Source organism: Quercus robur, chromosome 4 (genome assembly GCF_932294415.1).
Source record: "Quercus robur chromosome 4, dhQueRobu3.1, whole genome shotgun sequence".
Taxonomy (NCBI): Eukaryota; Viridiplantae; Streptophyta; class Magnoliopsida; order Fagales; family Fagaceae; genus Quercus; species Quercus robur.
This window is the reverse complement of record NC_065537.1, coordinates 505,834-577,922: the sequence shown is the minus strand read 5'-3', so window position 1 is coordinate 577,922 and position 72,089 is coordinate 505,834. Positions and strand designations below refer to the sequence as shown.

The 72,089-nt window shown below is 34.2% G+C and overlaps 4 protein-coding genes, 1 long non-coding RNA gene and 1 pseudogene across 5 annotated transcripts; 2 read left to right on the top strand and 4 right to left on the bottom strand.

Annotated features, from left to right (window-relative positions):
* Positions 1–12,941: 12,941 nt before the first annotated feature.
* Positions 12,942–15,859, top strand: LOC126720267 (uncharacterized). Its single transcript, XM_050422588.1, has 2 exons — positions 12,942–13,303; positions 15,057–15,859. The coding sequence occupies exons 1-2, from the start codon at positions 13,123–13,125 to the stop codon at positions 15,194–15,196; spliced, it is 321 nt and encodes a 106-aa protein (XP_050278545.1). The 5' UTR covers positions 12,942–13,122; the 3' UTR covers positions 15,197–15,859.
* Positions 15,860–18,505: 2,646 nt separating this feature from the next.
* LOC126720268 (uncharacterized) lies at positions 18,506–22,827 on the top strand. Its single transcript, XR_007653324.1, has 4 exons — positions 18,506–18,837; positions 19,736–19,930; positions 21,059–21,150; positions 22,388–22,827. It is a non-coding gene; the product is annotated as an uncharacterized LOC126720268 (long non-coding RNA).
* An 8,667-nt stretch (positions 22,828–31,494) lies between these two features.
* Positions 31,495–34,163, bottom strand: LOC126724501 (disease resistance protein RUN1-like). Its single transcript, XM_050429014.1, has 3 exons — positions 33,339–34,163; positions 31,762–32,860; positions 31,495–31,641 (listed from the first exon to the last, which is right to left on the bottom strand). Exons 1-3 carry the CDS (start codon positions 33,830–33,832, stop codon positions 31,495–31,497), a joined length of 1,740 nt encoding a protein of 579 aa, XP_050284971.1. The 5' UTR covers positions 33,833–34,163.
* A 10,948-nt stretch (positions 34,164–45,111) lies between these two features.
* Positions 45,112–50,695, bottom strand: LOC126724498 (peroxisome biogenesis factor 10-like; annotated as a pseudogene).
* Positions 50,223–52,325, bottom strand: LOC126720266 (ABC transporter D family member 2, chloroplastic-like). The gene is made up of 3 exons (XM_050422586.1): positions 51,798–52,325; positions 51,649–51,716; positions 50,223–50,767 (listed from the first exon to the last, which is right to left on the bottom strand). Exons 1-2 carry the CDS (start codon positions 52,282–52,284, stop codon positions 51,688–51,690), a joined length of 516 nt encoding a protein of 171 aa, XP_050278543.1. The 5' UTR covers positions 52,285–52,325; the 3' UTR covers positions 50,223–50,767; positions 51,649–51,687.
* Positions 52,326–53,201: 876 nt separating this feature from the next.
* On the bottom strand, positions 53,202–63,154 carry LOC126724495 (TMV resistance protein N-like). Its single transcript, XM_050429008.1, has 13 exons — positions 62,670–63,154; positions 62,008–62,192; positions 61,097–61,842; positions 60,701–60,976; positions 59,382–60,599; positions 58,767–59,291; positions 55,547–55,609; positions 55,380–55,457; positions 55,224–55,286; positions 54,913–55,131; positions 54,501–54,538; positions 53,543–53,589; positions 53,202–53,424 (listed from the first exon to the last, which is right to left on the bottom strand). Exons 1-13 carry the CDS (start codon positions 63,152–63,154, stop codon positions 53,207–53,209), a joined length of 4,161 nt encoding a protein of 1,386 aa, XP_050284965.1. The 3' UTR covers positions 53,202–53,206.
* Between the last annotated feature and the right edge of the window lie 8,935 nt (positions 63,155–72,089).

Genomic DNA, 72,089 nt, shown 5'->3' with positions numbered 1-72,089 from the left:
TGCTACTCAAACGCTAGGGTGATCATCTATGTGAGTAGACCGGTCTAAGCTTGGTGACATATTCTCAAATAATGTGTGCTCAGTATGCAATATCAATCACATCACAAGATGAATCAAAATGAATAACATCATTATTGCATAAAGTACAAACAAACATAAATGTCCATGAGGTAAACAAAAACATATCAAATCCTACAAAGTCCCAAACTCCTAACATGAGCTTGAAAGACATCTCTAGCAATGAATTTAGTAAGTGGATCAACCACCATCCTGCTAGTGGAGATATGTTGGAAGATCACCTCTCCTTGTGTAATAGCAAGACGAATGTAGTTATAACAAGTTTGTATGTGTTTGCTTTTGCTATGATACTTAGGATCTTTAGCATGAGCAAAGGCTACCATACTATCACAATACATCTTTACAACTTCATCTGTAAGAGATGTCACCCTTAGGCTTTGGAAAAATCTCTTTAACCAAACATGCTTCTTGTGCTACTGTTGAACAAGCAACATACTCAGACTCCATTGTGGATAAAGTAATGCAAGACTGTTTCTTACTGCACCAAGAGATAGCTGCACCACTAATTAGAATTGCATAACCTATAGTGGACTTATGCTCATCTCTATCACTGGCCCAATCAGCATCAGAATAACCTCTTAATCTCAAATCTCCACCCTGATAGCAAAGAATAAGATCCGATGTCCCACGAAGGTATCGAAAAATCCTCTTAACTGCTTGCCAATGAACAAGTCCTAGATTACTTTGACAATGACTAACCATACCGACTACAAAACAGATGTCTGGTCAAGTACACAACATAGCATACATCAAACTTCCAACTGCACTTGCATAGGGCACTCTCATGATTTCTCTCTTTTCCTTTTCTAATTTAGGGCAATCTTCAAGGCTTAATGTATGTCCTTTCTCAATTAGAGTGTCTATGGGTTTGGAATTATGCGTAAGTTTCTTGAGACAAACCAAGAAACTTCTTTGAGCGTCCCTGAAAATCTTAACTCCAAGCACATAATTAGCCTTTCCCATGTTCTTCATTTCAAAAATAGAGGACAACCACCTTTTGGTGGTGACAATCATCTCCATATCATTTCCAACCAACAAATTGTCGTCCATATACAAAGACAGAATAAGTAAACTCTTTCTTGATTGTTTGACATATACACAATGGTCTTCTTCCATCATTTTAAAACCAATTGAAATAATAGCCTTATGAAATTTGAAATACCATTGTCTAGACGATGCTTTAGGCCATAAATGGAATGCTTAAGGCGGCACACTTTGCGCCCTTGTTCCTTGATCTCAAAGCCAATAGGTTGATCCATATAGATCTCCTCGTCTAGTTCTCCATTGAGAAATGCAGTCTTTACATCCATTTGGAAGAGTTCCAAATCCAAATGTGCAACAATAGCTAGAATAAGGCGAATAGAGACAAATCTCACTACTGGGGAGAAAGTCTCTTCATAGTCTATCCCTTCGTTTTGGGTATAGCCTTTCACCACGAGACGAGCCTTATATTTGTCAATTGATCCATCTAACTTGTACTTTATTTTTAAAACCCACTTGTTTCCAATGGTCTTGTGCCTAGGCAGAAGGTCAACCAACTCCCAAACTTGATTCTTTGCCATAGAATCCATCTCATCCCTCATAGCAACTATCCATTCATGTGAAGTAGGTGAAGGTAATGCTTCCTCATAGGAAGCAGGCTCATCAAGGTCCAGTGAATCACATATAAAAGATTCCCCCTCAATCTTAAAATGATAACGGGGAATAGTTCCACGTTCACTTCTATGTACCTTGGATCCTTGTGTGTCACTATCTAGCAGCTTGCTCCCACTAGAAGCCAAATCACTCCCACTATCTTTGGCGATTTCAGAATGAAGTTGTGATTCTCCACCCTCACCCAACGATGGTATGACACCTTCAAGTTCTTGCAACTTATAAAGCTAAAGATCTTCTTTTGCTTCACTGATGCTTGGATTATCATCTTCAATGAAGTTGACATCACGAGACTCTATCTCAGTCATTCCACCATCAGAATGTTCACCATACATTACATACCCCTTTGAGCTTTCTAAATATCTTATAAAGATTTTCTTACTTGCTCTAGGGCCCAATTTCCCATACTTATAGGAAGTATTGTGAACAAAAACTACATAACCACAAGGCCGCAAGTTCTCCAAATTGGGTTTTGCACCAGTCCATAACTCATATGGTGTTGTAGGAACTGACTTAGAAGGCACATGATTAAGGATGTAGGCAGCAGTCAACAATGCATCCCCCCAAAATGAAATTGGAAGGTTAGCTTGCGCCATCATCGAACTAACCATCTCTAATAGAGTACGATTCCTTCTTTCTACAACACCATTTTGTTGTGGAGTACCAGGAATCGTCAATTGCCTGCGTATCCCTTTTTCCTCACACAATTCTTGAAACTGTTTAGACAAATATTCACGATCCTTATTAGTTCGAAAAACCTTTAGGTTCCTTTCTTCCGATTCTCAACCTCTGCCACAAAGCGCTTAAAGCAATCTAATGCTTCAAAGCGATAGGAGATCAGATAGACATAACTGAAATGTGAATCTATAAATGTGAGAAAATAAGAGGCGCCATGGTATGCCTTAACATTCATAGGTCCACATATGTCCGAATGGACTAATTCCAAAGGATGAGTTGCCCTTGGAGACTTACCAAAAGGCTTCCTACAAGCCTTTCTAGCTAGACAAGGTTCACACATAGGTAAGCTTACATTAGTGATAGACCCTAATAGGCCTTCTTTAGCTAGTCTAGCCAATCTATCTTTTCCTATGTGTCCAAGTCTAGCATGCCACATTACAGAATCAGAAACATCGTCATTATGAGCAATAAAAGAAAAAAGAGGAATGATCTAAATCCAACATAAAGAAATTATTAGATAAATATCAATATTTATTACTGATATTGATAACTCATATCAATATTTGTTAAGTTTAAATTACTCCACTACTGATATTGATAACTCATACCAATATTAGTTAGTTTAAATTTAAACTTATTAGATAACCCATGTGGACAATCCATGGGCCATGGTTTATGGGTTGGGTCAAAACCAGCCCAATTTCTAACATCTTGGGCATTTAGGTAGTCCTCAAACTCCCCAATAAGATCATTGTGCATGCTACTCAGCATAGTGAAGCTTGCACAATGATCTTTCTTAACCTAAGACTCATAGGCCTCTAAGTCACAGCGATGTTGGGCAGTATTGCCATTTTCAAGTCGCATTATCACATTGGTTAAGGTTTCAAGGACCTCTTATTCATTAAGCAGATATTGAATTTTTCTATGCCACATATCATAGTTGGTTCCATATAGTTTCTCTCCCTTAGTTAGACCAGCAACTACATTCTTAGTGGCCATGTTCACTACATTTATTACACAAGTTGACATTAACTCATACATTTTTAAATTTTATTTCCAAAAATCCAACTAGACCATGATATTCCTTTCTATATAGTGAGATCGAAAATTTCGCTAAGCTCATAATCATCTCTCACTATGTAAATTGGAATAACACATCTAATTGATTTTCAATAAAAATTTTGTGAAGAATAAAACATCACACCATCCACATATTAAATCATACATATAACATGTGTCCATACATCTTTGTGCACAACACATTGTGCATGGGCTCCACTATAAGCTCTATTGGTAATTTCATACAACATGCTAAGACAAAATTTGAAAATTATAGGTAACCGTGAAACACATCCCCTTACATGGCTTCAAAAATTAAATTACATTGCCAAAAACAATGGCCAAAAAAAAAACAATTGCCAAAAACATCAGCCCAAAAACATTACATATTCAAGTACCCTACTACAAAGATTCTATTTGTAATTAAAAAAATTGGGGATGCCACGTTACCAAATAATTTCAAAATTTGTCTTATCCATCCACAATAACAATAAATAAAAATATACATGTTGCATAAATTACCAATACAATCTCTAACTATAGAGATGAGCCAAAGAGTCTCATAAATCCTTTGGACACATATTCATCAATGCATTCATATAATATCAACTCAATCATATCACAATATGTTAAAAGACATCATAAATTAATTCAAAAATTAAATAAATTCCATGCATAATTATACAGAAAATTAGAAAACTAATTTCACAATTTTCTCATATTTTCACAATTTTATTTTAACATCACAGTTTAAAAAAAAAATCTATCACAATTATATGTATTAAATATATGCAATACTAGAAAAAGATGTCTAATAAACATGAACGTCTATAATATAATAAGAAAACCCACTGTGCATATTATAACATTTGATTTTCATATAATTTTTTGTCTTGTTATAACTTATAAGTTATTGCTACGTAAGCAATAACTACAAAATCCATATCCTGCAAAGTTATCCTTTGTAAACTACTGTAAACAAATCCACATAGCATTTGTAAACAATAGTGTCAGACCCACATAGCCACTCAACGTGTGGCTTATTTCATTGCACAGTTTCCTTGTTGAAGGAAACAAGAAGTATAAGAATTTGTGTGTAACTAATAAACCATGTCACCAACGTGGGGCTCATCGCTTTAATTTATGGATAACCCGTCAAGCACTAAGCAGAGTGGTACACGCATGGCAAACTACTACATGACAATTTTAAATGAGTGAAAAGCGTATTTTCTTTTACTGTTCATCACAACAGTTTTTCAGATTACATGTAAACATTCAAAATATTACACCTTTTTATTTCTCTCTCTACATGCCATAACATGTTTCTAAAAATTACAAATCTGAAAATTAAAAATTACTTAAACTTTTAATTTTAGCATGCATATAGGATTACATATATCAGAGATCATGGCATCATCCAAGAGTGAAAACAAGCATAAAATGACTCTGATACGAATGTTGAATAGTTATATACTTTACTAGAGGTCATATAAACTCATACCTTTGGTAGAATAGATCACCAAATTGCCGAATCTTGTTCTTTGCTTGCTTTATGAACTCCTCACAATCTCCTTTGTGGAACACCTCCAAGTCACAGGAGAGGCTGCTAGAGTCTCTCCTAATTTCCATGCTCCAAATTTTAGGAAACAGTAAATGGTGTCCTAGAGAGATAGCTTATTTTGAGAAAGCACTCAAAAACTATATGTATGTTCACTCACCGTATCTCTCATTAATCTAACATGTACGAGTATTTTAAAATACTAGTAAAGATTCACTTACTATAAGATATATGTGATCCCTCAAAACTCCCTGTTCTTTCAAGTTTTCAAGGCCAAATATTTTCCTACAGGATCAATCTTTGAAGCTTCAGCAGCAAAGGGTTCCTATGCTTGGCAAAGTATCCTCAAATCTCGAAAGGTGATCTCAATGGGTATGTGGTGGAGAATGGGGGATGGGAAGAGTATAGATATTTACAACGCTAACTGGTTGCCAGGAAAGGGGTCTGCCAAAATTGTTTCCCCACATGTGCCTAGTTTGCAAGGAGCAAAGGTAGCTACTCTTATCAATTTGAACACAAGGATCTGGGACCAGAGCTTGTTGTGTCAACACTTCCTGAGTTTTGAGGCAAACTGTATCCAAGCTATCCCACTGTGTTGGACTCAGTAGAGCGATTGTCTACTATGGTCAGCTGATAAAAGTGGTGAGTACTCGGTTAAGACAGGTTATCAGCTTCTCTGTGAGGTTGAAACACTAGTGTCGCATCAAGCTCGGACACGTCAAAACTGGAGCAGTTTTGGAAACGTGTTTGGAAGCTTCGCATCCCGAATAAAATAAAAAAATTTCTATGGAGAGTCTGTTCAAATGCATTGCCTACAAAAGAGAATTTGAAGAAGAGAAAGGTCCTTGATGATGCAAAATGCAGTGCATGTCTCTCGGCCCAGGAGAATACTTAACATGCTATTTGGGACTGCGAGATGCTCCATCAGATTTGGGCCCCCTGTTTCAACTGGATCCGTACAGAGCACCCTCGTGTTCGTGATGCACAGGATCTAATACACCTGGTGGGGCAGCGAATTAACAGTCTAGAACTGTTTGCGGTGGTAGCTTGGTTTATTTGGAACCACAGAAACCGTTAGAGGCTGAATGAGAAGGGGCTGGCAACGGACATAATTTTTTGAAGCAACAAGAACTTACCTCTAGAACTTTTTGTTCTAATGCTAGGGGAAAGAATAAAACCAAGCTGTATCACCTTCTTGAGCTTACTATCTGCTTATGGCCACTCTGGTCTTGTTAGAGAAGGGTGTGAAGTTTATAATTCAATGAAATGGATATTTGGTACTCAACCTGATTTGGAGCATTACACTTGCATGGTGGATCTTTTGGGTCGATGTGGAAAGCTAAAGAGGCCTTAGCTATAATAGTGAAAATGGTGATTTTTCCTGATAGTAGGATTTGGGTTGCTCTTCTTGCGACTTGTAGAATTTATGAAGACATAAAACTTAGGGAATATACAGCACAAAGGCTTTTGGAATTGGAACCTGGTAATATTGGGTATCATACTCTGTTGAGTAATGTACAAGCAAGTGTTGGACAATGGGATGAAGTTGAAGAAGTAAGGAGAGTAATGAATGAAAAGGATCTGAAGAAGAAACCAGGGTGGAGCTGTGTTGAGGCTAAAGGGATGATCCATGGTTTTGTTTCTGCAGATAGATCACACCATCAAGTGGAGGAGATTTATGAGATTTGGGGTGTTTAAGTAGAATGATGCTAGAATTTGTATAGTATTCTTAGGCTAAATTGATCAATTGAGACTTGCTGCATGTTTTAAGAAGTTAGAAGTAACGTGATGAGTTTAAATTTGCGTGTCAAATTGAGAACAAAGTTTGAGAAATTTTCAGAATTGGGCTGATGAGTAGTCCAAGATTTGTTGGGGTCCTTGGAAGAGCACTGGGGATGGCATCGAATGATCACAGCAGTGTAGGGAATTTCACCTAAATCCCAACCTGTGAGAAACAAAACCAAAGAGAGAAAACACGCGCCAAACAAAAACAATCACACGCATCTCTCATTAAAAACCACGCAATATTATTCGGGTTAGGTCGGATCGTCAAACCGGATCAAACAAAACTAGACTCCACAAAGCCCAACAAGCAGACGATTTTCTCTCTTTAAGGCACTTTAGAGATCAATTACCCCAAGAGCTGGTTGATGTTTATGATAAGTTCCAAGTGCAAGTTGACTCATATTTGAGTCTGGTCCAAAATAAAAAGGCATTAGAGAAGGAAGAAAGGAGAGTAGAGGACAAAGAAGAATGGAATATGCTAAGAGCAAGGTTGAGGATTTGTTGTGTGTGAAAGTTGATGCACCAATAAAACTTGCTAGTAAGGTAGTTAAGATGGCTGGTTTTACCAAGGCTAATCAAGTTTCTCATTTCTCTTGAAGATACTGATATTATCAAGTGGTATGCAGATGTAGGGATAAGATGGCTAATCTTCTTCTGCTGCTGTCATAACTTCAAGATGGTCAAAACTGTTATTTCATTTTGAAACTAGCAGAGAAGTATGAATCGACTAAACGTGAAGACTAAAGATTTGAAGGTCTCTGATTTGAATGGATATGAAGAAGTGAACTTCCCCACAGAAAGAGAGGTTAAAATAATGTCCAAGGCCTGTTGATGGGGCTTTATCTTTGGCTTTGTTCAGGTTGGCTGCTATGAGCTTTCATGTTCTTGTATCGCTCATTTCTGTGATAGAATTGGTACCCTTTTTCATCAGGTGTTATTACAGCAAAACCGTTTGAATATGAATCCATTGGGTATAATTGAACAACTTTTGTTGCCTGCCGTATCCTCCTTAGAAGATACACCAGTTATGGGATTTAATGAAGGAGAATTTTCCAAACCCTGAATTTCAACCTCAGTGCTTCTTTTGTGGTTGTTGGTGCATTTTAATATTAATTATTTAAAATGAATAAATAATACAACATAAATGTAAAGATGTTAAAGTAAATGTAGAAGATGAGGAGTTAGTGAAAATATTTAATCCCACATTGAAAAGGAGGAGGACTATTTTATATTTTTTAATTGTGGTAATTAATGGGCTAATATAAATTGAGTTAGATATTGGACTAGATATGTGCACAAAGGGGAGGTAAAAGAGGTTCTTGGCAAGGAAGAGTGTTCTTTCTGGTCGAGCTTTGGGTATGTGGCTTTATTAAAATATGTTGCAACTTAACGCGTGCCCTTAGAGTTAGTAAACCATTTTAAGAATTTTTTAATACCAAAAAAAAAAAAAAAAAAAAATTATCTTATTTGGAGTTCAATCTAGTTGTGATATATTACTGTTTAATTCATGATACTCTTGGAAGTATTAAAAAATATGATAGAAAAAACATAGAAAAATAAAAACAGGAAATCAAATACTGATATATATTATAAAATGACTGACATGCTTAATGTAATGCATATTTCTTTTTGTACGTTTCTTTATATTCAACTACATAATAAGCTTTTCAAATGTTCTAAAAGTCTTTAAATTGATTATGGAGAAGATTAATAAATGAAGCTTGAGAAGTATTGACAATATATTAGGGACAATGTTCTGCGTTAGCAAAGCGATTTCAATGGCATTGCTTAGAGGACCAAAACTACAGATTCTGAATTGCTGGTATGACAATCTGCCTTTGGCACAAGAGGCGAAATATAAGTTCATACTCTACATCTCTTCTCTATCGGTTAACGAAAATATCATCTTTGATCTCGATACAAATTACTCAAAATGTATCAAATGAGTCAATTTTGGAACATTCAGTAGAAATAATATTCTCAAGTTAATAATGTGATCACTAAATGCAAGTTTAGCAAACTATTTTTTGTACTAAATTAATTGACTCATCTTGGCATCCTGTACCTTATTTGTAGTAAAAAAATAAAACAAATTATGCTGATTGTTCAATAAAATGTGACAAAAAAAGAAAAAAACTAAAAGCTATAGAGTGTGACACAAGTCACAAAGGGCACATATTTGTCAAAGAAATACCTTCTAGGTTGCATTGCAACTCAAAGCTCTAAATGAGTAAAGTAACCAAGATAGATAATGATGATGCCAAAAATCGTCAGTAAGTCGCACAGTCCTTACGTGCTCTACACAAAACCTGCACAACAAAGAAGAAGAAGATCTCACAGAGAGTATCGGTGTGATACCGGCCAAATACCTTCCGAAGGTTAAGTTAGAACTTTCACAACTCTAGAGTACCAAAATTGGGGTAAATTATGTGTATCTTGATTTGTGAGGGATTTGGGGTTTTTATAGTAGAGTAGAGATGACCTTTGTTTCTTGGCGAGAAGGGTCTTTCCTTGTAGGGAAGATCCTCATTAATTTACATATTTTGCGGGATCCTTTCCTTATAAGGTTTCCCTTGATTAGGGTTAATTGTGGGGTACAAAACATTTCCTTGTATAAATATTCGTGGAGGTCAAGCTAGGCCACACTGGACCAATCAGCTTCTTCATTCTCATTGTTCTCTTTATTCCTGTCAGCTTCTTGCCTCGTCCGAAGACCTCCTGCCCACTTCAAGGAGATGCTTTGTCAGATATCATGGGGCTGTCAGTCATATGGCATCGTTGCTTTGGATCTTCGTATGTTTGTATGAGGTCGATGGGTCTAGGGGGACCGTCAACTTCTCTTACGTGTTAGGCCTTGAATCTTATGACGAGAGCATCCTTATCAGATAATTTCAACACCATAAGGGTCTGTTTGGGATCCGCTTATTTTGCTAAAACTGAAAACTTTTTGCTAAAAGTAATGTAGGTAAAGGTAAAAGTTAGCTGAAATAGTATAGTGAGACCCATGAATAGTAGCAAAAATAAACTGAATAATAAAATAAGTTGGCAAATTTCCTCATGCCAAACGCACACTAAGAATGACTTTAACTTCTAACAACACCTTTAAGATTTTTGTTCCCTTAATTTCAATCTTGTTAGTTTGTTCATGTAAGATTCCAGCAAAGATGACATTGTCATGATGTGGTGGGAAGAACTCCACAAGGAAACCACACTTCCATATACCCAAAAAGGAGAACTGCCTCAATTCTCCAGCTCTTGTTAAAGAAGCTCACTCCTCTTCTAACCTTTCTCATGATCTCATCCCTATTACTTCTCTAGGCCAATCCAGAAAGCTTCTTGCTCTAGAATTATTTAGGATCAACACTTGGGATCGTGATCCTACGTGATCCCACAATTTGCCATGCAGTTCTACCTTGAATCTAACATATAAATAATCCTAAATGATCTAGGCCGATTTAGGAATATGGGATCAAAGGATCCGATGATCCCACAATCTGGATCATGATCCTAAGTCCATCAAACATGAGTATGTGTCTTCTAGCAGTGCAATTACCAAAAAAAAAAAAAAAATGTTTAAATTAGGTTGTATCAATAAAATTTTATTAAGGTTGAGCTAGAGTTAAAGACAATCAAGTTTCAACCCACTAAACATTAGGAGTTGATCATTTACTTATATTTTTTGGGTCACACTTAATTGGAGTAAAATTTGTTTAATTAGAAAGTAGACATTTGGAGTTTTAAAACAGATACAAATTTGACCTAATTTAGATTTAAATGAGTAAGATATAGTCGTTTGAAGTTGGCATAATTACACTTGTGGCATAATTACACTTGGAGTTTTAAAACAGATACCATTAAGGCTCCGCTTGAGAGGAAGGAATGGAATGGAATGGAAATGAATAAAAGGAATATTTTTCCCTTCTCTTGTTTGAGAGTTTTCATGGAGGGAATGGAAAGTCCATTCCCTTGTTTGGGAGAGGGAATGGAATAGGTAGGAGGGAACACTCATTCCTCTCTATTCCCTTAAAATCTCAAATTTTCATTCCCCCGAAATTGGGAGGAATGGGAGGGAATGAAATTAGATTTAATAATTTTTTTTTACTAAAACTCCCAAAATACCCCTATATATTCAACCCTTTATTTTAAAATAGAGGTCTAATAGTAATATTGTTATAAAATGATTTCATTCCATTCTCTCCATGTTGCTCCCAAACAGGATTACTTACATTCTATTCATTTTCATTCTTTTATTTTAAAACATCCAATCAAGGTTACTTAATTCCATTCCATTTCATTCTTTTCCATTTCTTTCCCTTACTTAAATACATTTCATTCATTTCCATTCCCTTATGACCATCTCATTCCATTTTATTCTATTCCCTTATGAACTCCCAAGTGGAGCCTAAATGTGATGTAACTTGTCCCCTTGGTGGGGGCCCTAACTAGTTAGGAAGGATGCCTAGGAATGGGCTTGTCACATCCGCCAAAAGCAATGGAAGGGAGTCATGATCGTTTCTCCTAGTCCAACACATGCCAATGAAGGGTATAAATATTTTCCCACATCTCATCTGCAAGGTATGCAATTGAAGACCTATAAAGAAAATCACTTTGGGCATTCTATTTTTGCTCCCTAACTTAAGCTTCAATGTGCTTACCATAAATCCCATAATGGTGTTGTGTTCTATGTGTCCTGGAACCAAGCACTAGACTTCCGTTGGGCCTTTCAACTTTTTTACTAAATGTTACTAAATTGACCCAACCCTTTATTCCATCATCTACATTGTTGAATTTAAGAATCTCACTCAAGTGAAAATGCGATAATTTAGAATTTTAATACTATTAACAGAAGGGATTTTATTCGGTTTTAACCCTATTTTGTACATCTATATAAAAGCACCTTATACCTGAATTTTAGAGGGGGAAAGGAGGTGTTGAGGGCTCTTTTTTGGCACTCACGTGGCACAATCTTGTTCACAACTCATGCTACATCAACATAAGAAAAAATAAAGGGTTTCAAGTTAAATCTCTTTAAAACCCAAAAAAGCTTAAATTTTATACAACTATATAGATTAGACTTTCTTTCCAGACATCCATATTGAGTTTCAAGAAGCTAAATTATTCATGATCACAATTAATTTGAGTGCAAATAGAACAAATCAAATCTAATTAATGAACGGATTGATGGTATGCAGAAAAAAAAAATTTTGAAGATTAAGTAAAAATGTTGAACTTCAAAATTGAAGACATGGATCGAACATTATTAACAGTTAGCCTTAGAAACTTGAATCAAAATAAAATTTAATAGTACAAACAAGATTAAACTGAGTAACAAGATTACAAATAAGCACTTACTAGTTAATAGCACGAATACCTTTTAAAGCCTCATGAATTACAAAAAAGAAAACGCTCCTTAATTTGTCAGTAAAGAGTGATATCCTTTTAACGTAAGAGCGACTGCATCAATTGATGCAAAAATTTTGTAAATTTTGCAAAAAAAAAAAAAAAAAATTCTACTTTTTTTATTTTACACAATAATTTTTATAAAACACCTATATTAATTTGTCTATTCTAAACATTTATTCAATAAAATATTTATTCTTTTACAATTTTTTATTATTTCTTTCACCCTTTACACTTCTCTCTTCTCTTGAAATCTATGAAACACGGGTGCGTTTCGGGACTCGGGTGCGGGTGCGGGTGCGGGTGCAAGACTCGGCAATTTTTGAAAAAGTAGGGTGCGGGTGCGGCGGGACTCGGCGATTAAAAAATTATTAAAAATATTTTTATTTATATTTTCTATATATTTTTACTATTAAAATATTTTAAAAAAACACATTAATATACTTGATTCACAAAACAAAGAAAGAATAAGGCAAGAAACACATCTGAGGTCAGAAATTCGGCCTCTCCAACGAGTTTAAATGCTGATTTCGGCCTGTTTCGGCCGTATCGGCCGTATCGGTCGCCGGTCAATATGAACCGATATGGCCGATACGGACCGATTCTGGCTGAGTGTTGGATGGGGAAAAAGGTGTCATTGTCAAGTGAATCACACGTGCACTCATGCCGGTGCAAAGTATAAATAATAAAATTGAAAATAAAAAAAGCAGTTAACATAAAAATTCACAGCTTGGGAATGGGAGTGGGAGCAATCTAGTGGTAGTGTCTTCTTCTTCTTCCTCCTCCTCAGATTCGCAAATGTGGATTCAGTCCTTATGAATCCTGCAAATTCACGAAAAACCCATTTGAGATAGAAAGCCAAAAGCAGAGTAGAGAAGGCAAAAGAAGCAAAGCAAAGAGAGGCAGAGAAAATGAGTGGCTTTGCGCTGGGTTTAGCGTTTGATTCCAAATCAGGTCAAATGGTAATGGTGGCTCTGCTTTTAACGGTTGGGACCTTCTATGCTGGCACCCTCTTTGGCAACAATGACCCCATCTACGTCTCCGAGCTCCCTTCCAATTCTTCTTCTTCTTCTCCTTCTTCCTTTTCCACTGGTAACACCTCTCTCTCTCTCTCTCTCTCTCTCTCTCTCTCTTTAATGGGTATCTTTTTTTTTGGTGGGTTTATGTTGTTGGTTTGGTAAATTGGGCAACTTGAATAGTTATGCATAGTGTCGTTGGAATTTAGATCGATGGCTTATGTTTTCTTTGTGTTTCTAGCTTTTATGGGTGTTCAAATCTTTGTTTTTTTGGTGGGTTTATGTTGTAGGTTTGGTAAATTGTACAGCTTGAATAGTTATGCATGATATAGTTGAATGTTAGATGGAATTGTTTTTAATGGGGAGTGTGATGGATCTTGTTTAGTAGTGATCTTTTGGTTTATGGTGATTTTGGTGGGGGAATGTATTTGATTTCATGGTCAAGATTTTGAAATTGTATGGACATGATACATTGTGTGGTTTAAGTGAGACTGGGAACTAGCATAAGTTGGGTCTATGTAATTTTTCAAAACTAAACTTTGTAGAAGGTGTCTACATTCTCTATCTTAATCTTTTATTACACATGCAAAGCTAAGATGGAGAGGGCATACTCGACTATGAACCCAAAGCATAGCTAGCTCATCCTTATTAGAAGTTTTTTGGCTGAGTGTCTTTAGTATATGGTGTGAGAAAAATGGATGAAAATCATGTTAATGAATAATGTCGTGGGAGTTGTTCAGTGCCATACTCTTATGATACAACTCCCATAGCATAAATGTAGATTGGATTTGAAAGGAAGTTCTCAATGCCATGATCTCTTAGGCCAGTACTGCATAATTCCCACAAACTGAGTATTGTTTGATGCCATTTAAGCATTTGAATGCATAATATGCAACAGATCTTATGGGTATAAATTGTGAAATTCGAACCCTTTAATTATTGCGATTGCATGATAGAAGTCTGTTCTTAAGTGCTGTACTTCAGGGCATGAACATATAATGCATATGTGCACATTGTACAGTTGGCTACAATGTCTTAATCTATGATTTGACTTATTTGATGTATCTTGTTGATTGTTGCCATGAGGTCATCTATGTGCTCCTTTTTTTGACGCTTTTTCAAAAGTGGCACTGAAAGTTGTAGTGCGTGAACAACAAAAGTTCTCTTTTCATTATTTTAATTTTAACAGCTACTATAAACTTCTTTTCATATTTTCTTCTTAAAAAAAGTTCTTTTCATATTGCTTTTTCACCGAGGCTGTATAGCATTATCCTTATAGTAAAAAAACTAAAAAATTCAAGCACTACAATGAGAAAGACAGGCGGTAACTTCCCATTGACAAGAGAAGTCCTGTTTATATTGCTATTTTTTGCCAGCTATAAGGTTCTTTTTACATTTGCCTTTTGACCCAAGTTAAGAGTTTATATATATATATATATATATATATATATATATATATATATTATTAAAAAATTAATTATTTAAGTGAAGTAAGAAAAATCATGCAATTGTCTTTTATGAATTGAGATTTAAATATTTTTTTTATTTCAACATTAGAACAAATGAAAAGTTTTAAGAGTCCGAATTTGATAAAGACTTAAGTGTAAAACTCTTGGTTTACCCCTCTAATACCATGATACTACATTAGCGTTTCACAAATAAATGAATAGAGCCTTCCATGAAATGCATATTTGGTATTCAACCTGATTTGGATCATTACACTTGCATTGTGGATCTTTGGCTCGATATGGAAACTTAAAGAGGCCTACGCCTTAATATTGAAAATTGTGATTTTCCAAATAGTAGGATTTGGGGTTCTCTTCTTGCAGCTTGTAGAGTTCATGAAGACATAAAACTTTGGGAATATACAGTACAAAGGCTTTTAGATTGGAACATGATAATATTGGGTATCATACTCTGTTGGGTAATCTACAGGCAAGTTTTGGACAATGGAATGGAGTTGAAGTAAGGAGGGTAGTAAATGAGAAGGATCTGAAGAAGAAACCATGGTGGAGTTGCATTGAGGCTAAAGGGATGATCCATGGATTTGTTTCTGCAGTAGATCACACCATCAAATAGAGGAGATTTATGAGATATTGGCATGTTTAATTCAGATGATACAGGAGTTTGTATGGTAGTATTTGCCTGAATTTATCAACTGAGTGGTGCATTCTAACACCCCAGCAGACATATTATCCTGGTTTAGATTCGGTATCCACATGTTCAAATAGGAGGGGGTTGAATGAGAGGTAATATGCAGTTGGCAGAAAGGACCACCCGAGACATGCTTGTTTTGCTTCATTCCTCTGCCAAAAGATTATATGAAACCCATAAATGGCCAACCGGCAGGGATTGTGTGGTGAAGCAATGTGAATCATACATGACTTGACAAATTTGTGTGCATGAGAAGAATTGACTTTGGTGGTTCCTAGGTGGTGTTATGCACTTTATACATGGGATGGCTGAGCCTGATCAAAGGGACAATTGTTTGTCATACCCCTCTTTTGTTTACATGTGTTTGCTTTCTCCAGTGGTATGACTGGCTATGTAGTTAGCATTTGATACTGCTTTTGTTTGTCATTTACAAAAAATAAGATAGGTAAATTTGAAGTCATTAATGGCATGATTTTTTTGAATTTTCTAATTAGAAAAAATATCATTTATTTGGTTGTATGGCGCATTTAGTCATGCTTTCCCTGTAACCCTCTCCCAACGACCCCACCCCCCCCCCCCCCCCCCCCACCACCACCACACACACACACACACACACAAAGCAACAACCAAGTAAAGAGTAAAGAGATGTAAGCCAAACTGGTGCTGGAAAATCAATAGTCCCAAGTAATGTCTTCCCCAGGAAGAGAGAGAGGGAAAAGGGAAAATGATTGGAAAAATAACTGACATATCAAAAAAGTGGAAAGAAATGGTCCAATGAAAGGAGTGTAGATGTGAATTATAGTCTGAAACTGACATTTTAAGTCACTTTCTGTTGATAATTATTTAATTTTTCCTACTACTTATTAGCATATATGGTATTTTTCTTATTGTTTTTTTAAGTGACCAAAACAAGATATCCACGTTTTTCACTAAAATTCAATTTCAACTGCAAGTTCCAATTTGTCTATTTTGATAATCATCTTTTAATAAATACTGTCATCTACTCATGTTCATTGCTGGAGCTTTCCTGCTTCAAAAATTACAAATGGGAATTTTACGTAATGTTATTTGTTTGAAGGAATATTTAACGTTATTATATATCAGCAACTATTATCCATGTTTTGGGAGTTGACTGCTTGAAGAATGAAGCTAACATAATTTGCTCTATTATATCCGGTATCTTAGTCTAATAATTTGTCCATTTTTCTCCTGATTCATACTATGAAGATTCCACCTAGCCTGTTGCTAAAGATTTGTCTTACAGTGAATGAATAGGTATAAAGCTTGTTGTCATGCAAACTCATCAACTTCTTATCATTTCCTATGTTCATACTACACAATGTACACACACACACACACACACACACACATATATATATATATACACATACATACATGTATGTATATGTATATGTATTTGTAGGTGTGTGAATTTATGACTTCTATATTTTGTGTCGGGGTCAATATGTTGGTTTTGGTCATATATACAAGTGAATAATGTTGTTAACTCAAGTTGAGAAATGTGACAACTGAGATGAGGGATATCTCTTCTTACCCCCTTCCCTTGGATAAAAAAACAATGTCCTTTGCTCCCAAAGATGGGCACTGATCTCTGCTCTAGCCACAACACATCTACTATACCCCAGTTGCTCCTTTGGGAGGTTCACTGTTCAAGATTCTCATGTCAATTGGGATGAGAACCGTACCTTGCCACCCTAAAGATATATACGAGTATATTACATTTCTTGGATGTAAATGGAAATCGAGACACAACAATAAACATAAGAAACTAATTTGCAGGTTTTTTTTTTTTTTCCTAGTATATACTATATAGATGTCTGTCTGGTTTGGCTTGCTAACTCTCAAAACAGTGAGTTTGCCAAGCTGCTGTTCCAGATGGGCTGAAGAAGCAAACTCTTGAGCTCTTGCAATTCAAAGAAGGTTCACTACCAGTAAGATATCTCTGGGTTCCTCTCATTTCTAGTAGACTTGGTAAAAATATGCAAGCCCCTTCATGATAAGAGCATAATTGAATCTTGGGCAGCAAGGAATCTTTCCTTTGCAGGATGGCTCCAGTTGACTTAATCAGTTCTTTATAGCCTTTTGGTTTACTGGTCCAGCATCTTCATATTGCCAAAGTAGATTATCAAGGCTTTTGAACATAAATTTAATAGTTAACTTTGGAAAGGAAAGAATGGTTCAGCTCTAGGGGCTAAGTATCCTGGCCTGGGGTATTGTATACAAGCAAAAGAGAGAAGTTGGATTAGATTTGAAGAGTGGAAGAATTGAACAAAGCAGCCATAATGGGAAATACATGGGATTTTTTCTTTTTTTGCAAAGGCAGGCTCAAATTGGGTAGCTTGGGTTCAATCTAATCTTTTAAAAGATGTGTTTCTGGAGTATTAACATTCCTCAAGACAGCTATTGAGGTTGGAAGAAAATTCTAAATCTTAGAAGCACTGTTAACCCATTACTGAAGTGTGAAGTGGGATCAAGTTGAAGTATTTTCCTATGGCATGATTGGTGGAATCCAGACGGAGCCCTACTTCAGAAGAATGGTACTTGAGTCATATATGATGCTGCCAGTGGATTAAATGAAAGGGTATCAAGTGTTTTGAAAGAAAAAACTGTTTTTGGAAGCCAGTTAGATGAGATGGCCTTGTATCTATTGTAATAAACTTTGTTGTGCATCAAGCCCTCAAAACGTTTCAGATAAAGCCTGGTACCTATTCAAGTGCAGAGTCATGGGAGTACATTAGAGCTAAGCTTCTCTTGTTGGTGCTTCGAAGTCCTAAAAAACTCTCAAGAGTAGCATTCATTAGGTTAGACCTGGCAAAGTTTATCAACTCATTTAATGCAACTTCAATTACATGTAGGTATGCAAAATGCAAATCATGGTCCAAAATCAACTTCTGAAACGAGCAGGTCTGTTTGCATGGGGAAAAAATATATAGAAAACATTAGTATATCGGACAGTCTTTTAAAAAAAATAATAAACCGTTTTTTATTATTATCTATATATATATATAAAACCGAAGCTTTTAAAGCTTCCACAAATTTCCACGTCAGCACAATATTAAAAAAAAAAATAATAATTAATAATAAATCTTTTTTAAAACCCTACCCGATGCTCTGCGTTCTCTCACTGTTTTATTTTTCTTTTTATTTTAGGCTCCAGAGAGACCGAATACTTTCTTCTTTGCCGTTCTCTCTGCTTCTCTCAATTCTCAGAATCCCCAACCCGATGCTCTGCGATCTCTCACTATTTTATTTTTCTTTTTATTTTAGGCTCCAAAGAGACCGAATACTCTTTCTTCTTTGCTGTTCTCTCTGCTTCTCTCAATTCTCAGAATCCCTAAACCATAGCCCATGGTCACTCTCTCACTCCTTCAATGGCAAAAAGTGCCAGCCTCCGGCCGCCACCGTCATATATCGCCAAAGCCACTACCAATGCAGGTATTTTATGATTTAATTTTTGCTATCTTAGATTTAGGTACTTGGATTTGGTTTGATTTTCTTTAATTTAGGTATTTGGATAATTGGTTTTAATTAAGGTTGAACTTGTGCAAAATTGAAGATATCTGCTTCTTCTTCAACTCTCTCTCAGCCTCCATCTTTTCCCTGAAAAACACAAAACACGAACTGACCTCTGACCTCTAGGTTATTGGTGTTAAATTTTTTTTTTTTTAAATTAAATAGGAATTATTGAAGCTTGGCTTAGACTATATGGGAGTGAAACACAAGAAAATGATGGGAAAGTTAAGAAGATTCTGCCGTGCGAGCCTTTTCAAAGGCGATTCTGACTTTGTTGGTGTCATGGTGGGTTAACCCCTGAAAATCTGTCTTTATTAATCTTAATTTTCTTAATTTGTTTTTTTGTTTTTTTTGTTTTGTTTTTTTTTTTTTTTTTTTTTTGGTTAGTAAATGAATTATGAATGAATATTGGCCTCAGTGTTGTATCAATATGCCTCTCTTATATTTTAGGTTTGATTTGTTCAAGTTTAGTTGAAGCTACTAACTCTGTTGGTTGACCAAATTTGTTGATTTAATGATTTTAGCATCATCTTCTTAAATCATTTTCTAGGGAGGGTTTATTACTTTTATTTTATTAGTTATTGAAGAAGACCTTTGTTCATGTTAGGCACACATTCACGCAATGTTTGAACCAATCTTAGATGCCTAAACCGTTCTTTCCTTTTTTTGGGGTCTACAATAAATGGATTATAGGAATTCAAACCTAAAGTCTTTCTAGAGAGAAAATTGAATAACACCATTTACTTATCATTGGAGAGTATGTTGTTCCTGTGATACAACCTCATAATTACGAATAGCTACTTTTCATCTGTAAGGGCAGGAAGTGAAGATGTGGAAATTTGTGGTGCTTTGGTCAGCCAAAACTAAGTTACTGGTGAAGGATCTGTCAATTGCATGCCACAAAACCTGCATAAGTTTGCATACTCCTAATTTGGCTTTCAATATTGGTCATTGTCCCTAGCAGGCGATACAGCAAGACTTCTTTTGCATCTCTCACGCCCACATGAACCACATTGTGAGTGTCCTTTCTGTGTTTTTCTTACTTTCTCTTTGTTTATATTGCTCTTGGTATTGGAAATTTTTTGTATACTTCATTGTGTGTGTGATAAATTACAATGGTTAGATGTTAAATACTTAGTAACTATTTATACATTTGTATTTTGTTTAAAGTTGTACTACAAGTTGAAGATTTTGGTTGGTGACTATGTTATTTGCTCCCCAAAGCATTTGTAAAAATGCCTAAACCAAACTTTCCATCACTTAGGAAGTACAAGGAAAAAAAATCTAATAGAAAACTTTCCATCCTTACTGAAAGTTATTTTGAATCTTAACTTCAATGTGAAGGGTTCACTGAATTTTTTTAGATAAGCTTTCACTTTGAGGAAAATATTTCCTATTAATATAGCAGTCCTACACTCCTATTGTTGAGTGCTCTGCTTATGGGGATATTTAGATTTGCTTAGGAATTTTGATTCATGGGAACTGTTTTTGTTAAGGTGGTGCTGTCTTTGTTAGAAAAAGAGGAAAAGGAAGTTTATAAGAAGCCTAAATCTGAGATAAAGAAAGGGTATTTCTTTCCCCATTGTTACTTCCCAGAAATGCCAAAAATAATTGTTTCACTTGAACTTGGGACCTATATGGCTTGAATTGTTTAAGAACTTTGTATGTCTGGAGCAATTTAGTAATAATTTTCATTTCTTAATCCTACTTAGTTTCTGAAGATATTTTTTTCATCTATTCTTTGTTTGCTGATATCTATTTCTTTCAAATGGTAAATGTTTCAGTGACTCTACTTCTTTTCACTATCAATGTTAAAGTTATTCTCTATATATGAGTGAAAAGGCTCCACATGTGAGGCTGTACTAACACTAGCATATATATAGTTTGAATGGGGCTCTCTTGATTTTCCTTATCTTATTGATGCAATTGAAATATTTAACTTTCTCATCATTGATGCAAAATTTCATACTCTTCTCTTTGGTTATATTAGTCCTAACTTTGTATTGCTTTGTTCTCTTTATTTTTATTTTTTAAATCATTTATTTGTTTCTTTTGTTACAATTTTATATAGTGTTGAGGTTAAGGTGTATATGACCATATCTACATTACATCTAATTTCACATCATGTTTTCTTGGCTTACAGAAGGCTGAGGCCTTGGGAATTGCTGAATTCCCAATACTAGGCTGCATCAGGAATATCCAAGTTGGGGTCAAAGGTACAATCTTTTCATCAAGGTAAACATATTACACATGTTTGTATTATTTTATTGTGAACAAAATAATTAAGAACTTATTATTGTCACTATCTAGAATAATTTGTGCATCATGTATCATAAAGAGCTTAATTGTGATCATAAATAAAACTGTCTTTTAAATATATATTGGAAGACTCCTAGAATAACCTACCGTAGATGGGTGGAATCTCATTAAAAATCTTGAGGTGAATGGGATGTATGGTCCACCATGGTTAATAAATAGACTTTAACAGGCACATGAATCAGTAATGAAATTGGTCTGTCCAGTTCACGCTGATTTGTTACTGTGATGATTTCCTTGAAACTTCAATATTAATGAAATGGTAGTGAAGTGATTTGTGTTGTTGCCTTCCATTTCTTTGTGTATTGGCAGAATACACACACACACATTACACTTCAATCAATAACTTCCATGGGAATGTCCTGTAACTTCTGTTTATGTAAGAAATATGAAGTAGAAATCAAAAACTGCTTTTAAGCAATAAATGAGTAATCCATCCAATGCTAGGTAACAATAAGAAATAAAGAATTGAAGGAAAATTCAAGTCTAAAACAATAAAGCTAATCAAAATCGTAGAAACCCCATAAGAGATTATCCTAAAGAAAACAAAATAAAAGTTGCTTCAGTGCTTATTAAAAGTGGCTGTATTTGATATTGCATGATGGTGGTAATGATTTTTAGAGACTTTTAATTATTGATATTGTCCTTTTCAATGTTGGGCTTTTTTGGGTTTTGCATGTAATGCTATTCTTAAAATTTTAGTTGATAATCTATTTGAGTGATGAGGGGAGAAAATCAAACGTCTTGATTTGAATTATATGGAGTAGTAAGCATGGTTAAGCTATATATAGGTAAATCATTCCAAATTTTTGCAGCATTCCCTGTTTTAATGTTTTGAAGATAAAATGTTAAGGATAGTCTTTAAAAAAAAAAAAAAAAAAAAAACCATGCAGAGGGTTGTAATTTACTGCTTCAGTTTTTTAATCACATTTATGATGAGTATTTCTAATCATGACTTTTGATTAAAATTTAATGGCCAAAATTGCACCATATTTGTCACAAATAAAAAGATATATGTGGCAACTAACAATGGCAAAATTGCTAATTGATGTGCATCATTAAAATGTTGAATTTTGGTTAAAAGGCTGATATCAACCTAATTTTTAGCATCTTTCACAATTTTAAGTGAATACATGTTAATTTTTATGCCTTACAGGATTTTGAGGAGTATATAAATTTAATTCTAGATGATGCTGGAAAAGTCAACATCAAGAGGAAGAGCAAAAAACTTTAGATGGGTTCATTTTCCTTTACTTTTAATCTCCCAAATGTACATGCTTTGAACATGGTACATCTATTTTGTTATGGGTTGATTACATCAAAAAAAAATGTAAAGGGTAAATTCTTCTTAAGAGATGCAACACAACAGCCACCTCTCTCTCTCTCTCTCGCAATAATGGAAAGTGATGATTTTAGCAATGGTGTAAATCGGCATTATGTTGCCTTTTCAATTCCATTAAGGTCTAGCATCTTTGTTTACTGGCAATGTTAGAATTTAGATACATCTTGGACATCAAGAATGATTAATATAATTTATGAAAGATATTTGATTGAATGAGTATGAAAACTATATTTGTGTAATTAATTGTATTGGATAGTACTTATATCAGTTATATATATTTTAAATATGATTTCAAGCTCTTGGTTATCACGATTTCTCAGTGCATGTGATAGATTTTATTATCATGCAAGTGATAGATTTTATTGGTTTGGTATATAAATTACATCATGATATTGATTTTTTTTTCATATTAGGGAAGTTATCAATAGCTTTCCCGTGCATCGCACGGGTTAGCGACTAGTTATTATTATATGTAAAACGAAAAGAAACTAAAGAGACAGATTTTAATTAACTTAAATTTTCTGTACGGAAGGAAGACAAAAGAGAGGACAGTCCTCTAGACATGAGGTCGCCTCATTCTCCTTTGCATACCCCACTAAACCATGGGCTGTTAGATTACACTTCTTTAATATTGCACGAAAACTGAAGAAATTTGTTTAAAACAGCCTGCAGTGTGAGAACTTATATATCTTTCTTTACCTCAGACGAATAGCTTTCATTTAACTTCAATGGAACTATCAACCTGAAATTGGAACAGTCCACCATGCGGTCTTGTATAGATGTATTCCAATATCAAGACTAAAATGTAACAGCTCGATTTATCAATAACATTCCACCATCATGCTGCACAAAGTCTCGACAGAACTTGCACTTTCTCTTAACCCAATTTCATCAAGATTATGCCACATGTACCATAAGAGTAACTTGTTGCTGAACAATTAGGGCAAGAAATATAAAGAGAAAAGACAGAAGTCTAGGTAGGAAAGTGAGAAAAAGAAAAGCTTTTTTTGGGAAGAACATCACCATATGTAAAAAACCTAAACTTTTATATAATAGAAAGATTTAAGGAATGAAGGATATTCTATCATTCACTCAACCGTGGTTTTTCATCCCATTCCAAGAGTTTTCCACGTATGTTACACGCTTTCTTTACTTTTCTTGTTTCGCCTTTACATTTCTTTAAGTGCTAAAGTGTTAAAGTTTCCATTTTTATTGTTTACTAGTCGCAGACCCGCGCGTTGCACGTGATAAGTTTTTAGATAAAATACTATTTTAGTCCCTAAACTTTATAAAGAGTTTTTTTTTATATATATATATATATAAAAAAAATAGTTTTTTCATATTTTTCATAATCTTGTCTATAACATTTTTTACCATTATCATATATTTATTGGTTGATGATTTGTATAAAATAGACATTAAATAAAAGGTAGAACTATTCAATAATTTTTTTTAAGTCATGGTGTATTAAGATATGGTATATATATATATATATATATATATATATAATTTCCCTAGTTAGAGTTTGATTAGATTTAAGTTTAAATTTTGTATTATTATATTTAATTGTTGATTTTATTGCACTATAAAGTTTTTAATGTCCTCTATATAGCCATCTCTATTTTATTTCTTACTCCTCTTTACCACCTTTTTATTTTCCAAATAATAGTTATTAATTGACATTTGATTTCATTTATTTTTTTCTTCTTTCATTTATTCTTTATTACTTTGTATGTTCCCTTGCAAGTTGTAAATTTTATGGTTATCAATAAGAAATCGATATCATGGATGCCTTAAATAGTTATAGATCTAGTTATGTTAGTGGTATGTCAAAGGTTTTTTTTTTTTTTTTTTCCCTCCTGAATTTTCAATGAAATATGAAAGACATTTCTCTAGTTTGGTCTCAATCAATTAAGATATCCATAATATATTAATGGAAGTAATATTGAGCCTTAAATTTTTTTAATGTATGAAGTGGTTAGGTTAGTGGTATGTCAAAGGTTTTATGAAAAAAATTTAAAAAAAAAATTCCAAGGAAATGTAAAAGACATTTTTTTGAAAAAAGAAATTGTGACTTTGAATTTTAGAAATATGATTGTTTTAATTACTTTGTTTATAGATTTCATTATTAAGTTATAAACATCGAAATTAAAGTAGATAAATATATAAATGCAAAAGTATATGTAAAGTTACAACCGCACAAGATAAATATGTATAGATATATTTTATTATTATTCATAAATTATTATTTCATTGTTTACTTATAAATATCTAAATTAATTTTTTTTTTGGGAAAAAAAATCTAAATTAAAATAGAAGAATGTGTAAAATATTTTTAGTAGATTGTAATATAAAACATTTTTTTCTCAATATTTTATGTAACTTTTCCCATAAGATCGATATTGTTAGCATCCTTTAAAGATGATACATAATATTTTTGAGAAGAAGAAAAAGAAGAAGCAGAGATGATGCTAACACATAATATAAAATTATTAAGTTTGCATGATTTAAATATGTGGCAAAAAAAAATATTAATGTATCTATGATAAAAGTTTTTATCTAAATGATATATAGTAGTTCATATTTTTTTTAGACTTAATTCAAAAAGTTCATTCTCAATAGCCTTTATAAGTCTACAAATTGCTCAATTTATGGGCCTAGTCACATTCAAAGGGTGCTATTTAAATTATAAATTATATGATCATTTATCACACAAATATATTGATTCCCCCAACATATGGTAAAGGAAGGCAAGTCTGTGTCTAGCCATTTTCTTAATTTGTGCCGCATAATTTAACAATATGGAAGATGTGATTGAATTTAAATGTTGAATAAAATAATAAGAGAGGAAAAAGAGTAAAAATAAACTATATAGCAATAAACATCAAATTATCCAAGTCATTCTATGTAATATAATAACATTATATTAGTATATACTATATGCATAATGCAGTAGGATAATATTTAATAAAAAAGAATATAAAAGATAATAACTTAAAACACAAAAATAAATTGCATCAACCCAAAGTAGAATTCTAATTAACATAAAAAATCATCAACCTAAAGAATTGATGCAATGAAGATAAAAAATAATAAAATCAAACAAAAAATGAAAAACAAATTGAGAGAGAGAGAGAGAGAGAGAGAGAAATAATCTTTTTGTGTGAGAAAACTATGCATAGAATGAAAAGGAAAATGTCGAATTTATAGTAAGATATTGAGAATAAGAAGAGTCAAAATAAAGGAAGACAAAAAGGTAGAGAAAAAAATGATATTAAGGTAAAAAATAGCGGGGAGATGAAGAGGTAAAAGAGAGGGAGAGTTTTGGAAAATTAATAATAAAAATAATGGTTAAAAGATATTTTAATTTTTAAATAATGGAGTTTTTAATTCACCTTAAATGAGAAAATGTTTAAAAATATATATATAACAAAAATTAGAAACAAAAAATGATGACATGACTGCTGATGTGGCTCAATGTAAGCGTAGCAAAATTAAATGCTACGCTTTAGCTTTTAGTGATATATAGATATAGATATAGATAAATGTTGAATAAAATAATAAGAGAGGAAAAAGAGTAAAAATAAACTATATAGCAATAAACATCAAATTATCCAAGTCATTCTATGTAATATAATAACATTATATTATTATATACTATATGCATAATGTAGTAGGATAATATTTAATAAAAAAGAATATAAAAGATAATAACTTAAAACACAAAAATAAATTGCATCAACCCAAAGTAGAATTCTAATTAACATAAAAATTCATCAACCTAAAGAATTGATGCAATGAAAATAAAAAATAAAAAAATCAAACAAAAAATGAAAATAAAAAAATTGAGAGAGAGAGAGAGAGAGAGAGAGAGAAAAGTAACATTTTTGTATGAGAAAACTATGCATAGAATGAAAAGGAAAATGTCAAATTTATAGTAAGATATTGAGAATAAGAAGAGTCAAAATAAAGGAAGACAAAAAGGTAGAGAAAAAATGATATTAAGGTAGAAAATAGTGGGGAGATGAAGAGGTAAAAGGGAGAGAGAGTTTTGGAAAATTAATAATAAAAATAATGGTTAAAAGATATTTTAATTTTTAAATAATGGAGTTTTTTTTTTTTTTTTTATACAAGATAGAATTCTACTCTAACCTAATTTAAGTGTATATGTGTGTGAAGTTTCCTCCTGGAGACTTGAACCCTGGCTCTTGCCCCCCCACACTCCACAAGCACTTATACTTGTGGAGTGACCATCGCACCAAGGGAGTGCGGTGGTAAATAATAGAGTTTTTAAGTCACCTTAAATGAGAAAATGTTTAAAAATATATATATAACAAAGATTAGAAACAAAAAATGATGACATGGCTGCTGATATGGCTCAATGTGAGCGTAGCAAAATTAAATGCTACGTTTCAGTTTTTAGTAATATATAGATGAACTTTTACGCTTAAAATTTACTGTTAGATATAGCTTATATTTCTTTCCAAGCCTGATACTTGATAGTTTAACTTACAAGCACATATATTATAGGAGAGAGAGAACAAGAAACAATAACTAGAGAAAATTACATGTATATAGGATTCAAGACACATTATCAATGACGGCATCATATAATCTGAAATGTATCAATTCCAAAAATCTGCAATGATAGGACTTTTAATAATTCAAAAGTATGTGACAATTTTTAGCACAGCACTAACCGTTTCTTTGGTTTAGCTTTTTCACACTTACCCTTTGACAGAATTGTGATAATATTAATTGAACCGTACTAGGACTGCAATTTTGTATAAATTTTTGTCATAATTAATCACGTAAAAAATTGTAAGCTATAAAAAAAAAAAATTGTAAGTCTATATTTTCATTGTTCACAACTCAAAACTTTACGTTTGTTGCAAAGTTTGTATAAATACTTTTGATTTTACTACGAACTGTAAGTTGTGAAAAAAGAAAAAAAAGTTGTGGTTTTACATTTCCATAAAAGTTGCATAAATAGTCTACTATTTTTCATATTAATAATATGTACGTATGATATGTTGGCTTTCTGTTAGGAAAAGTTGTCAGCATCACTCACTTTTAGTTCGGCTCGGCTTCATAAGTATAACAATATACAATCTTCTTCAGCCCCTCTTCAAGCTCTTCACACCTATCAATAGAATGATCAATTAATACGAATTAGAATATGTTCAAAATTCAAATCAGAGAAATGCTGATTTAGTTTTTTTTTTTTTAAACGTACAGACCAGGTGACAATGATCCTGCACTCTTAATGCCAATTGCCAAAACCAAATAAATATATGAGCATATATACCTAATATATAATATAATTTTATATCTAATCAAGTAAAACAGTCCTATATTTTAATGTATCTAACTCTCCCAATGTCGTTCCCTAGTTTTCATATCTATACAACTCAAACTGATTGATATTTACAAAAACCCACATAAGCAAAAACATCTGCACCACTAGATACAACTCACACGAGTAATTTTTTTAAATCAACTTGTAACAAACAAATTCCAGCATAAGACCAATCCATTAGAGAGAAAAATAGCTAGCAAAACACTTTAAAAGAGCTGAATTGGGCACTGGAAACCAAGCACTTTACGAAAAAATTTCATAGGTCTAGAATATGAAAGCTAAATCAATAACCACGCTCCCAAATTAACCATTACTACCAGTTCAACAAATGACGAGCATAAAATGAATGCCATTTCCAGTAAATTAAACTGAAATGAAGTAAAAACAAAACAATCTTTATCCACAATTTCAAAACAAAAATAATATGCAATACATGCAAAATTGAAAAATAGTAAATCAATCAAATAACCAAATTCAAAAAATGAAATAAAAAGACATGTTTTGATCTGGAGTATATGAGCAATAAACAGAAACAAAAATGTGAAAAAATTAGGCAATGATGGAGGAAACCCTAATTGACGAAGCAGTGGTTGAAAAAAGAAAAAGAAATAGTAGAGCATAAGGAACGAGGGATGGTTTCAGATCAAGAAGCCCTAACCTCTCATCAAACCCGCATCTATCAAATCCTTCAGATATATAAACAATTCGTCAAATAATAACAACTTGGTGAAATCAATTTGATGGCGATGATCTTTGTGAGGAAATCAAAACGAACAGATATTAATTGAGTAGAAAAGTCTGTTTAAAATCAAACTCAAAGATAATCTTTACCTTTTCCGTTAAAAAGGAAAAAAATTAAAAATAAATAAATAAATAAATAAATAAAAGTAAACCATGAAAGCAGAGAAATTTATACTTCTGTTTTTCCTTGCATTGTTTTATCAGTTGAGTGATATGCGCCATCAGCCGATGAGGTATCAATATCATTCAGACCCAATTCCTCGTACTGCTCCCACAACCATTCAGGTCGTAGATCTACCGATGAGGTCTCATATTCCTCCAATGTCAATTGATAAATATCTTCCGATGAGGTGTCACTTCTTGGACGTGTGATCTCCTCCTTCCATTATATTAAAGTGCACAAACAAGACAACAGGAAAATTTGAGTTCAACCTGATTAAAAAAAAAATAAAGAGAAAATATTTGGCTATATGAAAGCCAAAAGGTCATGCTAAGGTACAACTAGCACAATACAATGATTTTATTTTATTTTTTAAAATGCGAGTAAGGGAAATACAAAAAGAAATAATCTCTATTATATACCTAGGACAAATTAAATTTATTATCATGCTAAAATAATTCAAAACCCACACTTTCATTTCATTAGATTCCCTCCCCAAAATAAAGAGAACATCAAGACTTGTAAATTCTAATAGAAAGAAGAACGATGATGACTTACAAGCGAAGAAGTCAAAAATTTGCTTAGTTCGTCAATTGAATTGCCTTCTCCAAAAGGCCAAACCCCATCATCCTCATCATGGCTTCGCTTAGTTTGGGTACCTTTGGAGTCTGAATCATTAATAATATCATAATGAATCCCGATTTTCTCTACCTCCAAGTTATTTGAATTACTTATTCTAATCTCAATTTTATCGGATCCATTCCCATCAATTTGACGAAAATTTTCTTCCCATTGGGAGTTGAAATAGCGAGGAGACAAATGGAGCCACCAAAAGTGATGTGAACTAACTCTACCATAGTTTGCCCTACAAGAAGAGCGTATTGGTGATGCACATTCAAATCCATTGACTTTAATCCAACATGTAAGTAGAAAATCTTCAGAAGCCTCTGCAACTGAAAACCAAACGCACAACTCAATTCCCATCCGTCCATCACGCCCATAAGGCACTTCTACCTTCCATTCATGACTTACGGATTCACGTTCAAACCTTTCTAGAAGCCAAGCTTTAGGAAAGTAAAATTCAGGAATAATAATGTCAAAGATGTCTGGTAGTTTACCACTTTGCCCCTGAAATATACAAAGCATAATTAATGTTTAAATTTTCTTTTTTTTTTTGAGGAAAATAATGTTTAGAACTTAGAGAGGGAGAGATACCTCAAGCATGCTATTGCTACTTGCAATATTCATAGCCAATCTAAAGCAGTTAACACACTGGAAATTCAAACGGGAGTGATCTGACCTAAAAGTATAAAATTGCAATTCTGGCAATCTCTTCAATGAGGTACAATTGTTTGCAATTACTGAATCAATAGTTGATGGAACATTTTCCAATGACCAAAGCATCTTGCAACCCTCCAAATGGAGTCTTCGAAGATTAGAGAGTTGACACATGCTTTTAGGAAGGGAAACAAAATCATTTCCACTTAGATTTAAGTGTTCTAAAGAGAGCAAGCAGCCAATGTCATTGGGGATTGACAAAAGAGAGCAGTCACTAAGATGCAAATATGTTAAAGATTGAAGACCTGATAAGGAAGGCAATAATAATTGAAGAGGTTGCTGGGAATCACGTTTTGAGCTCATCCGACTCCCCAGTATTGTGGGATCCACATGACTTGCTGAAATTAATGAAGGAAATACTAAGCCTAGCAACTCAAGACTTCTTGGCAGGGAATAAGATTCAGATGATTTCCATCTACAGATATATAGATGTTTGAGATTTTTAAGGAGGGCAATGGAAGAAGGAACATCTCTTATGGCTGTCCAACACAAATTAAGCAACTCCAAACCTTTTACATTTCCTATGTTCTTGGGCAAGTTACGAAATTTTAAGCATCCAAAAAGATCAAGAGACTTAAGCAACTTCAAATTACAAATGGTGTTAGGAAGGCTCACAAGATTCTCGCAATATCTTAGAGTTAATGAAGTAAGTTCAGTCAAACGTTCAATTGATGAAGGCAGCTCCTCTATATCTGCTTTGCTCAAATCAAGTATCTCTAGGCCTTTGATTATCCATAGGTTCTCTGGCAAGTTTTTAATTAGATCCACAATAGCAGTGCGATCTAGAGAAAGCTCCTGTAAGAATTTCGGGTTTGCCACAAATTTGGGAATTGTCTTGAGTTTTGGGCAATTAGAAATTTCAAGAGTCACAAGAGACTCCATTCCAAACTTGCTTGGAAGACGAATTAGTCTTTCACAATCTTGTAAATTAAGATAAATAAGTTTTCTAAGAATTCCAATAGATGGGTGAAACTCGCGTAAATTTGTACACCTTTCAAGAAATAATTTCTCAAGATTTGGGACTCCAGTGAAGTCTGGAGTTATAAACAAGTCCAGGGAGTCGGTCAAGTCAATGAACTTCAACTGGTCAAAATTCTGTTAGAAGAAAAAATATTGTTACAATAATTAGCTTCTTGGTGTACATTTATTGTAATTTTAAAGAAAAGTTTTAAGAGGATACTTAATAACACACGTACCTTTATTCCTATCCAAAGTTGTTGAATTTTGCTTTGTTGCAAACAAAGTTGAACAAGCTTATCTAGCTGGAAACTTGATGGCAAAGAATTTGAAGGATATGAAATCCAATCAAGAATTCTTAAATCATTAGGAAGGTGTGTGGACATAGAGAGTGCCATAAATTCTAAGAAATTTAAGATTATCCATCTTCAAAAAGGCCTCAGGGTTCCAACATCCATCTTGTTGTTCATTACAAGTACTCGCAATATCCATGGCTTTAAGTGCTTCTGTCCCCTAATAATCAAGAAGGAATTGGTAAATTGCAAAAATAATTATTAGCATAACTATTCAACTTCCAAATTTGTTAAACATGAAGATAGGGAATGAGCTCAAATTTTCTAAATAACTTCTTACCTTATTTTTTTTTAACACTTCGTTAATGTCCTCATAATCCCATAGTCTACTACGCTTCCCAGGATAATCAAGGCACTCTTGACAAACTATGTTCTTGCCCATTTCTTCAAGTAAATCATGCATCCACACTACATCATTATCCATCATTTTCAAGAGAGACTTATCAGTGAGTTCCTTCAATCCAATAATAGGGTAAAGGCCTAGAATATCTAGTATTTCTAATACATAATCTTTCCTCTGATTATTAAAAAAGCATGCAATATGCAAGAATATTTCCTTCTGTGATTTTTGGAGTCCATTAAAACTTATTTCAAGTACTTGGAGAATTGATTCGTTAGGAAATTTTTGGAGTCTCTCTAATGCATTTTTCCATTCAACAGTACTTTTTCCACACAAAAAGGAACCCAAAACCTCAAGTGCTAAAGGAAGGCCACTAGCATAATTCAAAAAATGGTTAGACAACTCTATACAATCATCAAGGTCATGCTCTTTTTCCAAAGCTTTCAAGCAAAGAAGTTGAAGAGCATCTTCATCATTCAATCCTTTAACTTCATATATTTCATTTACTCGACGTGCTTTAAGCACATGTGCATCTCTTGTTGTTATGATAATTCTACTACCCGGACCAAACCAATTACGCTCCCCTGCTAACATTCTTAATTGTTTCACTTCATGTACATCATCAAGAACAAGAAGAACTCTTTTATGACATAACCTATTCTTAATCTTGAGAACTCCATCACACTCCTCTTCAATTTTCAAATTCTTATCCATCAAAACCTTTTTAATAATTTTCTTTTGTAGTTTAACACAACCATATTTTTCAAACTTTTCCCTAACATCCTCAATAAAACCACGAGCTTCAAATTCTTTAGAAACCATATGATAAACAACTCTAGCAAGAGTTGTCTTACCGATCCCTCCCATCCCCCAAATCCCTATAAAGAGGACATCTTTTGAACCTAGAGCTAAACATGACTCCAATTCTACCAATCGAGAATATATCCCTACTAGGTCCTTGGTAATATATGGGAATGGATCATATTTCAAGTTGATCGATATCCAACCCACGATTTCTTGGATATCTTGTGACTCAGGCCTGCAATGAAAAAAATAGGATATGCATTGATTGAAACAAAAAAAGTACATTGATCTGCATACAATGAAACATGTATATAAATCTACTTAAGTTTCCATATATAGTTATATATAAATCTGCCACATATACACTATATCTCAAAAGGACTAATCACACTTGAGGCTCCTTGTATTTATTAATAAAGTCCATATTTACCCAATATATGCTCGATGTAGGACTCATCACACGCCCACAATCAAACAAATTGAGGCATCATAATCTCCCTCACTTAAATCCCTAACGTCTTTGTTAGGACCCAATTTGTGGGGTAGTGTTTCTGAGCCCACATGAGGTTATTGGGCCAGCTCTTATACCAATATATGCTTTATATGGGACTCATCACACACCCACACAATAATCACAATCAATCAAATTAAGGCATTGCAAAAAAAAAAAAAAAAAAAAAAAAAAAAAAAAAAAAAAAGTTTAGATAAATTACCTAGTATCCTTTAAATGCCATCCGGTGAGGTTGCCCACTTGTCTCAAAGCATCTCTCCATTTCTCCACCCTTGTTTTTTCCTCCTCCTCTTCATGTTTAACAAATGCCTGCGCAAAAGTTCCCATTTGTTTCCGTACATCAGATGGCTCCACATAGTGAAAAACAGGCAAAACTATCATTCCCATGTCTTCCTTGCAAGCAATGATTTTTGCAAGTTCATCTAAGCACCAATGTGAAGATGTGTAGTCTTTTGAGAGAATGACAACACTAAATCTCGACTCTTCTATCGCTTTCAATAACTCTAGTGAAATGGGTTTTCCTCTCTCAAGTTTCTCATTGTCTCTAAAAGAGTTAATTCCTTTCACTCTCAAAGCATTATATAGATGATCCATAAAATTGTTGCGGGTGTCCTCTCCTCTAAAACTGATGAAAACATCATATTTCCATTGGACAGTAGAAGATGACAAGGCGTTTTTCATGCCCATTGAAGGCATTGCAAAATGCTCTACTACTAAATATTGAATCACGATATAGATCTACATACCAAAAAAAAAAAAAAAATCAATACTGAACAAATGAAAAGAAATAAACTAGGGAAGAAGAATTGATGCATCATTTTGATTTCCTCCGTTCATCAGATTGGTTAAACCATACCTTTCTTTTATATAATTTTAAAAAAAAAAAAAAATTATGAGATGAGAAAGCCCAGTTGAACTGAAGGTTCACAAAGTTAAGCAAATAAACTCAATCCCGCCAAATGTACATCACACACTCTGCTACTCGCTGTGTCGAAGCCAGTCACACCTTCCATTAATGCTGTTGGGATCTCACCATTCGTTATTTTTTCTGAAACTAAATAAGAAAATATAAGAAATTTAGTTAAATGGTAAAGAGCACCTTTAAAGTTTGGAGTGCTTAAATTTTACCCTTGAACTTTCAAAATTTAAATTTTATCCTCTGAAAAGTTGGTTGTATTTGAACTTACACTGTAATATTTTTAAATTTAGATTTTACTCCCTAAATTTTAAGAATGTTTGAATTTTACATCTCAAATTTTAAAACTTTAAGTGTAAAATCTAAACACCCCTAAAATTTAGAAAATAAAATCTAAAATCTGAAATCTTAAGATATAAAATCCAAATCGTCTCAAATTTCAATAAAGTAAAATCTAAATTTTAAAATTTTAAAATCTATAATTCAAACACCCCAAACTTTAAACATGTAATTTGTAATTTACCCAAAATATTATTAAAAGTTTTTAGGCCGTTTTATTTTTTTTATTTTTTTATAGTCATAATTTTTCATTCATAACCAAATTTTCTATAACAACTTTCATATGGTTCATATATCATAGAAAGTCATATTGTTATCAATTCACAATATATGTAGTTGAGAAAGTACCATACACAATATAATTAAATTGAAAAACTAATATATAAATAGATCTGCATGCAAAATTTATAAAAACCAAAAAACGAATAATAATCAATTAGAAATTTGGAACCAAAAAACGATTAAAAAATAAATAAATTAGGGAAGAAGAAATAACTTGATCCCCAACCAGGCCTACGTAGTTTTGAAAATGCGTCGAATCCAATTTGAAATTTTGCAAATGAAGAGAGAGAGGACTAAGGAGAGAATTTAGAGAGGACCTAGAAATTTTGAAGTGATGAAATTTCAGTGCTCCTTTTAGGAAATATTGCAAGAAACTTCCAACTGCTCTTTTTTATTATTATTATTATTTTTTTTTTTTTTTGAGTACTTCCACTTTCTAGAAATTTCAGTGCTCCTAAGAGGAAACAAAGAACTAAACGATAAGTTTTTTTTTTTTTTTTTGAGAAGAGCTAAACGATGAGTAGATCTTGAGAGGCCGAAAGGGTACCGTGAGAAAGGAAGAAAGTGAGAGAGGGAAGAAAAAGGTCTGGTCAGGTCAGTGAAGAAGGAAAGAAGATGAGAACAAAGAGTTGAAAGTAATATAAGACACCAAAAACTGTGAAGGTCACGTGGAATGTGAAAGTACAAAAAAATAAATTAAAGAAATGGAATAAGAGCCTTCTAGGAAAGTTCTCAGTTTAGTTCATCTAATACTCAGTTAGCTCAATTGATAAAGTCTCTGATGGTTGAATAAGAGATCTGGGATTCAATCCCCGCCTACACCAAAAACTGATTAGTGTCTTGATCTGATGATAAAGAACAATCATTAGAAGCGAACGCCATAGGTTGAAACTCTCTAAAAAAAAATACCCATCTACTACAACTAGTACAATCTTTTTTGTTATTTTTTCCTTAAAAAAAAAAAAATGGTGAATAGACCATAGCAGTATCTTACCCCCAAATTAGTCATGTGTATTTAGTATTTACTGTTTATAACTTCGGTCTACGACTATAAAGATTAGACTATTTTGTAATTTTATTCTAGTTTAATAATGTATTATAAATTTGGTTTAAAAAACTAATATTACTATTTTCGTGTGTGTTTTAATAAGTATTATTATTTACTCAGGAAAAAAAGTTTGGGACCTTACTGGGATGTAAGGAGATCACGGTAAGCCATAACTTCACAATAAAAAAACTTATGAATTTTAAGTTGCTGAGGGAGGTAGTCCAAGTGAGTAATACAATCTTCTTTATTTGATTGTTTTTTAAATAAACAATCTCGTTTCAGCTGCACTAATAAATTATATAAAGTTTGAATTTTTTTTTAATCACTAATCTCATAATTATATCACTGTATAAGGAGTTTATTTTTATACTCCTAAAATAATTAATTTAAATATTTTATGTATATATATTTAGCGCATAATTCCAGAATAGTGCACCAACACTAGAATTCAAAACATTACTTTATATTGCCTTTTTACCTTTTTTGTTGCTTCCAAGTTAATATTTTGTTTATATATTTATTAAAAAAATTAATTATTAAAATAAAGTAAAAAAATTCATACAATTGTCTTTAAGAACTGAGATTTTTTAAAAAAATTTTTAAAAAAAATCATTTTTAATTTTAACATTAGAACAAATGAATAATCTTAAAAATAAAAATAAAATATCCAAGGCCAGCCAGATGTACGAGTACCACTCCACCCACAGCCACATAAGCCTTTTTTTTTTTTTTTGGGAGAATCAGAGCCACATAAGTCTTATTTGATAAGACTCCACCCACCAAATAAAATAAAAAAATGCAGGAGAGATAATATTCCACCCACAAGTCTTATTAGGTGTGCGTTTTTTTGCACTTTTAGGAGCTGAAAACGCGCATATTAAAAAAAGCTGTAGACAAATTGCGTTTGGCTTAGCCCAAAACGCAACTTTTTGATAAAAGCTACGTTTTGGACTCAGGCAAAAATAGCGTCCAAAACGCGCAAAATTTATGGACCTCCTGAGGTCCATAAATCAAAACTTGAATGGGGCGTTTTAATATATCCGTTGGGCTCACAGGAAATTACCAAATTACCCTCTATTGAACAACAAATCTAAAATCAAAACAACAACAGCAGCAGATCAAGAACAAAAAAAAAAAAAATTAGAACAACTACTCTTTCGGAAACAGCAGATCAAGAACAGGAAAAAAAAATTAGAACAACAACTCTTTCGGATCAACAGCAGATCAACAACAACAACAAGAAAATTAGAACAACAGCAGATCAAGACCCTCTGGCGGATCAAGAAGACTGACGAAAAAAAGGGGGGGGGAGATTTACCGACCATCCAATCTTCCCGATCATCCAAGAACAAGAAAAAAAAATAGAAAAAGAAGAAGGATGAGTTCTGGAGTTGGTTCCGATCATCCAATCTTCCCGATCCAAGCACTTAAGGTTACGTTCTGGAGTTGGATGAGTTGGGTGAGTTTGGTTCCTTCGTTCGTTTTGAAATGCTAAGAGGAAAAAAAAATAAGGAGAGCTGTCTGTGGAACGTTCTGGATTGAAGTGCTAAGAGGGAAAAAAAAAAAAAAAAAAAAAAAAAAGAAAGAGAGCTGTGGAATGTTCTGGACTGAAGTGCTGATATGGTAGGGAATAAAAGAGGAAAGAAGGAAAAAAGAAAAGAAAAGAGTGTGGGTACGTGGGTGGAGGAGAAAAAAAGAGGGAAAAAAAAAAAGAAAAAAAAGGAAGGAGAGCCCACATGTGTGGAGAGAAAAAAAGAGAGAAAAAAAAAATTATATCACAATATTTTCACAATAAATCTTAAGGTAGGTTATTATTAGCTAATATTGGTGAGAAAAAAATAATTTTTTTAGAAAGAGATAAAAATAATTTTAATAGTATGTTAAAATTAAAATTAGTATCAATTTTTATCACAATATTTTCACAATACTTACATAATAAATCTTAAGTGGTAGGTTGTTATTAGCTAATATTGATGAGAAAAAAATAATTTTTTTAGAAAGAGAAAAATTGATTTAAGTATGATGAAGTAATTGATTTAAGTATGAAACAAACTCACATTAAAAAAAAAAGTAACTCACATTAAAAAAAAAAAGTATGAAATAAATTCCCTTATATATACATTGTCTTTTTTAGTAATTTATCCCTCAAACTGCCAATTTTATAAGTGCTAACCAAACACTCAGCTTTTTCATTATGTATTTTTTAACAGTTTTTACCAAATACTCAGCTTTTTGAAACTCCACTTTTTATTATGCATTTTTAACAAAACTCCACTTTTTCATTATGCACTTTTACAAAAAGCTGAACCAAACTCACCCTAGATAAGAATATAAAACTCCACCCACAATACAAAACCTCGACACCATCTCCATCTGCAGAGGAAAAATCATATAAGAAAGTGAGAGAATAGAACCATACCTCAGAGAGCACAGAGTTTACAGGTGATCACTGATCAGATTGGAGGTAGCATGAGCCACCAATAGAAGGATTTAAGAGTAGGACCAGTCGAGAGAAAGAACGAGAGAGGCAGAGAGCAAGAGCTGAGAGAGAGAGCAAGAGTAGGAGATGGCCTTATTTATGAGAAATTCGATGTTTAAACTTCATTCGGCAAGATTCAAAGAATGAGTTAAGTGGTCGACCCCAAGATAAAATGGGTAACTAACCCTAATTTTCTAACCATTTAGTTGGTAGGCTCAGTTATCAAACTAATTTATTTATTAGCATCTCGAGTCTAAGAGACTCGATTTTGGCCTATAAATCGAGTCTCATAGACTCCATTTTCATGGTCTGATGTGGCATTTTTTCCACATCAAAACAGCTGGAAATCGAGTCTTTAAGCCTCGATTTATAAGCATTATATAAACTTCTCTCATCACCCCAAAATCATATAAAAAAAACCCAAATTTCTTTCAAATTTCAAATACCAATATGCCTTCGATCCTGAAGAGCCATTGCTAGCACCGAACCTGGACCGGTTCTGCATGTTCCTGATTCAGTACCCGAAGATCTGGGAGATGTACAAGAAGGCCAATGCCTCGTTCTGGACTGCCGAGGAGGTCGATCTCTCCGGCGACATTCGTCACGGTCCGCAACAACCTCGCCCAGCGTCGCCCGTGGTCTGAGCTCGTAGACCCAAGCCGCGCGACCTAGGCCAGCGTCGCGCGGCCAGGTCGCGCGGCCAGGTCGCGCTGGCCCAGGTCGCGCGGCCAAGTCGCGCTGGCCCTGGCCGCGCGACCCAGGCCAGCGCGACCCAGGCCAACGCGACCTAGGCCGCGAGACCCAGGCCAGCGCGATCTGGGCCAACGTCGCGCAGTCAGGTCACACTAGCCTGGGTCAGTTTGTTCTTGGGTTTTCAGTTTGATTTGATTTTGTTCTTGGGTTTTTTGGCACTTTGGAAGTTTGAGAATTAGGAGAAGAACGACCCAGACACTTGAAACTTGAAAGTTTGATTTGATTTTATTCTTGGGTTTTCTGGAAGTTTGAGAAATGAGAATGGGAGAAGAACGACCCAGACACTTGAAACTTGAAAACTGTAGATGTAAATCGAGTCTTAGAGACTCGATTTACAGGTGGATGCCTCCTGACAAAAGTGTCATCTCGGACCCGATCAGAGCATGAAAATCGACCCTCAAAAACTCGATTTATAGGCCAAAATCGAGTCTCTTAGACTCAAGATGCTAATAAATAAATTAGTTTGATAACTAAGCCTACTAACTAAATAGTTAGAAAATTAGGGTTAGTTACCCATTTTATCCTCGACCCCATGTCCATGTGAGAGTCTGGGTCATTCTTCTCCCATTTCTCAAACTTCCAAAGTGCCAAAAAACCCAAGAACAAAATCAAATCAAACTGAAAACCCAAGAACAAACTGACCCTGGCCAGCGCGACATGGTCGCGCGACGCTAGCCCAGGTTCCGCGGCCTGGGTCGCGCGGCCAGGGCCAGCGCGACCTGGCCGCACAACCTGGGTCAACGAGCTCAGACCACGGGCGGCACTGGGCGAGGTTGTTGCGGACCATGACGAACGTCGCCGAAGAGATCGACCTCCTCGGCGGTCCAGAACGAGGCATCGACCTTCTTGTACATCTCCCAGACCTCCGAGTATTGAATCGGGAACATGCAGAACCGGTCCGGGTTCGATGCTAGCAATGGCTCTTTAGGATCGAAGGCATATTGGTATTTGAAATTTGAAAGAAATTTGGGTTTTGCTAATATGATTTTGGGGTGATGAGAGAAGTTTATATAATGGTTATAAATCGAGGTTTAAAGACTCGATTTCCAACTGATCTGATGTGGAAAAAATGCCACATCAGACCATGAAAATGGAGTCTATGAGACTCGATTTATAGGCCAAAATCGAGTCTCTTAGACTCGAGATGCTAATAAATAAATTAGTTTGATAACTGAGCCTACTAACTAAATAGTTAGAAAATTAGGGTTAGTTACCCGTTTTATCCTGAGAGTCATTGTATGAGTCAACTCTATTGTACACCACAGCAAACACATCCCGCGTGTTCAAAATGAGGACAGAGAGTAAATTCAGGGAGGTGACTGGCAAAAGATGTGATAACTCTATTGTTACAAAAATGGTGGGGGCATTGAATACGTACGTGTCATAATGTTAAATGGTGTGGGGGAAAAGTTGTCAACTTTATTTCTGGAAAAGTTGTCAACATTATTTTTGGCAAGTTTCGGCCCTTTTTTTTTATTAGATCCGGTGCAATATCCACCGGTGCAATTTCCTATTTTCATTCACAAATTTTTTCACTTTTTCCATTTTTAATTTTCACTTTTTACTTTTTTTTTTTTTTTACTTTTTTCTTAACTTTTTTGAATCAATGGTTGAGATTGAAAGTTACAAAAGTAACTTTCAATCTCAACCAATTAAAAGAGTTGCATCAGGTGCAATACCCCGAGTATTGCACCTGATCTCAATCAGTCTTGGTCAATCTTCACGCATAACTTGACTTATGGCGTTTGTTTTCGCGTTGGAAATTTCATGTAGAAAACCTCAACTGTTGTCTACTTTCTCTGGTTTCTTTGTTGAAAGGTCTTGGTTCCCCACAGTTCGTGATTGATTGATTTCTGGAGCTATACTATTTGATATCTGCTCCTTTGCTACTATGTGCTTTCAGTTGTATAGACTTATTAATTAAATCTCATTCATCCAAAAAGAAGACTACTCCGATGACTTGTGTCAGTTGTGTGAACGTAAAGTAAATCGGCTTGAATATTTTTATTCCAACGTGTGTAGCCTTGGTGGTGGATGATGGTCCTAAAAAATTTGAGTTAATTGCATCTATGAGCAGAGTCGGGACTTGGAGTTAGGGGGACGATTTTATTGTTAGTTGCATGCGGTGACTTCGTTTTCAATTCTACTACTTAACCAGCAAAGGTTTATTATTATTATTATTATTATGTGTGTATAGAGCGTGTCTTTTGTTGGTAAGGACAACATTATTTTTTTTAAAGTTTTTTAAAGGGTTAAGTTGTTTGTTTTTGGTAAAATTGGTTGATTAGTCTCTTTTTTTTTCTTTTCTTTTTTTTTCTTTTTTTTTTTTTTTTAGCTTTGCTATCGCCAATCGGTAATTTTTGTTGTTGGGCTAATATTTTGGGCATGTATATATATTTTTTTTAGATTTATAAATTTTTTTACGGACTTTAGAATGAGGAATATACTAGATCTACAAATTTTTGTTGTGATTAGTGGTTATTAGTAAATAAAAAAGTGATATAAGTGGTGGATCCATATGCAAATCAGTAAAAATTTGCTACCTCAATAGTCCGTAAAAATGTTGTAAAAATTTTTTGTAATTATAGCATTTCTCTTATAATGATCAATAAGGGGGACAAAATATAATTTTATTGAACGAAGTGACTAAAATTAGTACCTAAATATATAGTTATATAATTATATTATTTAAAAAAAAAAATAAGGGGGCCATTGCCCCACTAATCCATGAATGGCTCTGTCCATGTCCATGAGGTTAGATCAGGCAAATGGGTTTTTGAATCATGCCCTTATCAAATAGTATGTAGCTCGTTTTGTTAGGTGTAGCGGTTGAATCCATTAGTTTAACAAAGTTTCTTTGATGGGAAATGGGTTAATGAGAATTTATAAGGGAAATTACATTTTGCCCACCTGTAGTTTGCTTGAAAAATACTTTGCCTATCTGTAGCTTAAAAATTGACACTTTACCCAACTGAGGTTAGTTCCGTTTGTTTCTCGTTATCCACCTCTATTAAAAACAGAGGTAAATTTGTATTTTTATTACGCTTTTATGTCTCTCTCATCTTAAAACCTAAAAAACTAAAAATTCAACCAAAAAAAAAAAAAAGATCTAAAAGCTAGGTTTTGTAAAAATTAAAACCTAATTTTTACATCTTTTCATGTATCAACTTTTAAATCTTCTATTTTAACCCATTAAAAAAAAAATTAGCAAACAATTATTTAATAGGTAAATAAAGAAAAATCAAATGTTAACACACATATAATGGAACAAATAAAATGTAAAAATCCATAAATTTGTAGAGAACACTAAACGTAATGTAATTAGTATTCATTTTGATAAGTAAAAACATAAAGGGGAAATTGCACTTAACCCACCTGTGGTTTGACCCGATTTAATAGTGCCTACTTGTGATTTAAAAGTTGTCACTTAACCCACCTGAGCTTTAATCTGTGAGCAGCCATTACCCACCTCTCCCATTGTTGTTAGAAAAACACATTTTATCTCAAAAACATAAAAGAAATTGGATCAAACACCTCTAAAAAAAACAATTCTAAGGCCAAACCGTTCAACCCGTTCCGTGCATAACAGGAGAGAAATGAAGTCCAAGACACCACATTTCTCTCACCCATCTCATCAAAAACTCTCCTCCCATCTCCAACATTCTCAGTTTTCATGTACGTATCAACAAGAGCAATCCCAACACTAACATCATCCACAAACCTAGATTTTATACATGGACAATACACCTGCCTGCCCACGTTTTGATCAAACAAACATCCACAGATCTTCAACACACACACATGGTCTACCCATCAACAGGTAAACGTGAATGATGAAGACCCACAAATATATTGAGAGCCTCTTGGTTACATGATGGCCCATTATTTGAAACTTCAATTTTTGCTCTCCTAAAATTTCCAGAGACCTAGAGTTTTTTGTTGCAATTTAAAAATTATAAATAAAATAATTAGATGGCCCTAACCCCAGATTTCATGGCCTAGGCTTTCCCATCAAAGAAAATTCAAACACCTGGGTTTTAAAAATGACCCAAAAAGAAATTACTTGGCCTAGACTTTCTCATTGAAGCAAATTCAAAAATCATCAAACCAAAAAGAAATTCAAACCAACCCAAAAAAATTTGAACCCACAAATCCATTAAACCCAGAAAATTCAAACGTACTTCAATTTCTTCAGCTCTTTCAACCATTTCTCCTCCAAATGAAATTGGGTTTTGTGTTTTTACTTCTTTAGTGGAAATGGAATCCCACTCAAGCCCTTTCTCATTGTAATCATAGCCCTATCCTTAGGAAAAAGAAGAACATGAAGAGGAAGAAGAAGATGATTTAAGAAAACATTAACTCCACTTACCTTGCTTACGAATCTATTTTGTAGGTTATCTATTGTTGTTGACTTGTTTCTCTATTTCTTTTGTTGGAGATGGGGTATGAGATTTGTGAAATTTTAATCTAGAAGATTTTAGGATAATTGGTTTTTTTTTTTTTGTTTTATGTGGAGAAGAAGGAGAGAAAAGAGGAGAGAGACATAAAATATAATGAAAAAGACATATTTACCCCTATTTTTAATGGTGGAAAGGGAGAGGTAGGTAACGGTCGCCAATAGATTGAAGATCAGGTGGGTTAAGTGATAACTTTTAAACCACAGGTAGGCACTGTTAAAACGGGGCAAACCACAGGTGGGTAATGTGCAATTTCCCCAAACATAAATCACCCAGAATTCTAATCAATGGTTAGTATGGTTTTACTGGTAAGCTTGTAGTTTTAGATGAAAATTTAGTCAATAAAGCAAAATATTAACACAATATTATTTTGACAGTATATCAATGCCACTTAGTATTTTTTTTTTTGATAGGGATAAACCCCAAATTTTATTAACCTGTTGTAGGCCTGAACTCAATCCCTTTAACCTTGAGGGCATCAATGAGGGCAGTATTCCACTCACCATCTTCTATTTCATAAGTTTAATCTGTAAATTAATCATTGTTAAGCGACAATTGATATGGCATTTTATTTGTTTGCAAAGCATCATCATATGGATATGTTTTGATTTAATATATTTTTATGGATATATTGAGATAAGTATTGTATTCAAGAAGAGAGATCATGATCATACTTTGTATACTTCAAGAGAGATTAACTGATTTGGGATTAAGGATAACATTAAAATAAATGGCAACAGGTTGAAATTTTGAATGGTGGGAAAACTATTTTTCTCATTATTTTCTAACTATCATAATTGGAAAAACTTAATACACACTATATTCTATTAGTAGCAAATTGGCTCATAATATGAGTAGACGAAAATTTTAATATTGAAAGAATGTGTTGTGTACAGTATAACTTGTCACACCCCTCTTAAAAGTTATCATGGCTTTTGAGTGGAGTCGTGATGTGCTTTTGTTTTAGAACTCCTTTCTTTTTCCCTTGTGTGTGTGTGTGTGTGTGTTTGTTTCTAAAAATAATAATAAATAAATAAAAATGAAGTAATTGTCCCACATTACTTAAGAAAATGTATTGTGTATAGTATAACTTACTCCATCATAATAGGCTTGGGCGTGCTAATGTTAAGTTTACTGGAGTTGGAAATTTGTTGGACAGGATTAAAACCATTAGGATTCCTTATGAACTAGTGTGGGAAATCTGTTAGGAAAATAGGGTCTAGGTAATAATATATGGGGAATAAAATAAAAATAAAAAATTATATTGTCCACAGTGCACACAGCTGAAGGAAAGAAACTATACAACCGGAGTAGGCATTCGAGGCTTTAAAATGAACACAAATTTAGCCAAATTTACAGACAATATGTTCTTTTACCTTTCCTTTAATATTCTTTTCACTCTCAGGTTGAAAGTTGACACACCAATGATGAACATGATTGCCAATGGAGCAGTCGCTCCTCCATTTGTGACCCATCACAATGATCTGAACATGAAACTGTTCATGTGCATTGCACCTGAGCTCTATCTTAAGGAACTCGTTGTTGGTGAACTTAAACTGTGTTAATGAGATAGGAAAGAAATTCAGAAATGAGGGTGTTGATTTGACAAATAATCTAAGTTCACCACCTGTGATATGGCTTTTGCAGCATGCCATCTTCTTTAAAGAACAAGAAGGTGAAATATTTTCTCCATTTCGAATCTCTTGCTAAATATGGGAGTAATGTTATAATCATTGCGGGGAATTGATTCCATTGATTTTTGCTGCTAGAGATTGAAAAAAATACCTGACACTTGATAAAAGATACAACTAAAATCACCATTGTCAATAATCCTTTATTCATAGATTAATAAATAATGGCCTTGCCATCCTCTGAATGACCCAAGGGGAAAAATTATTTACAATTTGATTTCTTTCCATTTCTTTTATATTTATTAAAGGAAGCCTCTCTTTATTCATTCTTTAGGGCTGGGCAATAGACCATAATCACATGCTAGTAGTCTGAATGATATAAACAAACCAGGCTTGAATGAGTTATGGGATTGCGACAAAGAGGGCACTCAGGCTTTTCATTGCACCACTCCATAATGCAGTTCCTACAAGAAAGTGAAACAAAATAATAGAGTGAGAAAAGGGAAGAAGAGGGATGGCAAAGAAAAAAAAAGAAAGAGGGGTCCAGCAGAGTACATGAATTTTTACAATCTAAAGAAACAGTACCAGCAAAATATGTGGCCACAAGATGTGGCTGTTGGATATTGGCGATTACTCAGGCAGAGTGTACATTTGCTAATTCCACTTGTCGTTTGAGACTGGAAAAGACACAGAAGTTACAAAATGAAGTTAGACATCCATAAGCTGTTAGGAAAAGGTCACAAGAAAACAGGAAATTCCCATCATACTAACCAGTTAGATGTTTGATATTGAAGTCGTGATATTAGAGTGAGGTGAACCCCCGGCTCTCTTTTTTTTTCCTCCCTCATTTCTATACTCACTGACTTATAATTTTTAATGAGTAATATGTCCAAATTTTCTGCTTTTATGTTGGTGGAATCATCAGGAATAACCGCTAAATTAATACACAATGAGTTAAAAATTCACTACAAGGGCCAACATTTGAAGATTTTGTACGTTTAATTTTTGTGATGATTATATATGCTTAGGCATCCCATGAGGCCACTCTTTAACAGTAGGACTTATCCACTTATCCAAGTGTCAATATATGAGTGCACTGCAAAAGCATTGAATTCAATTTCTATAAACCAGTAATCATGTTGTCTGTATTATAATTAATAGTGAAGCACTTTGGCTAATGAGCTCTATAGTTAAAATCGCGTCTCTTCTTGGATGGATGAGTATACCAAAAAAATAAGTGAAGCACTTCAACCATATTCACCCTTGGAATGCTCCTGCAAAGGGAATCACATTAAATTCTGGTGCCGTGCTTTGATATTACTTATTGGATGTTCTTGCTTTGTATCGTTGTTACTGAAGTTAGAGAGCCAGGCCCTGAAATTAATGTGCATCACAGAAGAATTGTATACCTACCTCGGAGACTTTAATTTTGTATCTCCCCTAAACCAACCACCCCCACCGTCCTAAAAAAAAAAAATTAAAAAAAAAAAAAAAAAAAACCCTTCAATGCGAAGGCTGGAAATAGATACCTCCGAAGTTGATGAAGAATCAGACAACCAACTTCCTCTATTATCATCCGTGGATATCAAATTGCCTTCCTCATTCAAAACAGGCGAACCTCGTCCTGCAAACCCAATAATGGAAGAGAGAAATTAAATATAGTAAACTGCATGGCAACACAATTCGTCAAAATAGTAATAGACATGCCAAAAGAGTTATCACATGGAACTAGTAATGAAAAGGATTGGATCTAATTCATCTTCATCAAGAACTAATATTATTTAAATAATAAAATGACAAAATTTGGCTACGAACTTGATTATAACCAATGCCTACAACTCCTACTAAAAAAAATAATACGACTATATATTTTGAAAATCTAACCATTGAGTTGCATATTCTTTTATGTTCTTAATATGCATTTCAAATTTTGTGCTAATTAGATGTTAATAACTATTTGACCCATAAACTTATTTTTTATATATAATTTTATACTACAAAAATTTGAAATTTAAACATTTGCTTAATAATATAACTACTAACCTCTGATTTTTAAAAAAATTTGTAAGCATAGAGGATATAAAAAGAAATTATAATCCAATGGTGAATTTCTCAAAATTCGCATCCAATAAAAAAAATATATATTGAGTGGAGTTGTAACCATTGGTTACAACCAAGTTTGTAGATAAACTTTGTCTTGTTTAAAATAATACTAAAAAAAAAAAAAAATAGCTGTCTCATCAAAAATTTTCAGGTTCTCCAACAGAATCTCTCTAAATTTATAAAGTTGATATCGCTCTTCAATCTAGTGGTTAAGCTAACATATGGCCTGTGATATATACATAAATAAATACCTATCTAATATATACACACTTTTCTTTCTTTCTTTCTTTTTTGCCTATGTGCATATATAAATGCCTATACATTATGTATGCATGTATAGCTAACAACTTCAATATACATGTATAACAAGATATAGCTAGTGTATTATCCTACAAAACTAATAGACTACAAAGAAGATTAGTGGATAAAGCTACTAGCACTACCAAAAAAAAAAAAAAACACCTGCTGTGAATATTTTAGATTAGCAAGATCTCATATGACTAAAGGTTAAAGATAATCAAATTTCTTATAATTTTTTATCATGATAAGTAAGTTTAGTATCAAGGAGAGGGAGAAGGGAGATTCAAACTAGTTGTTTGGTGAGGTGTGGTCTCAAACCATTTGAGGTTAAAGATAATGTAATTTCTTTGCAACAGACAAGGTGATAGTGAAAAAATGTTGCACTAAAACGTACAAGAGAAATCACCCGAGAAAGCCAAAAGCACCCCTCCCCCCCTCTCCCCTTCCAAATAAAACTGAATCTCTCCTTACAGTTTTCTCTTGTACTAAACAATTGAAAAACCATCATCTCCCCACTCTTTTCGTTCCTCTATTTCTTATAACTATATATAAAAAAAAGGAGAGTTGAGCAGTTTTGTTTTGCACTTGGATGGCGGTGTTGTCGAGTCTTCTAGTCCTTCCTAAAATCTATACAACCAAATACAGTATTGTTGAAGAACTAAAAAAAAAAAAAACTTACCATTGATTCCCACATGATATCAAAAGTTCAGTCTAGCACTTATTTATTTGTTTTGGGATAAGTAAATAAGGATTTTATTGAAACAGACTACTTCATGTGCATGGAAATTCCAGACATAACAATGCATTTAAGAAACCAAGACACATTGAAGTTCCTATGTGAACTGGGATTGAGAAGGAAGAAAAAAAAAACAAAAGACGAAAGTTTAGAAAGCAAACATCAAACTAAGGGTCAAATTCATCATGTCATTGAATTCAGATTTAAAAGCTCTTCTTTTTTTTTTTTCTTTTTTTCTTTTTTTACTTGTCAAAAAAAAGATTTAAAAGCTCATACCTGGGCCTTTGATTTGATGGTTTTCCAATGAACACATAACGAATGCATGCGGCATGTTTTGATATATGATAATAGAGGCCTGGAGAGAAAAAATTTTGAATCAGTAAGATTTTGAATTTCTACTCCCTTAAATAAACTCTGAGAGAAAGGAATAACCTTCAAAGTAGAAGAACATTAGGTTAGCACGAAGAACCAATTGCAAAAATTCTCAAGCTATAAGGAGCACCTGGACATATAAATCTTAAATAAGAAAAGCAGTTCACCATGTGCTCTAACACCCAATTAAAGGAAGAAAAATTGAATACAAAGCACTAAAACTGAGAGGGAATTAGAAGAGAGGGGAGGGGGGGGGGGAGGGAATAGACATTGTTCCATGGAAAAAAATAATATAAAAGGAACAATCTCATCATATACCTTGTAGACATGGGTTTTCTTTAAGAATAAATAAAAAATAAAAGTTGTAATTCAATTAAACTACATATAAAAACATGACTTAGTTTCAAAAGGTTATATCATATTTTCATATATTAAGGCTGGAGTTAGCAAGATGCCTAAATAACAACTATACCGTAGGCCATCTCTGGACTGCATACAACCATAATCCATTGAATTTCTCTTTCAACCTTATCAGAGAAGCAGACACCCCTGATGTGGAGGAGGGTGGAAGATTAGTCACAGTGGAAGATTGAACATGACTGCTTCCTGGAGCATCGTTGTTGTAGGGCTCATCAGACTGCAAATCAGCCAGGACTATGCCACGGGGAACTACTCTAGAACTATCAAAACAGGAAATTCAGCACTTTCTATGAGTAAAATTTCAATGCTGTCTCAAACTTAATAACAATTACAAAAATATTATGTGTAAAAAATAGAAATCAAAGAGATGGAACTGTTGAACCTAATCCGCTCTGCAATATAAGGAACCATTGTCTGGTAGACAATGAAAAGAGCATGTCTTGCTGGGTTCGGAGGAATTCCATAAGGTCCTGCAATATATGACTGCAATGTAGCAAAACTTGGTTTGGAATTTGGGACTAGTGGAAGTACATTCACATGAACAATAAATAAAATCATCCGCATAAGACAATGAAATTTAACGTCATTTGGCAAACTCCATGTTTACATATACGACAATGCCAACCAAACTCCACTATCAAAAATATATATTACAACCACACTCAACCAAATCTCACAAACACAAACTAACTCAAAACCCCACGTAAACCCAAACTAATTCAAATCTCAATATCTCACTCACCCAAAAATAACTCTCAATACCAGCAAACTCACAAAAGACCCTCACAATCATAAAGCACCAATACATTCAATTGGGCTCTCCCACTCAAACAATAGACAAACTCTAAACTCACACATGCATTCATCTTTCAACCCCAAAAGAACTACCAAACTACTCTTAAAAGAAACCCACTCATGTTCTTTTAAGAAAATTCTCCTATTCCTATATGAGAGAACCATATGAGCCAAAGCCACCAAAACCCTCAATATTGATGCTTAAATCTAAGGCTCTAACTCCAATTCGTTGGTGAATGAGGAATACAAAACTACTTTTTTTGACTAGTAACACCAATTACTTTTGCTATGGAACAAACTTTCCTTCCACTAAAAAGAAAACCCAAATAGGTAACCAGGCCAAAATAGGAATTTGAGGCCATTTTTAATTATAGGAAAATGGAAACAGCATAAGGAAAAGAGTGAAAACATCCATACAGTCAAATTTTCAAAAGCACTTCTGAAGCGCTGCAGCAGAAGTTGCATTTCGTTATCTTCGCCACCATAAAAAGCAATTGATTCGGCATTTTCTCTAACGCGTACAAGTCCATAACGAAAATCTGCTTCTTTCTTCTCTTGCAAGAAATTTTGAGTCACCAAACCCTGAAATTAGTAGTGAAACAGTCTCCAGTCAGTCAAACTGGTATTATCTTTATGTGAAAAATTCTACTGTATGTTGAAAACATAGGGCACTCACCTTTCCAAGAAAAACACTTAAAGCTGTTCCAATCGAATACACAAGAAGAACGATAAACAGTGGAGGATAGATGCCATACAAGATGTTACTAAATGATATCAAGTCTACAGCAGAATTGAATAGTATCAAAGAGAAAGAAAGGGCAGTCCCAGTAAAGGAACTTAAATCATCAACAATTCGCTGATCTGGGTTGTCAATAATTGATTGTGATTGAATTTTGTAAAATGTCTGATTCTTCAGATAGCGTTCCATGTAATATCTAGTCATCCAAGACCTCCATCTCAAAGCTAGAATTTCTTTTGCATAATCTCTCAATACAAAAAACTGTAAAACAACAACATATAATGGGACAGTTATATAAATATGATTAGATCAATGGTAAGGAAGGCAACGGCATTAACATAGCAAGATACTGCACACGAATTCTATGGTGGCAAAGAAAATGGATAGAAGTGGCTGCTCATATATAGGAAAACCCCAAGGACCAATCGGTTCATTTATATTTTCAAACCGGTACTTCTATGAATATGTTTGATATATCCATTTACGTGTCATTCTCATCTCCTTTTCTAATAAAAAATTTTTACTTACCAAAAAAATATGTTTGATATATGTGGAATTGGATACTTATCTCTGATATGCAGCCAAACAAAAACTGCAAAATAAACAAATCCCATGTTTCCATGATCTAATGGTAATTTCAAGTTCTATGTCTGTACTTGAATAATTTATGCAGATGGGTGTTAGCATTTATATAGAGATCACTTAGAAAAAATAAGACTTTACTTTAAAATAACTGAGGAAGGAAGGGTAGATCACAAATTTGTTCAAAACAAGTAGTTATGATCAAAGCTCTATTTTTTCTTTTGTGGGGGGGTGTTTTTAATGCATTCAAATAGCTAGAACAGAGGGCTGAATTGATGGGGTTTCCTAAGTAATGAAAAATGTCAAGTTAATTGAACTGTGTTTGACATTAAAAGTTAGGGGGAGTGTTTTTCCTTGTTTATCTCACTCACATAACATTAAGTAATAGGCCAATAGGGTGTTGTTGACAAGTTAAGGTAAAACCAATCTCATGTTAAATTATGAACTATACTAAACAACATTGCAGGAAATCGTTTTTCAAAAGAAGACAGGTAGGTATTAGCAGAGGAAATGGAAATGGAAATGGAATACCTAAGAAAATGGAGCAAAATTGTGCTCACCGGAATTCCACCAGCAAAGGCACCCAGGTAATACAGAAGTTACTTCGTGAATTGTTCTTGGTCCTTGTCTAAAAAAGTTTAACAAAAAACAGTTATAGTAATAATAGAGAAGAGAAGAAATGGTAGTTAGAAAGTAGTAGTGAAAGTACTGGCAAGAGCATTGTAGAAGTCACGGCCGAGGAAGTTGAAGCCGACACTGATGCCTGTGGTTGCTAGAGTGAGAGCAAACACAGCCGCCAACTGCCATCTGGCTTGGACTTTGTCTTCTTCACAATACCAATATGGGGCTGCCACCTTCCAGAATCTCCTCACAAGCGTTTTGAGATCAGGGCCCTTTCTATTACTGTTATTATTGTTGTTATCCACTTCTTCTTTTTCATTTGACTCTGGGGTTGAGGTTGAAGAAGAGTCATTGGATGATGATGATCTGGTGGCAAAACTGGTCCTCCTCCTACTTCTGGGTCGACTCCTTACATTGGTAACACTGGACATAATAGTTGATGAATGTCTAGAGAAACAGAAACCAACTTTTACTACTTTACTTTGCTTTTGGTTTTGGTATCGGTTTGTGCAACTGCAACACATGGTTGACAGACTGTGTGCCTGTTGTGTCTGTACAACTCCAACTCCCATCATTTTTCTTTTTCTTTTTCTTTTCTGGGTAAAACCTACAAAATTATAACTCACTCATTTTAGCCATTCGTTATTTTTGAACCAATACGTTGTAATTGTCCCCTAGACTATGCTAGAAAGTAGAAACTCTCTCTCCTTCTTCCGGTTGCTTTCTCTGAGTTATAGTTTGACTTTTTTAACTTTTTCTCTTCTGTTTATCTATCAACCAATTATCTTCATCTGCTACTACATGGGGGAAGTCTTGTCTTAACTCTTTGCGATCCTAGATATGCCATGCCACCCTCACATCACCATAATCACAGTGTCTAAAAAGATTAAGAAAATTTTTATCTTTGCACCAAATGCAGCAAATTATGTTTTTCTGGCAGGTAAAAAATTTGCAGAGCATACAAAGGACTGCTGGAACTAGAATTTCAAGAATGAGGGGGGCAAAGTAAAAACACATATAAAAATTTAACCAATTTAAGATCATTAAAAATATGAAGCAGTTGGTGGGGCCAACCATATATATATATATATATATATTTTTTTTTTTTTTAATTTACATAAATATAGAGGTGAAAAATCTAATTCTTGAAAAGTCTTCGATGTAGTTCTGCTCCTGAAAGGAACTCTTGGACGACCCATGACACAAATTTAATAACAAAACATCTTTCTGCAATCATAAACTACACACATCAATTTGTAAAAGATGGAAGTACAGGGCATGTGCAAAGAACTTGATATAGGGTCCAGGGTTTGTCCTGAGCCTGTGTGCACAAGGCACAAGCTGGACATACCACGTCTCAGATGCACTTGTGATGCATCCAGCTTGCGTCCTATGCACATAGGACATCGGATGCAAGCAAAGTATGTATATGCTAAAGGACAATCAGTAAAATGGAAAAATGAATCTGAACTTTAAGCCAAACCATCCCAATTCATTCTAGTGCAGAGAGAGAGCTAAACCTAATAATAGACCCTTTTTTTTGGGGGGAGAGGGGACAAACAATAGTAACAATTTCCAATTTACCGTTGGCTGAGACAATCTAGGGTCAATAGTCTGGTAAATAGAAGCTGCTGGATTGACAACTCCAATGTTCAGATTGGTTGCTGGGGAGGCAACAATGGGAAGGCCTAATGCAGCGGCAGGTGGATTAATCGCTGCACAAAAATCTCAGTGAAACTTTGAATCACAAGTATTTAAATCAACAGTTGAATTAAGATAAATCATATATGCATCTGAAATCAGAAATAATGAATTTCAGCTTTGTAGGCATACCATGCCGGTCAGGATGGTTGTAGCGGCAAGTGGCACCATACTTGCAACTGATATACAAAAAAATGAAAGAAAGTTAAGAACTTTTGCTATTCTATACAAATTCTTAAGTCAATTGGGCATATATATCCAAAAATATTTTTTTTTTTAAATTGAGCATAAATAGGCAAATAGTCACCTGCCAGTTTTGAGGTAGAAAAGACAATCAGCTACACCCTGTTAGAAGCAAACGATATGTGAGTAATGGAAAACCAGATTTTACTACATTGCAGAACCAATGAAATGAATAAAAGAAGGAAAAGGTAAGAGTGTCAGCTAGCATTTTGATGGCAGAAAAATCCCCCCTCTATGGGAAGGCCATGAAGCAAAAAGAACAGAACACCAAATTGACACCCCAAAAAGCACGAGGAGAGAAGGGGAGGCAGAAAGGCATAAAATATGTCCAGAAATATACTCAGAGGTGAAGCTAATAATCCATAATATCAACTTCACCCAGAAATTAATATAAATTCACAAATTTAATTGAACATTACATATAAATAATGGCAGAATGAATTAAGCAATCCCTTAATTGTCAAAATTACATTACCGGTCTAACAGGAAGTCCCTTGGAGTTATATATTAATGCCGGGGTGTATGAAGCAAGACTATTAGCTTGTGGATTAATCGCTGCACAAAAATCTCAGTGAAACTTTGAATCACAAGTATTTAAATCAACAGTTGAATTAAGATAAATCATATATGCATCTGAAATCAGCAATAATGAATTTCAGCTTTGTAGGCATACCATGCCGGTCAGGATGGTTGTAGCGGCAAGTGGCACCATACTTGCAACTGATATACAAAAAAATGAAAGAAAGTTAAGAACTTTTGCTATTCTATACAAATTCTTAAGTCAATTGGGCATATATATCCAAAAATAATTTTTTTTAAAATTGAGCATAAATAGGCAAATAGTCACCTGCCAGTTTTGAGGTCAAAAAGACAATCAGCTACACCCTGTTAGAAGCAAACGATATGTGAGTAATGGAAAACCAGATTTTACTACATTGCGGAACCAATGAAATGAATAAAAGAAGGAAAAGGTAAGGGTGTCAGCTAGCATTTTGATGGCAGAAAAATTCCCCCTCTATGGGGAGGCCATGAAGCAAAAAGAACAGAACACCAAATTGACACCCCAAAAAGCACGAGGAGAGAAGTGGAGGCAGAAAGGCATAAAATATGTCCAGAAATATACTCAGAGGTGAAGCTAATAAACCATAATATCAAACTTCACCCAGAAATTAATATAAATTCACAAATTTAATTGAACATTACATATAAATAATGGCAGAATGAATTAAGCAATCCCTTAATTGTCAAAATTACATTACCGGTCTAACAGGAAGTCCCTTGGAGTTATATATTAATGCCGGGGTGTATGAAGCAAGACTATTAGCTAGTATTGCATCTGCAATTGCTAGTGCCTTAATTGTTAATTCAGTCTGTTCAACATTACCATTCTCTTGCCCAAGCGAAGGTATCTGAATATCTTTTGGGTGATTGAAGTTGCAGGATGGACCAAATTTACATTTTCCAGTCTTCATATAGAACTGTTTAACATTAAACAGTATAAAAGAAAGCCAAATTAACAACACAAATAGACAACAATGCTCAAGAAGAAAAGAAGAGTAAAATATCTAACAGCACATGGGGGCTCATATGGCCTCTCAGGTAATGCAGATATGGCAGCATTCTCTAGAGCAACCTGAAACCAGGCGATGCATTACATTACTATAAATAAGGGGAATCAATCCACATAACAGCTAGATGTGGCAAATTTTGAGAGAATAGAACCTACCTCAGTCACCAATTTATCTTTTGGATGATTAAACTTACACCTCAATCCAAACTTGCATCTTTGAGTTTTCAGAAAATACTACACATGGATGGGAAATGAAATAGTTACTTCAAATGATCAAATGCATATAAAGAAAAAAGAGAACAATAGCTTAATGTACTACTCACTGGACAATCTGGCATCCCTGGTCTCTCAGGAAGGGATTCAGTTGTTGCAGCAAGAGGTGGAACCTGAATAAACAAGATACCAAATTATAGTTTCACTCTTTCAGAAATGATAAGCAAATAGGTAGAAACGTATAATCCAAAAATGAAGTGCCAACAAGGAAACAAAAGTAGATACAGAAATAGATTTCTAATTACAACAACCAAGCCTTATCCCCAAAAATTTTGGGTTAGCTATGGATTCTCAACAAACTAGTCAGGGTTCGTGATGTAGGGAGCATTAGCACCAAATTCTTTTAAGATTTTCTTTCTAAATTTGAAATTATTTTTGAATTTGAATTTTGAATTTATTTTTTAATGTTTAGGGTTTTAAGAGATTTGATTAAGCATTTTCCATATTGGTGTACTCCCTAAACCCTATTAAAATAGTGCTCTTGTAATTATGAAAGCGGTACTATTTGAATAAGAATTATATTATTATTATGATGAGTTGAGAATATGTCTCTTCCTTTGTTCTCTTTGTTTGGTGGTGATGTCAAACGCAGATTCTATGTGGTAGGGCTTGTTATGTTGTTCCATTTTGCTACTATTTATTCTCTATTTTCCTACTGTGTTAAGCATCATTTTTTTCATCCATTCTATTCTATCCGAAGTCATACTCTCTATTACTTCCTTAATTGACAAGTCATTTTCACTGCTTCTATTAATATTATTTTTGGCCTTCCTCTACCTCTTTTCGTACCCACAACTTAAATCAACTCATTTTGTCATTGTTGCATTAATCGCTCTCCTATGAACAAAATCAAACAATCTCAAATAACTCTCCCTTGTCCTTTCATCAATAAGGGCCACCCCTATCTTTTAGCAAAAAATTTCTCGTTTCAAATCCTATCTTTTCTTCTCAATAGGCCATAGCCATAGGGCATAGTTAGCCTTATAGTAGTCTAACAAAATTTTCCTTTTAACATGCCAAGAGCCTTATACCTCAGTGCTAATGCGTGGTCTCGTTTATGAGGTGAATATGGGTCGAATCCCCCCTTGTGTAACAACTAGATTATATTAAAAAAATAAATAAATAAAACCCTTTTAACTTAATAAGTATTCTACAATCACCTCAAATACTCCTGATCTAATTCTAAACTTCATCTACCTTGCTCTAATCTTATACTTTTATTCTATGATTCATATCCTCTTTAATCTTTCCATATCAAAAGTTTTCGCATGTTGGTATCTCTTTGTTTCTACTTTTACTAAACTTGCATTCCATGTACTTTGTTCTAGTACTACTTTACCAAAAGCTTTTGGATCCTAAAGTATCTCGCCAAATTTTTAATTTTCATTTTTTCAAGGGCAAAACTTAGATATAGTTCCTTGTATACTATTTCTTAGGTTTCCTCTTAAAATTTAGTCATCTGTCTAATTTGAAAACTAAAGTAAATGGGGCTAAGAATAGTGTCTTTCTTCTTCTTCTTCTTCTTCTTTTCCTCCTTGGCCCATGAGAAAACCCCATTCCCCCATGGCTTCGCACACAATCTCTAAAGAAGAAAACCCCTTGGCTTCAAACTCTCAGATTTCTAACTGAAATTAAGCAAAGAATGACAAAGGGGCTGGAAGTCCTTGCTAGTGAGCATCTTCTCTATTGATCCCAATATTTTCATGAGAAGATAGGTCAATTTGTTCGTATGCTTGGTTGGTTCACAAGTTCGATCTGTTTGTCTCCATTAATCCGATTGTATTCATTGGATCTCATCCTATTCATGCGAAAGATCAATTTTGCCCTCCTAGTCGCTAGGTTGCAAAGATCTGTTCTTTGATTCATGTATTAGATCACCGTGATTCTTTAGTTTGCTTTTAGTTAAATACACAAAGATCAAATAATGGATCAAATGTAGTGTTTAATTTACTGAATGGTATTCTTCTTCTAGATTGTGTGTTTGAGAGGTATGAAGCTATGGTGAATGGGGTTTTCTCATGGGCCAAAGAGAGAGGGAGAAAAGGCAAAAGAAAAAAAAAAAGGTGCTTAATGCCATTTGCTTTAATTTTTTAATTAGATAGATGGCTAAATTCTAAACAGGAAACCTAAGGAACAGTATACAAGGAACTATATCTAAGTTTTGTCCTTTTTTTATATGTAAAGAGTGGGAGGGGTGGCCTGATAAGGTTCAAACCCCAGTGCCTAGGCACTACAAGAGGTGCTAGATCCACTAGGTATATTTCTAATTGATATTAACTCCACGTCTATTTTGCATCTATTAAAACTATATTATCTGAAAAAACATACCCCAAGGGACTTTCTCTTGAATAGATTTAGTAAGCTCATCCGTCACTAGTGCAAAAGATTCGAATATCTCCCTTGTTCTCCCTTGTTCTTGTAAATAGGTATTAGAGTACTTCTCCTCCACTCACTAGGCCTTTTGCTATCGCTTAAGATCTTATTGAAAAGGTTTGTCAACAAACATACAGCCACATCACCAAAGCACTTCTAAAATTCAAGTGGCACTTCAACCGATCCCATGGCTTTTGTAATTTTCATCCTCTTCAATGCATCCTTTACCTCATTCATTCTAATTCTTTGAAAATACATAACTGTTTTTATCTACATTTCATTCTAATTCTTCAACAACAAAAAAAAACATACGGTTTTTATCTTTATTTGGGTTACTCAATTCAACATAAAAGACAATCTTTTTATATACCTTCCACTCCAAAGTTTTTAAAATAACTTTCCCATCTCTCTTTCCCATCCCTCACTCTCTCTCTCTCTCTCTCTCTCTCTCTCTCTCTCTCTCTCTCTCTCTCTCTCTCTGATTATCATCTTTAGACGTGTGATCTCCGGCGTTCCTAACTTCATACTTAACTCGTTACTTCTTGGACGTGTGATCTCCTCCTTCCACTATATTAAAGTGCACAAACAAGACAACAGGAAAATTTGAGTTCAACCTGATTAAAAAAAATAAAGAGAAAAAAGTTGGCTATATGAAAGCCAAAAGGTAATGCTAAGGTACAACTAGCACAATACAATGATTTTATTTTATTTTTTAAAATGCGAGTAAGGGAAATACAAAAAGAAAATTCTCTATTATATACCTAGGACAAATTAAATTTGTTATCATGCTAAAATAATTCAAAACCCACACTTTCATTTCATTGGATTTCCTCCCCAAAATAAAGAGAACATCAAGACTTGTAAATTGTAATAGAAAGAAGAACAATGATGACTTACAGCCAAATATTTGCTTATCAATGGAGGAAGTTTGTCAATTGAATAGCCTTCTCCAAAAGGCCTAGCCCCATCATTAATAAAATCATAATGAATCCCGACTTTCTCCACCTCCAAGTTATTTGAATTACTTATTCTAATCTCAATTTTATTGGATCTATTCCCATCAATTTGACGAAAATTTTCTCCCCATTGGGAGTCGAAATAGCGAGGAGACAAATAGAGCTGCCAAAAGTGACGTGAACTAACTCTACCATAGTTTGCCCTAAAAGAAGAGCGTATTGGTGATGCGCTTTCAAATCCATTGACTTTAATCCAACATGTAAGTAGAAAATCTTTAGAAGCCTCTGCGACTGAAAAACAAACGCACAACTCAATTCCCATCCATTCATGACGCCCATAAGGCACTTGTACCTTCAATTCATGACTTACAGATTCATGTTCAAACCTTTCTGAAAAGCAAACTTCAGGAAAGTAATTTTCAGGAATAATAATGTCAAAGATGTCTGGTAGTTTACCACTTTGCCCCTGAAATATACAAAGCATAATTAATGTTTAGATTTTTTTTTTTTTTTTTTTGAAGAAAATAATGTTTAGAACTTAGAGAGGGAGAGATACCTGAAGCATGCTATCGCTTCTTTCAATATAAATAGCCAATCTTAAGCAGTTAACACACTGGAAATTCAAATGGGAGAGATCTGACTTAAAAGTATAAAATTGCAGTTCTGGCAATCTCATCAATGAAGTACAATTGTTTGCAATTACTGAATCAATAGTTGATGGAATATTTTCCAATAACCAAAGCTTCTTGCAACCCTCCAAATAGAGTCTTCGAAGATTAGACAGTTGAGACATGCTTTCAGGAAGGGAAACAAAATCATTTCCACTTAGATTTAAGTGTTCCAAAGAGGACAAGCAGCCAATGTCACTGGGGATTGACAGAAGAGAGCAGTCACTAAGATGCAAATATGTTAAAGATTGAAGACCTGATAAGGAAGGCAATAATAATTGAAGAGGTTGCGGGGAACCACGTTCTGAGCTCATCTGATGCGCCGATATTATGGGATTCACATGACTTGCTGAAATTAATGAAGGAAATACTAAGCCTAGTAGCTCAAGACTTGTTGGCAGGGAATAAGATTCAGATGAATTCCATCTACAGATATATAGATGTTTGAGATTTTTAAGCAGGGCAATGGAAGAAGGAACGTCCCTTATGGCTGTCCAACACAAATTAAGCAACTCCAAACCTTTTACATTTTCTATGTTCTTTGGCAAGTTACGAAATTTTAAGCATCCAAAAAGATCAAGAGACTTAAGCAACTTCAAATTACAAATGGTGTTAGGAAGGCTCACAAGATTCTCACAATATCTTAGAGTTAATGAGGTAAGGTCAGTCAAACGTTCAATTGATGAAGGCAGCTCTTCTATATCTGCTTTGCTCAAATCAAGTATCTCTAGGCCTTTGATTATCCATAGGTTCTCTGGCAAGTTTTTAATTAGATCCACAATAGCAGTGCGATCCAAAGAAAGCTCCTGTAAGAATTTCGGGTTTGCCACAAATTTGGGAATTGTCTTGAGTTTTGGGCAATTAGAAATTTCAAGAGTCACAAGAGACTCCATTCCAAACTTGCTTGGAAGACGAATTAGTCTTTCACAATCTTGTAAATTAAGATAAATAAGTTTTTTAAGAATTCCAATAGATGGGTGAATCTCGCGTAAATTTGTACACCTTACAAGAACTAATTTCTCAAGATTTGGGACTCCAGTGAAGTCTGGAGTTATAAACAAGTCCATGGAGTCGCTCAAGTCAATGAACTTCAACTTGTCAAAATTCTGTTAGAAGAAAAAATATTGTTACAATAATTAGCTTCTTAGTGTACATTTATTGTAATTTTAAAGAAAAGTTTTAAGAGGATACTTAATAACATACTTACCTTTATTCCTGTCCAAAGTTGTTGAATTTGGCTTTGTTGCAAGCAAAGTTGAACAAGCTCATCTAGCTGGAAACTTGATGGCAAAGATTTTGAAGGATACGAAATCCAATCAAGAATTATTAAATCATTAGGAAGGTGTGTGGGGACATAGAAAGTGCCATAAATTCTAAGAAATTTAAGATTATCCATCTTCAAAAAGGCCTCAGGGTTCCAACGTCCATCTTGTTGTTCATTACAAGTACTCGCAATATCCATGGCTTTAAGTGCTTCTGTCCCCTAATAATCAAGAAGGAATTGGTAAATTGCAAAAATAATTATTAGCATAACCATTCAACTTCCAAATTTGTTAAACATGAAGGTAGGGAATGAGCTCAAATTTTCTAAATAACTTCTTACCTTATTTTTTTTTAACACTTTGTTAATGTCCTTATAATCCCATAGTCTACTACGCTTCCCAGGATCAAGGCACTCTTGACGAACTATGTTCCTGCCCATTTCTCCAAGTAAATCATGCATCCACACTACATCATTATCCATAATTTTCAAGAGAGACTTATCAGTGAGTTCCTTCAATCCAATAATAGGGTAAAGGCCCAGAATATCTAGTATTTCTAATACATAATCTTTCTTTTGATTATTAAAAAAGCATGCAATATGCAAGAATATTTCCCTCTGTGGTTTTTGGAGTCCATTAAAACTTATTTTAAGTACTTGGAGAATTTCTTCGTCGGGATATTCTTGGAGTTTCTCTAATTCAGTTTTCCATTCAACAGTACTTTTTCCAAACAAAAAGGAACCCAAAACCTCAAGAGCTAAAGGAAGGCCACTAGCATAATTCAAAAAATGGTTAGACAACTCTATATAATCATCAAGGACATGCTTTTTTTCAAAAGCTTTCAAGCAAAAAAGTTGAAGAGCATTTTCATCATTCAATCCTTTAACTTCATATATTTCATTTACTCGATGTGCTTTAAGCACATGCGCATCTCTTGTTGTTATGATAATTCTACTACCCGGACCAAACCAATTACACTCCCCTGCTAACATTCTTAACTGTTTCACTTCATGTACATCATCAAGAACAAGAATAACTCTTTTACGACATAACCTATTCTTGATCTTGAGAACTCCATCATACTCCTCTTCAATTTTCAAATTTTTTTCCATTAAAACTTCATTAATAATTTTCTGTTGTAGTGAAACACAACCATTTTTTTCAAAATTTTTCCTAACATCCTTAATAAAACCACGAGCTTCAAATTCTTTAGAAAACATATGATAAACAACTCTAGCAAGAGTTGTCTTACCCATCCCTCCCATCCCCCAAATCCCTATAAAGAGGACATCTTTTGAATCTAGAGCTAAACATGACTCCAATTCTACCAGTCGAGAATGTATCCCTACTAGGTCCTCGGTAATACATGGGAATGCTTCATATTTCAAGTTGAGCGATATCCAACCCACGATTTCTTGGATAACTTGTGACTCAGGCCTGCAATGAAAAAAAGAGAATATGCGTTGATTGAAACAAAAAAGTGTACATTGATCCACATACAATGAAACATGTATATAAATCTGCTTAAGTTTCCATATATAGTTATATATATATATATATATATATCTACCACATTTGCACTATACCTCAAAAGGACTAGTCACACTTGAGGCTCCTTGTATTTATTAATAAAGTCCATATTTAAGCAATATATGTGGCTCGATGTGGGACACATCACACACCCATAATCAAACAAATTGAGGCATCACAGTCTCCCTCACTTAAATCCCTAACGTCTTTGTTAGGACCCAATTTGTGGGGTAGTGTCTCTGAACCCACATAAGGTTATTGGACCGGCTCTTATACCAATATATGCCCGATATGAGACTTATCACACACCCACACAACAATCACAATCAATCCAATTAGGGCATTGCAAAATGAAAAAAAAAAAAAAAAGTTTAGATAAATTACCTAGTATCCTTTAAATGCCATCCGGGGAGGTTGCCCACTTGTCTCAAAGCATCTCTCCATTTATCCACCCTTGTTTCTTCCTCCTTCTCTTCATGTTTAATAAATGCCTGCGCAAAAGTTCCCATTTGTTTCCGTACATAAGATGGCTCCACATAGTGAAAAACAGGCAAAACTATCATTCCCATGTCTTCCTTGCAAGCAATGATTTTTGCAAGTTCATCTAAGCACCAATGTGAAGATGCATAGTCTTTTGAGAGAATGACAACAGTAAATCTCGACTTTTCTATCGCTTTCAACAACTCTAGTGAAATGGATTTTCCTCTCTCAAGTTTCTCATCATCTCTAAAAGTGTTAATGCCTTTCACTATCAAAGCATTATATAGATGATCCATAAAATTGTTGCGGGTGTCCTTTCCTCTGAAACTGATGAAGACATCATATTTCCATTGGGCAGTAGAAGATGACGAGGCGTTTTCCATGCCCATTGAAGCCACTGCAAAATGCTCTACTACTAAATATTGAATCACGATATAGATCTACATACCCAAAAAAATTCAATACTGAACAAATGAAAAGAAATAAACTAGGGAAGAAGAATTAATGCAACATTTTGATTTCCTCCATTCATCAGATTGGTTAAACCTTACCTTTCTTTTATATATAAAATAAAATAAAAAAATTTATGAGATGAGAAAGCCCAGTTGAACTGAAAGTTCACAAAGTTAAGCAAATAAACTTAGTCCCGCTAAATGTACATCACACACTCTGCTACTCGTTGTGTCGAAGCCAGCCACACGTTCCATTAATGTCGTTGAGGTCTCACCATTCGTTATATTTTCTGAAACTAAATAATTAAATCTCTGAACTTTGCTGGGTTTGTTTTGTTGATAACTTACATTCAAATTCAAAAACAAAGGGTAGGGATGGGTTCTGTGTCTGGTTATTTCTTAGTCAAGTTTGTTGGGTTTTGTGGAGCCTAGTTTATGTTTGATTCGGTTGATGACCCGACCCGAATAATGTTGCGTGGTTTTTAATGAGAGATTTACTGAGGCTTAGTCCATGGAGCGGAGGATTGGGCCGATAGGCCTGTTTTGTAGCCTATTGTGTATCCTATGCGTAGGATGTAGAAAATGCAGCTTGATTATTAGGGTTTTGTTGTTGTCGGTTTTTCAGAGAGAGAGTGAGAAACATTGTAGCCGCAATTTGTATTTTTCCTTGATAATTGTGAAATTCCTGCAGCTTCGTGGATGTAGGCAAATTGCCGAACCACATAAATACTGTCTTGTGTGTGTAATTGTTTTCTTTGGAGTGTGTCTTCTCTAATTTTTTTTTCTCACGTTTTGGGAATTTCGGGTTGAATTCCCTACAACTGGTATCAGAGCCTAGGGTTAGGTTTGAGTGGGAGCAATGGCAGAGGGAGCAGGAAAGGCGTCTGGAATAGAAAAGTTTGATGGCAAAAACTTCGCGTATTGGAGGATGCAAATTGAAGATTATCTCTATGGGAGGAAATTGCACCTGCCTCTTTTGGGGACAAAACCTGAGGCGATGAAGGCTGAGGAATGGGCTCTTCTTGACAAACAGGTACTGGGAGTTATTAAGTTAACTCTATCTAGGTCTGTTGCACACAATGTTGTAAAGGAGAATACCACAGCAGATTTGATGAAGGCTTTGTCTGGCATGTATGAAAAGCCGTCAGCAAACAACAATGTGCATTTGATGAAGAAACTGTTCAATTTGAAGATGGTAGAGAATGCATCAGTAGCATAACATCTGAATGAATTTAACATTATCACAAATCAATTGTCGTCTGTAGAAATTGATTTTGATTATGAGATTCGTGCACTGATCGTTTTGGCTTCTTTGCCAAACAGTTGGGAGGCAATGAGGATGGCAGTAAACAATTCTACAAGAAAGGAAAAGCTCAAGTACAATGATATACGAGATTTAATTCTGGCTGAGGAGATTCGCAAAAGAGATGCAGGTGAAACCTCAGGATCTAGTTCTGCCCTAAACCTTGAGACAAGAGGCAGAGGTAATAACAGAAATTCAAATCGGGGTAGATCAAAATCCAAAAATTCTAATCAGAACAGAAGTAAATCTAGATCAGGCCAACAAGTACAATGTCAGAATTGTGGGAAAACAGGTCACTTTAGGAACCAATGCAAAAGTCCTAAGAAAAAGAATGAAGATGATTCTGCTAATGTTGTAACAAAAGAGGTACAGGATGCATTACTTCTTGCAGTAGACAGTCCACTTGATGATTGAGTTTTGGACTCAGGAGCTTCGTTTCATATCACTCCACACCGAGAAATCATACAGAATTATGTTGCAGGTGATTTTGGTAAAGTGTATTTGGCTGATGGTTCAGCCTTGGATGTTGTGGGTATGGGAGACGTCCGGATATTGTTGCCCAATGGGTCTGTTTAGTTATTAGAGAAGGTTCGACATATTCCTGACCTGAGGAGGAATCTAATTTCTGTTAGACAACTTGATGATGAAGGGCATGCAATATTATTTGTTGGTGGTACTTGGAATGTTACAAAGGGAGCTAGAGTATTGGCTCGTGGAAAGAAGACTAGCACTCTATATATGACCTCAAGTCCAAGAGATACAGTTGCAGTTGCTGAAGCAAGTACTGATACAAGCCTATGGCACTGCAGGCTTAGTCACATGAGTGTGAAAGGGATGAAGATGTTGTTGTCAAGAGGAAAGCTACCAGAATTGAAGTCCATTGATTTTGACATGTGTGAAAGCTGCATTTTAGGAAAGCGGAAAAATGTGAGTTTCTTGAAAACCGACAGAACACCGAAGGCTGAAAAATTAGAGTTAGTACACACTGATTTGTGGGGGCCTTCTCCGGTTGCATCCCTTGGAGGTTCAAGGTACTACATCACCTTCATTGATGACTCAAGCAGAAAGGTATGAGTTTATTTTCTGGAAAATAAATCTGATGTATTTGAAACTTTTAAGAAGTGGAAGGCCATGGTTGAGATAGAAACAGGTTTGAAAGTAAAATGTTTGAGGTCAGATAATGGAGAAGAGTACATAGATGGAGGGTTCGGTAAATATTGTGCTACACAGGGAATTAGGATGGAAAAGACCATTCCTGGGACAGCACAGCAGAATGGTGTGGCTGAACGCATGAACAGAATTCTCAATGAGCGTGCTAGGAGTATAAGGTTGCATGCTGGACTACCAAAAACTTTCTAGGCTGATGCTATTAGCACTGCAGCTTACATGATAAACCGAGGACCATCAGTTCCTATGGAGTTCAAACTTCCTGAGGAGGTTTGGAGCGGTAAAGAGGTAAAGTTTTCACATTTACAAGTTTTTGGTTGTGTTTCTTATGTTCATATTGATTTTGATGCTCGTAGTAAACTTGATGTAAAGTCTAAAATATTTTTTTTTATTGGCTATAGTGATGAGAAATTTGGCTATAGGTTTTGGGATGAACAAAACAAGAAAATCATCAGAAGTAAAAATGTGATATTTAATAAACAAGTTATGTACAAGGACAGGTCAATTGTAGTGTTAGATGTTACAGAGATAGATCAAAAGAAATATGAGTTTGTCAACTTAAATGAATTGACTGAAAGTACTATCCAGAAAAGGGGTGAAGAAGATAAGGAGAATGTAGATTCACAGGTAGATTAGAGTACACCTATAACTGAAGTCCGCAGATCTTCCTGGAACATTAGACCTCCACAGTGTTATTCACCTACTTTAAATTATCTCATGTTGACTGATGGTGATGAGTCAGAGTGTTATGATGAAGCCTTGTAAGATGAGAATTCAAGCAAGTGGGAGTTAGCCATGAAGGATGAGATGGATTCCTTATTAGGGAATCAGACATGGGAACTGACTGAATTGCCAATAGGAAAGAAGACTTTGCACAACAAGTGGGTATACAGAATAAAAAAATGAGCATGATGGTAGCAAACGTTACAAGGCCAGATTAGTTATTAAAGGGTTCCAGCAGAAGGAAGGCATTGACTACACAGAAATATTTTCTCTAGTTATGAAGATGTCAACAATTAGACTGGTGTTGGGAATGGTGGCTGCAGAAAACTTACATCTTGAGCAGTTAGATGTGAAGACGACATTCCTTCATGGTGACTTGGAGGAAGACATTTACATGATTCAGCCAGAAGGATTCATTGTTCAGGGACAAGAGAACCTAGTCTGCAAACTGAGAAAGAGCTTGTATGGCTTAAAACAAACTCCTAGACAGTGGTACAAGAAATTTGACAGTTTTATGCAAATTAGGTTCAAGAGATGTGAAGCTGATCACTGTTGCTATGTTAAGTCTTTTGACAATTCTTACATCATATTACTGCTGTATATGGATGAAATGCTTATTGTAGGGTCTAGCATTGAGGAGATTAATAATCTGAAGAAGCAATTGTCAAAACAGTTTGCAATGAAGGATTTGGGAGCTGCAAAGCAAATCCTTGGTATGAGAATCATTAGAGACAAGGCTAATGGTACATTGAAGCTTTCACAGTCAGAGTATGTGAAAAAAGTTCTCAACAGGTTCAACATGAATGAAGCTAAATCAGTAAGCACACCCTTGGGTAGTCATTTCAAACTAAGCAAGGAATAGTTACCGAAGACAGAAGAAGAAAGGGACCATATGAGCAAGGTGCCCTATGCCTCAGCTATTGGCAACTTGATGTATGCTATGGTGTGTACAAGGCCAGACATTGTACATGCAGTGGGAGTTGTGAGCAAATTCATGAGTAGGCCTGGAAAGCAGCATTGGGAGGCAGTCAAGTGGATTCTGAGATAACTGAAGGGTTCATCAGATACATTTCTTTGCTTTACAGGTACAAGTTTGAAACTGCAGGGTTATGTAGATGTTAATTTTGCTGGTGATATTGATAGTAGAAAGAGTACTATTGGGTTTGTTTTTACTCTGGGTGGTACAGCTATATCATGGGCTTCAAATCTACAAAAGATTGTTACTTTGTCTACTACAAAAGCTTAGTATGTTGCAGCAACTGAAGCTGGAAAGGAGATGATTTGGCTACATGGTTTCCTAGATGAATTGGGTAAGAAGCAGGAGATGGGCATTCTACACAGTGACAGTCAGAGTGCAATTTTTCTTACTAAAAATTCAATTTTTCATTCAAAGTTGAAACATATACAGAAAAAATACCACTTTATCCAGTACCTTGTTGAAGATAAACTGGTAATACTTGAGAAGATCTGTGGATCTAAGAACCCAGCAGACATGTTGACTAAAGGTGTCACTATTGAGAAGCTGAAGCTGTGTGCAGTTTCAGTTGGCCTTCTAGCTTGAGGATAGGAGGATGAGTTGCAGGGATGAGGGATTATTTTTGGAGGACAATGGCTGATGTTGGTGATTGAACTAGTCTCCAAGTGGGAGATTTGTTGGGCTTTGTGGAGCCTAGTTTATGTTTGATTTGGTTGATGACCAGACCTGACCCGAATAATGTTGCGTAGTTTTTAATGGAAGATTTATTGAGGCTTAGTCCATGGAGCGAAGGAAAATTTTTTGGCCTGTTTTGTAGCCCATTATGTATCCTATGCGCAGGATGTAGAAAATGCAGCTTGATTATTAGGGTTTTGTTGTTGTCGGTTTTTCAGAGAGAGAGTGAGAAACATTGTAGCCGCAATTTGTATTTTTCCCTAATAATAGTGAAATCCCTGCAACTCCGTGGACGTAAGCAAATTGCCGAACCACGTAAATACTGTCTTATACGTGTGATTGTTTTCTTTGGCGTGTGTTTTCTCTAATTTTTGTTTCTCATGTTTTGGGAATTTCGGGTTGAATTCCCTACAAAGTCAACTGCGTGTATATATTTATTAGTTGTCAAGAGCTTTATCTAAAGCTACTTTGTAAGAATTATTTATTAGTGAACACGAGGGTGGGGGAGGGGGGGGGGGGTTGGGGTTGGTGGTGTTTGCTTTTCAAGAGCAAAGTGCAGATGTGGGTTTGGTTACGTGTGACTTTGGCAGGGTGTTTCATATAAGAAATTTAGTTAAACGGTAAAGAGCACCTTTAAAGTTTGGAGTGCTAAAATTTTACATCTTGAACTTTCAAAATTTAAATTTCATCCCCTAAAAAGTTGGATGTATTTGAACTTACACCGTAATATTTTTGAATTTAGATTTTACTCCCTAAATTTTAAGAATGTTTGAATTTTATATTTTAAATTCTAAAATTTTAGGGTGTAAAATCTAAACACCCCTAAAATTTAGAGAATAAAATCCAAATTCTGAAACATTAGGTATAAAATCCAAATACTCTCAAATTTCAATAAGGTAAAATCTAAATTCTGAAATTTTAAAATCTACAATTCAAACGCCCCAAACTTTAAAGTTGTAATTTGTAATTTACCCAAAAAATTATTAAAAGTTATTAGGCTGTTTTATTTTTTTATTTTTTTTTTACAGTCATAATTTTTCATTCATAACCAAATTTTTCTATAACAACTTTCATATAGTTCATATATCATAGAAAGGTTCATATATCATAGAAAGTCATAGTATTATCAATTCACAATATATGTAGTTGAGAAAGTACCATACACAATATAATTAAATTGAAAAACTAATATATAAATAGATCTGCATGCAAATTTTCTAAAAACCAAAAAACGAATAATAATCAATTAGAAATTTAGAACCAAAAAACGATAAAAATTAAATAAATTAGGGAAGAAGAAATAACTTGATCCCCAACCAGACCTGTGTAATTTTGAAAATGCGTCGAATCCAATCTGAAATTTTGCAAATGAAGAGAGAGAGGACTGAGGAGAGAATTTAGAGAGCACCTAGAAATAAGACACCAAAAACTGTGAAGGTCACGTGGAATGTGAAAGTACAAAAAAATAAATTAAAGAAATGGAATAAGAGCCTTCTAGGGAGGGAATTTGCAGGCTAACGTAGTAGGGAGCAAGAATATAATAAGTTAACGCATGTTTGTAAGGATTTTGGAAACTAGCGTCTCGAGTTTTTAAAACTCGAGATCGATGACAAAAATCGACGCTTACAAACTCGAGTTCTACTGCTGCCGTGTACCAATTTAGCCACATAGATCTCGAGTCTATAAGACTCGAGTTCTAAAGACCAAAACTGAGTCTTACAAACTCGATTTTTGTTTGACTTGAAGAAAAATAGAAACCTGAAGAACACAGCAAGAACAAAGCAAGAACAAACGAAGAACAGAGCAAGAACAGAAACGAAGAGACGAAGAACAAAGCAAGAACGCTGGAGCTCCGATTGGACACGATCTGGTGTTGGTGGACGATCTGATCTTCAGCGACTGGGTGGACGGTGGACGATCTAATCTTCAGCGATTCTTCTCCGTGTTTTCTTCTTCTGTTTTTTCTTTTTCTTCTTCTGTTTTTTCTTTTTCTCCGTGGATCTGTTCTTGTACGAGTACCCATTGGAACTCAAGTCTCTAAGACTCGAGTTCCACGTGGAATTTTCCTCCTACTCAGCTACCACCACATGCAAATTGAGACTTAAAAACTCGAGTTTTATATTGGAACTCGAGTTTTAGACACTCGAGATGCTAGTTTTCAACATTGTTTCGAAAAGTGACAACTAACTAAATTTTTTAATATTTATTGTTATTTAGAAAAAAAATTCCCTTCTAGGAAAGTTCATAGTTTAGTTCACCTAATACCCATCTACCACAACTCTATAAGTACAATCTTTTTTGTTATTTTTTCCTGTGAAAAAAAATGGGTAAGGGGGCTGACATTCCTAAGACCATAGCAGCATCTTACCCCACATTAGTCATGTGTATTTAATATCCACTATTTATAACTTCAGTCTACAACTACAAAAGTTAGGTCATTTTGTAGTTTGTAGTTGTACTCTAGTTAAATAAAGTATTATAAACCTATTTTAAAACACTAATAAGTATTATTGTTTACTCAAAAAAAAAAGTTTGGGACCTTGCTGGATTGTAAGGGGATCACGATAAGCCATAACTTCCCAGTTTCACGAGGAACACTAATGAATCTTAAGCTGCTGAGGGAGGTAACCCAAATGAGTAGTACAATCTTCTTTATTTGATTATTTTTTAAATAAACAATCTCATTTCAACTGCACTTATAAATTATATAAAGTTTGAATTTTTTTAATTACCAATCTCATAATTATATCACTGTATAAGGAGTTTATTTTTATACTCCTAAAATAATTAATTTAAATATTTTATGTATATATATTTAGCGCATAATTCCGGAATAGTGCACCAATACTAGAATATTCTTTTCTCAAATTTCTCATCGCCAATCCAAAAAAACATGTGAAACAAAATCCAAAACTTTACTTTATATTGCTTTTTTACCTTTTTTGTTGCTTCCAAGTTAATTGCTTGTTTATATATTTATTAAAAAAATTAATTATTAAAATAAAGTAAAAAAATTCATACAATTGTCTTTTAAGAACTGAGATTTTTAAAATTAAAAAAAAAATCATTTTTAATTTTAACATTAGAACAAATGAATAATCTTAAACCTTCATAACCTCTCTCTCTTACATTAAGAGTGCAATTGCATAATTCAGGTGCTCATATATATTGATATTGTGCATGTGCCTAGTATTAGTAATACGACTGCGTCTTTGCATGATTAATATAATAAATAATGTCAGCTCAAAAAAACAAAAAACATAAATATTGTAAGTTTTCTGTATTAACTACTTAAATTAACTTTAAAAGTCTAAATTATAAATTCTTTGCCCTTTGCATTGTAAACTATTAATACTTTAAAGTTTAAACTATCTTCTTAAATTTAATGGAGAATGTACTTTTTTTGGCCTCACTTTATTTTTAACCGTTTTTTATTTTATTTTATTTTATGAGAATCTATTTTTAATTGTGAATAAGACACAATTCGCAAGCATTGTTAAAAACATAAAATTAACATGGCTATTACAATTCTTAAGTCTAAAGTCTTTCTACTTTGATAGTAGTGATGTTGAGGCAATTCTACATGTTCTCCTAACTTGTTATTAAGGCCGGCTCCAGACATTTTGAAACCTAAGGCGACAATTAAAATGAGGTATTTTTTATATTTATGTATTAATTAAATTAATATTTATTTAATATTTTTATATTATAATATATTTCATTTAGAATATATTTGTCTTACATTTTGAACTGCAAATTGACTAATTAAATTTTTGTATTTAAGTTCTTCTAACATTTCTTTTTCAATCGATAATATTTGTAGGAATATAATTCAACATGTCATTATTATTTTCATTTCCTTCTAATTGAACATCATTATGGTGAATTTGTTCATTTGTGACATTTTCATCATTATTTTCATTTACTTCTAAATTCTTTTGAAGTTTATTATCAAGATTTGTTGTATTGCAAAATTGAACATCATTGTTATCTTCTCATTTCATTATCTTCTAACTATTTTTGGTGAA

Excerpts from the sequence above, each read along its gene's own strand:
- LOC126724501 (XM_050429014.1), bottom strand. The coding sequence starts at position 33,832 with ATGCCTTCAATGGGCATGAAAAACGCCTTGTCATCTTCTACTGTCCAA. Across the intron at positions 32,861-33,338 it reads TGGCATTTAAAGGATACTAG|GCCTGAGTCACAAGATATCC; the intron begins GTAATTTATCTA and ends TTTTCATTGCAG. Across the intron at positions 31,642-31,761 it reads AAGTGTTAAAAAAAAATAAG|GGGACAGAAGCACTTAAAGC; the intron begins GTAAGAAGTTAT and ends CTTGATTATTAG.
- LOC126720267 (XM_050422588.1), top strand. The coding sequence starts at position 13,123 with ATGAGTGGCTTTGCGCTGGGTTTAGCGTTTGATTCCAAATCAGGTCAA. Across the intron at positions 13,304-15,056 it reads TCCTTCTTCCTTTTCCACTG|CTTGTAGAGTTCATGAAGAC; the intron begins GTAACACCTCTC and ends CTCTTCTTGCAG.
- LOC126724495 (XM_050429008.1), bottom strand. The coding sequence starts at position 63,154 with ATGGGCATGGAAAACGCCTCGTCATCTTCTACTGCCCAATGGAAATAT. Across the intron at positions 62,193-62,669 it reads TGGCATTTAAAGGATACTAG|GCCTGAGTCACAAGTTATCC; the intron begins GTAATTTATCTA and ends TTTTCATTGCAG. Across the intron at positions 53,590-54,500 it reads TTTGACCTCAAAACTGGCAG|TTGCAAGTATGGTGCCACTT; the intron begins GTGACTATTTGC and ends TTTGTATATCAG.
- LOC126720266 (XM_050422586.1), bottom strand. The coding sequence starts at position 52,284 with ATGATGGGAGTTGGAGTTGTACAGACACAACAGGCACACAGTCTGTCA. Across the intron at positions 51,717-51,797 it reads CTTCTACAATGCTCTTGCCA|ACAAGGACCAAGAACAATTC; the intron begins GTACTTTCACTA and ends AAACTTTTTTAG.